The following is a 72,089-nucleotide window of genomic DNA, read 5'->3' as shown; positions in this document are numbered from 1 at the left end:
GAGCGCTCTTTTTCCCATTCTTGGGTCCTTCGAGGGAGGCGCTCAACACAGCGAACAAGGCAATCGGACTATAATGCTTGAACACTCTCACTTAGCCATAGAATTCTATAATTTTAAATTTCGGTGAAGCCCCAAGTGTTCGGAAGACCGAGTTCGGGGCGCTATCCACGCCTAGGCCGGACAAAGTCGACTCCTCGCTCTAAGCAGCATAAGTCTTTAGGGACTCGAAAACCTCTCGAACAGCGACCAGCTCTCGCCTCATCATGATGGTCAGTTTTAGCTTTCTCTACTAAGGTGCTTAGCCCAGCTCAATTGGGGCACAATCGCAGTAGTTCTCCTAGTGCTACCTTAGCCGATATAACGGAACGTAAGGTACCAAAACATAGGAGCCGGGAAAACCCAACATTTGACCCAAGACATGATTCGGAGCCGATGCATATAATGCTATAAGTTCGGGGTGCCGCACTTGTGAAAGTGTTCGGACTTCTCACGCCATATTGTGGGGTACTTGAGCCCCTGGCATATTGGCCGTACCAAAGTGTACGGGTGCAACATGTCATTAATGAACATATATTCGTAAATAAAGGGTAATGTAATAATAGACGGAAGCTATGCATTGTTTATTTAAAAAAGCTGCGATCAAAGCAGAACGATACAAATAGTGCGATAAGCAAAAGATGGGACTATCACATATGTCCTTTCCAGGGGCGAGCTGCGGAATGTTATGCGAAACAGGTATACTGCTCGTTATAGAGACCACCTTAGAGTTCCGTAGTGCGGCGTAGCTTTCTGCTTCCCTGGTTGTATCGTTTGTGCGCCAATTGTACTGCCAGACAAGCCTTCCGAAGAATGGAGTCCTCAAAATAAGAGGAAATTAAGAAATCGGCAGCCCCTAGTGCGGTTTAAGCCGCGTTTCGGGCGTGCTGTGATGGTGCCCCTCCCCCTGTGCCCATGGTATTTCCAGAGCGTAGTTATGTACGCGCAACACTGGTTTCGCAAGTTCGCGAAGGCTGCGGTTGGGGTCGCATTGCTACGCTTGCTCTGAACATGCTGGGTGGTCTTGGTGTAGGTTACTCCGGGCGCGCTTGACGGTGTCCGGACGTTTAATGGCCGGACTGGAGAATTGCCTTGAGAGGCTGCTTTGTACTTCCGCTGCGATAGCCGCCGTATGCTCCTCCGTTCGGAGAGAGAGTTCAGTGTTTCCATTGACCGTGATGGCGCCTCGAGGGCCTGGCATCTTGAGCTTGAGGTATGCGTAGTGCGACACCGCATTGAACTTGGCAAATGCGGTTCGCCTGAGCAGTGCGTGATAGCCACTGCGGAACGAGACGATGTCGAAGATTAACTCCTCGCTTCGGAAATTATCCAGAGATCCGAAGACCACTTCAAGTGTAACTGAGCCTGTACAATTGGCTTCTACACCTGGTATGACGCCTTTAAATGTCGTTCTGGCGGGTTTAATCCTCGAGGGATTGATGCCCATTTTTCGCACTGTATCCTGATAAAGCAGGTTCAGGCTGCTGCCGCCGTCCATAAGGACTCTAGTGAGGTGAAATCCGTCAATAATTGGGTCTAGAACCAATGCGGCGAATCCGCCATGATGGATGCTAGTGGGGTGGTCCCTTTGATCAAAAGTGATCGGACAGGAAGACCATGGGTTGAACTTTGGAGCGACTGGCTCCATCGCGTATACGTCCCTTAGCACACGCTTCCGCTGCCTCTTGGGGATGTGTGTTGCGTATATCATGTTCACCATCCGCACATGTGGGGGAAAACCTTTCTGCCACTATTGTTCGGCGGCCGGGGCTCCCCCTCGTCATTGCTATGCAGCCCCTTGTCTCTGCTTTCAGCGTTTAACTTGCCTGCCTGCTTGAACACCCAACAATCCCTGTTGGTGTGATTGGCTGGTTTTTCAGGGGTGCCATGTATCTGGCATGAGCGGTCGAGTATTCGGTCCAAACTGGACGGGCCCAGAGTGTTTCTTTTGAATGGCTTTTTCCGCTGACCGGGTTTAGAGCCTTTGAATCCGGCATTAACTGTCATATCCTCAGTATTGTCGCCGTTAATGCGGCACTTTTGCTTGTTGCGACGCGACCTGCCACTATTGTCCTTGGTTTCCGAATTACCAGGGCTCTTGGTCATGTTATTGCTGCGAGCTAGCCAGCTGTCTTCTCCCGCGCAAAAGCGGGTCATAAGCGTTGTGAGGGCTCCCATAGATTTCGGCTTTTCATGTCCTAGGTGTCGTGCAAGCCACTCATCACGGATGTTATGCTTGAAGGCTGCTAGGGCCTCTGCGTCTAGATAGTCGATGATTTGATTTTTCTTGGTTAGGAACCGTGTCCAGAATTGTCTGGCCGATTCCTCTGGCTGCTGAATTATGTGGCTTAGGTCATCGGCATCTGGTGGTCGAACATAAGTGCCCTGGAAATTGTTGAGGAATGCGGCTTCCAGGTCCTCCCAACAACCAATTGATTCTGCTGGCAAGCTGTTAAGCCAATGCCGAGCTGGTCCTTTAAGCATGAGTGGGAGGTATTTGATGGCGTGTAAGTCATCACCGCGGGCCATGTGGATATGAAGGAGATAGTCCTTGATCCATACCGCAGGATCTGTTGTGCCATCATATGATTCGATGTTCACGGGTTTGAAACCCTCGGGGATTTGATGTTCCATTACTTCATCTGTGAAGCATAGTGGGTGTGCGGCACCTTTGTACTGGGCTATATCACGACGCAGCTCAAACGAGCTTTGTCTACTGTGTTCGGCCCGGCCGGATTTACTATATCTGGCGTGACGAATACCGTCTCGTGCCATGGGGCGCCCACGTGATCCGTAGATCAATCTTGTTTGCCTTGCCTTGTCCTCCAATATGTCTCTTAGGTCTGGCGCATTTTCCCATGCCTTGGTATTTTTTGAGCGGCACCAGGGTGCGGCTTGAGTGGAGGGCCGAGAGGCCTCTCTGTCGCGGCCATGGGGTGGCCGGTCGGCCGTATCATGCGCTGATGATTTAGGTGCTTCCTCCTCTAATTGGGGTAGCAACCTGCGCTTTGGGTAGCTCTTGGAGGGGCGTTCGAGTTCATACTCTTCGGCTGCAAGGACTTGAGTCCATCTGTTGGCTAGCAAATCTTGATCAGCTCTAAGATGTTGCTGTTTTTTCTTGAGGCTGCTCGCCGTGGCCATAAGCCTGCGTTTGAAACGCTCTTGTTCGATGGGATCCTCCGGTACGACAAATTCATCATCGTCGAGGCTTGCCTCGTCTTCGGAGGGAGGCATATAATTATCGTCCTCGACCTCTCTGTCTGTCGCTCTCTCATGAGGGCTGGCTTCTCTATCCTCCTGTGCTGAATCTTGCTGGAGGTGGTTGTCTTCGGCACTATTCGGGGTGTTATTATCCCCCGTCCCGGAATCACCATTTTTGTTTTGGCGGGATTTAGAGCGGCGCCGCTGACGCCGGCGCTTAGGCTGCTTCTTGGAGGGGTCATCCTCCGCTGTTCCATCGCCATTGCCTTCTTTTCGGGTGTCCACCATGTATATATCATACGACGAGGTGGCTTTCCAGTGCCCTATAGGCGCTGGTTCTTGATCGTCTCCTGCATCGGCGTCCATACCGTCGATGTCTTCGGAGTCAAAGTCAAGCATGTCGGTTAAATCATCGACAGTGGCTACGAAGTGGGTGGTGGGTGGGATTTGAATTCCTTCATCATCCGCATCCCAACCTTGCCGACCATAGTCCGGCCAGGGCTCTCCTGACAAAGAGCGAGACTTTAGTGAATTCAGAATATCACCGAAGGGTGAGTGCTGAAAGATGTCTGCGGCGGTGAACTCCATGATCGGCGCCCAATCGGGTTTGATCGGTCGGGGCGCAGAGGGCTCGGAGTCCGGAGAGGAGTCCGACTCCTTGGAGTCACGGGCTTCGCAGAGAATAGGGCTGGTGTTCGGCTCGATCGCCATAGAGATTGTAGCCCCTGAGGCGGTGTCTAACCACCCATCCTCGGTTGGTGTGATCGGCTCCGATCTAGGGGTTGGAGCGGACACAGGTGCGGCCTCCTGGGCACTGTTCGGCGGCAGAGCTAAATCATGCCCATCGTGATAGTGCGGTGCGCTCGGCTGTGGCTCGAATCCATCGAAGATCAAGTCTCCACGGATGTCGGTCGTGTAGTTGAAACTTCCAAATCTGACCTGATGGCCAGGGGCGTAGCTTTCGATCTGCTCCAAATGACCAGGCGAATTGGCCGGCAGTGCAAAGCCGCCAAATACGAAGATCTGTCTGGGGAGAAAAGTCTCACCCTGGATCGCATCGCTGTTGATGATCGGAGAAGCCATCGGGCCTAAAAGCAACGACACAGAGGAACTCTCAATGAAAGCACCAATGTCGGTGTCAAAACCGGCGGATCTCGGTGTCACACCCTAGCCAGCTCAAGCATTAGAGTGTGCATCATGTTTAATTTTCCCTTAAATTTGAAATGGGGATGACAGAACCCCCCAGCACCCCCTGGAACAACTAGGGTTTACTAAAAACTTTTTCAATGAACCTGAAATGCCCTTCTAAAAAGCCCACACTTTTTGTTTTGGGTTAAAACCTTGGACAAAAATGGTGCACATTTTTCTAGGACATCTTAAGGTCATTGAATTAATTCTTATAGTATTTGCATTTGGGCATTTAAATGCTATAAAATATTTTAAATGCTCAAATAATCATAAACCAAAATGTTTGCTGTCGGATATTTTCTAAGCAGTGGCCATGATTAATTTTATGATTTATGGAAATGCCCTGGAATTTTTAATAAAGCCCTGAAGCTACAGAAATAATAGAATAAATAAAAAATAGAAAGAAAGAGAGAGAGAGGAACTTACCTGGTGCAGCCCACCTAACCCACCAGCCGGCCCACCTGGCGGCCTAGCACTGTGCTGGCCCGCGCCAGCCAGCTGCTTCTTCCCCGCCAGGAAGGCAGGGAGGCGACGCCGGCGTGCCTGAGCTCACCACGGCGCCACCTGCTTGCCGCCCACGCCCCTGGACGCCTGGACGCCTCCATGTCGCACACCGAAGCCCCTGGACACGCCATTCCCCCTGCTTCTCTCCCTTCGCCGTTCCCCACCATGGCCGATGCCCTTGTCGCCGCACCGTCATCGTAGCCGCGCCCTCCGTCGTCCTCGTGCCGCGCCATCATGTCCACGAGCTCCGCCGTCGTCGATTACATCAAGTAGGTCGAGCCCTGAGCGCTCGCTCGCCCCGGAGATGCTGCACCGAGCTCGTCCTCAACTCCGGCCACCTAATGGCCGCGCCACCCTGTCCACTAGCGCTACCGCACCCTCAGGAGCTCAAAGCACCAAACCACGCGCCTCCCTGTGCACCCTAGCGACTAGTTCAACCTTACCCGAGCTCTGGTCGCCGCCAAACTCGTCGCCGGTGACGTTTCCGGCCACCCCAGCTCCACCTACTGCCACCACTCAACGCGGCTCACTCCCTGCAACATGTAGATGGTCTCCGCCGTCCTTTTGGTCGCCGGAGCGTAAAACCCGAGCCCTCCGCCGCGTCTGGCCTCGCCGGCGGCTAAACGCCGGTGAGTTTGACTCTGTTTGACCCCATGTGGGCCCAGGTTGACCTCTCCCCTGAGTCTATGACAGGTAGGGCCGGCCTGCTAATTAGTTTAGGATTAGTTTTAACTAATTTTAATTAGTTTAGTCACTGACATGTGGGCCCAGGACCCACTGACATTTAATTAGCACTAATATAATTCTGATAATTAGCTGAGACACTGACAGACAGGGCCCACCAGTCAGGTTTGACCTGGCGGACCCAGTTGACCTGCTGACATCACACCTATGTCATGCTGACACATTAATTCAATTACTGGAATTATTCTTATATAGGAAATTCTAGAAAATAACCAAAACTTCCAAAAATCATAGAAAATCAACCATAGCTCCAAATCAAACAATTTATATATGAAAAATGATCAGAAAAATTCAATCTATCCATCTGTAGTGGTTTCATGCATGACAAAACAAGTTAACCTTGCTGTTTAAGCAAAATGAGATAATGCACTAATAAGGCTATGTTAAATGAACTAACATTTGAATCTTTGATTCAAATGAGTTCATTCCTTTCTGTTTTAGCTTGCATTAGGCCAAGACACATTCACCTTGCCATGTCATAGCATGCATCATATTGTTGCATATTGTCATGTGTTGATTATGTTTCAGTGTGTCTTTCGTGGTAGGTTCTGCCTCCGAGGATAACCTCGAGTATCCGTCTGAAGGGCAGTACCCCACTACTACTACATCAGGCAAGCAACCCATTGATCATTCTAATACTATCCCATGTTCTCGCTTCTGCTCTTGTTTACTGCATTAAGACAACGCGATTCAAACTGCTGTGTGCTACGGTAGTTGAACCCTTATCCTCTGCATGACCTGTCATTGCCACAGTAACTAGATGAAATCCACTAGCATGAGTAGGAGTTGACTGAGCCATGTATGTGTTTCCTACCTTGCTATGCCTGCTATGCTTAGAGTTGTGTCAGGTCTAGTTCATCTGGGTGATGGGCTAGAGGGAAATGATTATGTCGGTAATGTGAGGGATGTGATGAACTTGTTTTGGTAAAGGTATTGATGAGAGGCCATGTAGGAGTACATGGTGGGTTGTTTCACTGAGGCCGTCCCTAAGAACTGAGATCTGTATGTGTGATTTAAGATTCAGTTACTACCATACATTGGGCCCGAAACCAATGGACCCTCTCGGCTTCTTAATCACCCTAGTACTCTATTTAGGAGTTGCAATTAGTTTCTGGTGTTTGTAGGTTATGTGTTGGCGGCCGTGCGTAGCGCTGACCCTAGGGGTGGGCTATGTTGCGGTAGATACACTGTGGCCGGGTATGCCGGGCGCTCGTTTGGCGTCTTGGGACCCTGTTCACATCGTTCGGGGCCGTATGTGGAAACCTCGGCCGGACTCCCTGCGGATAGAACCTGGATAGGCGATAAACCTGGACTAGAGACTTAAGTGTTTAGGTAGACCGTGGCCGACACCCTCGTTGGGCTTCCGCTTGAAGGTTGCCGAGTACATGTCATGTAAACGGTGGTAAGTGGTGAAAGCGTGTATGAAGAAGTACACCCCTGTAGGGTATAAAACTATTCGAATAGCCCCGTCCGTGGTAAAGGACTACTTGGTTGCCTATACAGTTCATAGACAAGTTAATTGATACTACTAAAAGAATCAAGATAAGTGTGATTACCGAGGATGGCCCTCTCGTAGGATGACGAGGGAGGATCCCCGGTGGAGTATTGTGTTGGTGAGTAGTGGACTCGTGTGCGAAAACTATTTTACTAGTGGAGTCTCGTAGGATAGCTTAGCCAAGAGTCAAAGCTGGCTTGCTGCAATAACTCCACCACCTTCTTGAGAATGAGCATGTATAGTAAGTTCTGTTGTAAGACTTGCTGAGTACCTTTGTACTCATGTTTGCTGAATTACTATTTTCAGATGACAACACCGCCCCCTCCGATGGGTTCTATGTAGACCTTGATGTCGACGAGTGACTAGCCACCCAGGTGGCGATCCTGGCCATGGATGGCCCTATGTAGATAGACAGGCTTCAAGAAGCCTTCTTTCTTTCTAGTGTCTGTACTCAGACTAGTTGCTTCCGCTTGTGCTTGTATGATTGTATGACTTGAGTGTCGGGTTGTGTGACCCCTACCTATATGAACATATTATGTATGGCTCTCGGGAGCCTTTAAATAAAGTACTTGAGTTGTAGAGTTTTGTTGTGATGCCATGTTGTATGTACTCATATCGAGCATATTGTGTGTATGATTGAACTGCTTGGTATGAGTGGGATCCGACAATATAGTTGGTTATCCTTGGCAGCCTTCCTTATGGGGAAATGTAGTCTAGTGTTCCTCGAGCCATAGTAGTCCGCTACAGCCCGGTTCACCGGAGTCCTTCTAGCCCAGCACTACTTCTCAGGACACTTGACTGGCCGGCATGTGTTTCACTTCGTTCCTATGTCTGTCCCTTCGGGGAAATGTCACGCGATGACATCCGGAGTCCTGACTAGCCTGCTACTGCCCGAGTTCCCCGGAGTCCTGTTAGCCCAGTGCTACATCCCGGATTCACTCGCTGATGACCGACATGCTCGATGTGATTCATGTATGCCTGTCTCCATAGGTCTGCGCCACTTTGGGTTCACGACTAGCCATGTCGGCCCGGGTTCTCTGTCATATGGATGCTAGCGACACTATCATATACGTGAGCCAAAAGGCGCAAACGGTCCCGGGCCATGGTAAGGCGACACCCATGGGAATACCGTGCGTGAGGCTGCAATGTGATATGAGGTGTTACCGGCTAGATCGATGTGACTTGGAATCGGGGTCCTGACAGCGTTGGCATCAGAGCCGGACAGCCTGTAGGTTCGTTGAGCCAAACTGGTCGATGTCGAGTCTAGAAATGCTTTAGTTATATGTAGGGGAATTGATTGTGGGAGGGAACGTAAGGCTCTTTTACTCCTTTATCTTATGCCCTCTGATCTGAGTCATTCTCTTCTCATTCAATGTGGGTTAAGGACTAGGCTCTCTTCTTCTATCAGGTTCATGTGTTACTAATCCATAGTAACTTATAGGATTGTTGTTACAAGCCTCAGTACAGTTTCTACTACTTTTAGTGTGTTGCCAGTTGAATCATAACCTTGATATGATGTTGTTGAGTGGTATTGCAAACTGTTGTGGATGTCTCAAATCTTTTTCTGATCATTTACAGCTGTTATGCTGTCCAATTTTCCCAAGAAATTCTAATGTCTTTGCATTGTGGTTGTGCTTTCAGATGGCCACTCACGCTCAAAACCAAGTGGTTCGCCTGACCCGGTGCCTTGATGTGCCCGGTCATACTGCTATGTTAGTACGGGTAATGATTGAGACGGGTTACCGTTGGTATCCCGAATACACTGTCGAAGAGCAGTTCCGAGACTTTAATCAAAGCCAATATTTCTGCACCGTCAGGATATTTCCTTCTTATCCTGGATCTACCAAGCCCCTCCACTGTTGAGATGGCTGTGCAGGATGCTGCCTATTCCATGATGACCATCATGCGAGTCTGGACTGGCCCGCTTCGGAACACCGACTTCCGTTACATGCCAGCTTCACTTCCGGGAGCGCAAGGGTATCTCCAGGCTATCTATGCTGACTCCACTCAGGAGGACTCACTAACTCGTACCACTGCCGAGATGCTCGAGGATAAGGACCGAGAGAATCGGGCCTTGAGGCTCGAGCTTTTCAACACCCGTGCTGATCATTGGGCCACTTTGACTCGGTTTGCACCTGCGGTGCAAGCTGGATGTATGGATACAAGGGATCTGTATCCTGTGAGATCTGCTCTGCCAGACATGGTGGATTGGCGTGATGTGGGAGGCATCACCCCACCCCGTGGTCCCCCGCAGGCTACCGTTTGTTGGTCCAAGACCTCATCCTAGCCCCTTCGGTCCACAAGCTCCTCAGGATCGTCTGTTCCTGGATGACCACGTTGAACTTCTGGGCTATGGAGGTGACTTCTATGAGGACTACTACGGAGCTGTCTGAGTTAGTAGTAGTATCACTAGTATTGTAATAGTTGTATCTCCACTGTCCTGCGTGACTTATGGAATATGACTTTGTGTGTAATCAATACCGGAGGTGTAGACAAATAATGTATAGGAGCTTGGAATGCCTCCGATGAGATGTAACGTCTTTCATCATAGTTGTACTGTAGCCTGGGCTTGTACTAAACTATGTATGGTATGTATGAACGTTGGTATATATATGGCAGTTCTATATTACCATGACATACGGATGAACATCTCTGCATTCCGTGTTATCCATTACATTCTGCACTTCCTTGCTAAGTTTGTGCCATCCTTATCTAAACCGTTGTCTTGTTTTCCCCTTGGATGGTCAACACCCGCAGCAACCTTGCTGCCCCGGAGCAGGGGGAAGCCAGTGCAGTTAGGGGTGAAAATCTGCCTCACCCGCCTTCTCTGGCCGAAGTGATGCTGGAGGCGGAAAGAAACAAGCGTGAGACTAACCGCTTGTTGGAGCGGATTGAGCAGAACACTGCACACCATCAGCGAAATGACTTGGTGTCAATCAATGACTTTATCAAGCTATACCCCCCAAAGTTTAACCATACCGTCGAGCCCCTCGACACGGATGACTGGCTTCACAGCATCACCCACAAGCTACATTCCGCCAATGTAGCCGAAGCTGATAAGGTTACTTAGTTCATGAGTATGATGAAATTTTGAAAAAATATTTCAAACTTCCCGGTCATATTACATATCATATTTTGAAAAATAATTCAATTTTTTTTCGAAACCAATTTTTTTCTGTTACTAGTGGCGCACCTAGCATACGGTGCGCCACTAGTAAGTTTGAAATTTTTTGAATTTTTTTGCCTCCGGATCTTAAAAGCCCCTTAACTTTTTTTTCTGTTAGGTTTTGGGGGATTTTGAAAAGGTTTAACAGGGTTCCCTTGTGGCTTGTGGTGCCGACTGATGCAGTGTTTCCTTGTGGCTTGTGGTGCTACGATGGAGTGTTGTGTGGCCATGCAGGAGCACAAGGGGCTCGACAACATGGATCTGCCGTCGTGGTGTCACACGATGGCACACTGAGGGACTACAACTCGGGCACACTAGGCCATGGGGCGGTCTAGTGTAATTGGGATTTGAGTCCTAGCGCCTAGATCTGGCTGTTGTGGCAGCAGACGTCGCATACACGGTATCGGCTGGTGTCATGCGCTTGAGTAGGTTGTACTCTGATGTGCTCCGACGTGCTGTCCAAAAGATATGGTGGAAGCCACAGACTACAGATGTGGTGGCACGGCAGACCGTGATGTGGCCTAACATGTGGAGACCTCTGGCTATAGTTGTCGCAGTTCTGGTCTCCATAGACCACGGTCAACGCATCTGATGCATGGTTGCGGCTCGGAACCAAGTTGGTTCTTAGCGTTGGGTAGCAATCTATTGTTTCTTGCGCTCGATAGGTGACAACTCGCGCTGCGTTCGGTGGCTATGCGCTGGACGACCGTTCGGTGGCTATGCACTGGACGACCGTTCGGTGGATATGTGATGGAGGTTAGCCGTCGGTGGTCTTCGCAAGGTACTGATGGCTGTTGCAGATCTTGGGGCTTCTTTATCTGTGGCAGCTTCGATGGTTCTAGTAATTGCTGGGCTTGCCGTATCCTGTGAGAAATCATGTGTGGCTGAGATAGTGTGGGAGTTTGGGTGAATACCTTGCCTCGGCTTATGTGTTGTGACCAGTTATGGCAGTGGCTATGACCATCATTGACCTTCCTCGACGTATAACTGTTTTGTTGTCGCACCACTCCCACGTGGATTCGGCCATCACGACCTCTCTGGGCAAAACCCTTGATCTTGTGTGACTATGGCGATGCCTTGGTGTTGTATTCTGCTCAGGGGCTTCGTCTTGGGAGTTCGGCATCCGCAAGCGGGACCGGCGGATGACGAGGTTGTGGCATCCAGGTTTATGTGGCAACAATGATAGAGGTAGAGATGTTAATGACGCAACAATTGTTGCTGTAGTCGACTCTTCTTTGACGTGTCCACGGGATAGCCTTAGTTTGTTTTTCATCCTGAAGTCAAAGTTGCGGTGGTGGGTCCATTTGGTGTGCCTGGTTTGTCCTTCGTAGCTCTCTGTCAAGTTTGGAGTTGTGTCTCGAATCGTCAGAGGGTGTGCGAAGTTGTATCTTCGTTGGATCTCGCGGGACTCAGTCGGTGGAAGTTTTGGTGAATCTGTTTGGATCCTGTCTTCGGTCGTATTTGTCAGGGTGTTTACTAATTTGATCCTTCTGATCTACGACTTTCTTCATCGGCGATTGTTGCTTCTCGGGTGTGCTGGTCCTATGGACCTTGACACGACGACTTCCCAACTGTTGACTACAACAAAATTTGTCCGGCTCCAGCGAGGAGGCCCAGTGACGGCGGTGCTCCTTCGGATTGCTCCAGTGCTTGTAGTCGTAGCTAGGTGGTTCATAGACCTAGTTCTAATCTTTTACCTCTATTGTTCATTGTACTATCATGATTGAAGATGAATGGATTGATAGTTTCTCATGCAAAAAAGTTTGGATTTGTGTTTCTGGTTGCCACAATTACATTTTATGGGAAGCTAAAAATAATTACTCTCGTTATACTATTTTTTTAATGAATACGTGTGGTATGCATAGTATTTTTTTTATAAAAATCTTTTTTCAAGCAGGACCCGTCATTGTTTCCCTCTTTTTGTGCGGGGAAAAACAATTATTTCCCTCTTGCCCCTTAGACTACCCACAGTGAGAGTAACATAGGTGGTAACATCACAGTTATCTAGGAAAAATAGATGATGTGGCATGTAGTTAAGAAAGAGAGGCATGAGGTAACATAGCTAGTTAACATAACATCATGCATATAAAGAAAAGATGAGTCTACAACCTAATAAATGAAGTGATGCATGGCATAACACATATGTTACTACCCAGTATGGAGGTAGTAACATATAGACTAGTAACATATGCATGTTACTACTCTAAATTACTCCCCACTATGACTAGTCTTAGCAAATTTTAGAACCCATCTTGTATAGGCCACGTGCCCACGTGCCCACGTCCTTGCATCCCTCACCCATTTTCCCTATGTGGCCAAACTTCCCGGAAGGTCACCATCCTCACACTACTCCAGCCCAAGCACGCTTAACTTCATAGTTCCATCCAACCCCAGCACCACCTCACTTCACAGGCACTTGTAGATATATCTATCATATCAATCCTATTAAATCTTGCTGATGTCTAGGACTTAGTTCATGAGTATGATGACATTTTGAAAAAAATATTTCAAACTTCCCGGTCATATTATGTATCATATTTTGAAAAATAATTAAAAAAAAATTCGAAACCAATTTTTTTCTGTTACTAGTGGCGCACCTAGCATACGGTGCACCACTAGTAAGTTTGAATTTTTTTGAATTTTTTTGCCTCCGGATCTTAAAAGCCCCGTAACTTTTTTTTTCTGCTAGGTTTTTGGGGATTTTGAAAATGTTTAACGGGGTTCCCTTGTGGCTTGTGGTGTCGACTAATGTGGTGTTTCCTTGTGGCTTGTGGTGCTACGATGGAGTGTCGTGTGGCCGTGCAGGAGCACAAGGGGCTCGACAACATGGATCTTTCGTCGTGGTGTCACGCGATGGCACACTGAGGACTACAACTCGGTCGCACTGGGCCATGGGGCGGTCTAGTGTAATTGGGATTTGAGTCCTAGCGCCTAGATCTGTCTGTTGCGGCAGCAGCCGTCGCATACACGGTATCGGCCGGTGCCATGCGCTTGAGTAGGTTGTACTCTGATGTCCTCCGACGTGCTGTCCAAAGATATGGTGGCGGCCATAGACTACAAATGTGGTGGCACGGCAGACCGTGATGTGGCCTAGTATGTGGAGACCTCTGGCTACAGTTGTTGCAGTTCTGGTCTCCAGAGACCACGGTCAATGCATCTGATGCATGGTTGCGGCTCTAAACCAAGTTGGTTCTTAGTGTTGGGTAGCACTCTATTGTTTCTTGCGTTCGACAGGTGACAACTCGCGCTGCATTCGGTGGATATGCGCTGGGCGATCGTTGGTGGATCTGGCACCTCGTGATGGAGGTTAGCCGTCGGTGGTCTCCGCAAGGTACTGATGGCTGTTGCGGATCTCGGGGCTTCTTTATCTGTGGCAGCTTCGATGGTTCTAGTAATTGCTGGGCTTGCCGTATCATGTGAGAATGTGTGGCTGAGGTAGTGTGGGAGTTTGGGTGAAAACCTTGCCTCGGCTTATGTGTTGTGACCAGTTATGGCGGTGGTTGTGTCCATCATTGACCTTCCTCGAGGTATAACTATTTTGTTGTCGCACCACTCCCACGTGGATTCGGCCAGCACGACCTCTCCGGGCAAAACCCTTGGTCTTGTGTGACTATGGCGATGCCTTGGTGTTGTATTCTGTTCAGGGGCTTCGTCTTGGGAGTTCGGCATCCGCAAGCGGGACCGGCGGATGAAGAGGTTGTGGCATCCAGGTTTATGTGGCAACGATGATGGAGGTAGAGATGTTACTGACGCAACAATTGTTGCTGTAGTCGACTCTTCTCTGACGTGTCCACGGGATAGCCTTAGTTTGTTTTTCATCCTGATGTCAAAGTAGCAGTGGTGGGTCCATTTGGTGTGCCTGGTTTGTCCTTCGTAGTTCTCTGTCAAGTTTGGAGTTTTGTCTCGAATCGTCGGAGGGTGTGTGAAGTTGTATCTTCGTTGGATCTCGCGGGACTCAGTCGGTGGTAGTTTTGGTGAATCTGTTTGGATCCGGTCTTCGGTCGTATTTGTTGTGTGTTTACTGATTTGATCCTTCTGATCTATGACTTTCTTCATCGGCGATTGTTGCTGCTCGGGTGTGCTGGTCCTATGGACCTTGACACGACGACTTCCCAACTGTTGACTACAACAAAATTTGTCCAGCTCCAGCGAGGAGGCCCAGTGACGGCGGCGCTCCTTCATATCGCACCAGTGCTTGTTGTCGTCGCTAGGTGGTTCATAGACCTAGTTCTAATTTTTACCTCTGCTGTTCTTTGCACTATCATGATAGAAGATGAATGGATTGATAGTTTCTCATGCAAAAAAGTTTGGATTTGTGTTTCTGGTTGCCACAATTACATTTTATGGGAAGCTAAAAATAATTACTCTCGTTATACTATTTTTTTAATGAATACGTGTGGTATGCATAGTATTTTTTTATAAAAATCTTTTTCCATGCAGGACCCGTCATTGTTTCCCTCTTTTTCTGCGGGGAAAAACAATTATTGCCCTCTTGCCCCTTAGACTACCCACAGTGAGAGTAACATAGGTGGTAACATCACACTTATCTAGGCAAAATAGATGATGTGGCATGTAGTTAAGAAAGAGAGGCATGTGGTAACATAACTAGTTAACGTAACATCACACATGTCAAGAAAAGATGAGTCTACAACCTAATAAATGAAGTGATGAATGACATAACACATATGTTACTACCCAGTGTGTAGGTAGTAACATATAGACTAGTAACATATGCATGTTACTACTCTAAATTACTCCCCACTATGACTAGTCTTAGCAAATTTTACAACCCAACTTGTATAGGCCACGTGCCCACGTGCCCACGTCCTTGCATCTCTCACCCCTTGCTTAACTTCTCGAAAAGTCACCCATCCTCACACTACTTCAGCCCGAGCACGCTTAACTTCGTAGTTCTATCCAACCCTAGCACCACCTCACTTCACAGGCACTTGTTGATATATCTATTATATCAATCCTATTAAACCTTGCTGATGTCTAGGACTTAGTTCATGAGTATGATGAAATTTTGAAAAAATATTTCAAACTTCCCGGTCATATTACGTATCATATTTTGAAAAATAATTAAAAAAAAATTTCGAAACCAATTTTTTTCTGTTACTAGTGGCGCACCTAGCATACGGTGCGCCACTAGTAAGTTTGAATTTTTTTGAATTTTTTTGCCTCCGGATCTTAAAAGCCCCATAACTTTTTTTCTGTTAGCTTTTCGGGGATTTTGGAAATGTTTTACGGGGTTCCCTTGTGGCTTGTGGTGCCGACTGATGCGGTGTTTCCTTGTGGCTTGTGGTGCTACGATGGAGTGTCGTGTGGCCGTGCAGGAGCACAAGGGGCTCGACAACATGGATCTGCCGTTGTGGTGTCACGCGATGGCACACTGAGGGACTACAACTCGGGCGCACTGGGCCATGGGGCGGTCTAGTGTAATTGGGATTTGAGTCCTAGCGCCTAGATCTGGCTGTTGCGGCAGCAGACGTCGCATACACGGTATCGGCCGGTGCCATGCGCTTGAGTAGGTTGTACTCTGATGTGCTCCGACTTGCTGTACAAAAGATATGGTGGCAGCCACAGACTACAGATGTGGTGGCACGGCAGACCGTGATGTGGCCTAACGTCTGGAGACCTCTGGCTACAGTTGTCGCAGTTCTGGTCTCCAGAGACCACAGTCAGCGCATCTGATGCATGGTTGCGGCTCGGAACCAAGTTGGTTCTTAGCGTTGGGTAGCACTCTATTGTTTCTTGCGCTCGACAGGTGACAACTCGCGCTGCGTTCGGTGGCTATGCGCTGGACAACCGGTGGTGGATCTGGCACCTCGTGATGGAGGTTAGGCATCGGTGGTCTCCGCAAGGTACTGATGGCTGTTGCGGATCTTGGGGCTTCTTTATCTTTGGCAGCTTCGATGGTTCTAGTAATTGCTGGGCTTGCCGTATCCTGTGAGAAATCATGTGTGGCTGAAGTAGTGTGGGAGTTTTGGTGAAGACCTTGCCTCGGCTTATCTATTGTGACCAGTGATGGCGGTGGTTGTGACCATCATTGACCTTCCTCGAGGTATAACTATTTTGTTGTCGCACCACTCCCACGTGGATTCGGCCATCATGACCTCTCTAGGCAAAACCCTTGATCTTGTGTGACTATGGGGATGCCTTGGTGTTGTATTCTGCTCAGGGGCTTCGTCTTGGGAGTTCGGCATCCGCAAACGGGACCGGCGAATGACGAGGATGTGGCATCCAGGTTTATGTGGCAACGATGATGGAGGTAGAGATGTTAATGACACAACAACTGTTGCTGTAGTCGACTCTTCTCTGACGTGTCCACGAGATAGCCTTAGTTTTTTTTTCATCCTGAAGTCAAAGTTGCGGTGGTGGGTCCATTTGATGTGCCTGGTTTGTCCTTCGTAGTTCTCTGTCAAGTTTGGAGTTGTGTCTCGAATCGTCAGAGGGTGTGCGAAGTTGTATCTTCGTTGGATCTCGCGGGACTCAGTCGGTGGTAGTTTTGGTGAATCTGTTTGGATCCGGTCTTCGGTCGTATTTGTTTGGGTGTTTACTGATTTGATCCTTTTGATCTATGACTTTCTTCATCGGCGATTGTTGCTGCTCGGGTGTGCTGGTCCTATGGACCTTGACACGACGACTTCCCAACTATTGACTACAACAAAATTTGTCAGGCTCCAGCATGGAGGCCCAGTGACGGCGACGCTCCTTCGGATCGCTCCAGTGCTTGTAGTCGTCGCTAGGTGGTTCATAGACATAGTTCTAATTTTTACCTCTGTTGTTCTTTGTACTATCATGATTGAAGATGAATGGATTGATAGTTTCTCATGCAAAAAAGTTTGGATTTGTGTTTCTGGTTGCCACAATTACATTTTATGGGAAGCTAAAAATAATTACTCTTGTTATACTATTTTTTTAATGAATACGTGTGGTATGCATAGTATTTTTTTTATAAAAATCTTTTTTCAAGCAGGACCCGTCATTGTTTCCCTCTTTTTGTGCGGGGAAAAACAATTATTTCCCTCTTGCCCCTTAGACTACCCACAGTGAGAGTAACATAGGTGGTAACATCACACTTATCTAGGAAAAATAGATGATGTGGCATGTAGTTAAGAAAGAGAGGCATGTGGTAACATAGCTAGTTAACGTAACATCACACATATCAAGAAAAGATGAGTCTACAACCTAATAAATGAAGTGATGCATGGCATAACACATATGTTACTACCCAGTGTGGAGGTAGTAACATATAGACTAGTAACATATGCATGTTACTACTCTAAATTAATCCCCACTATGACTAGTCTTAGCAAATTTTACAACCCATCTTGTATAGGCCACATGCCCACGTGCCCACGTCCTTGCATCCCTCACCCCTTTTCCCTCTGTGGTCAAACTTCCCGGAAGGTCACCCATCCTCACACTACTCCAGCCCGAGCACGCTTAACTTCATAGTTCTATCCAACCCCAGCACCACCTCACTTCACAAGCACTTGTTGATATATCTATCATATCAATCCTATTTAACCTTGCTGATGTCTAGGACTTAGTTCATGAGTATGATGAAATTTTGAAAAAATATCTCAAACTTCCCGGCCATCTTGCGTATCATATTTTGAAAAATAATTCAATTTTTTTTTCCGAAACGAATTGTTTTCTGTTACTTGTGGCGCACCTAGCATACGGTGCGCCACTAGTAAGTTTGAAAATTTATGAATTTTTTTGCCTCAGGATCTTAAAAGCCTCGTAACTTTTTTTCTGTTAGGTTTTTGGGGATTTTGAAAATGTTTAACGGGGTTCCCTTGTGGCTTGTGGTGCCGACTGATGTGGTGTTTCCTTGTGGCTTGGGGTGCTATGATGGAGTGTCGTGTGGCCGTGAAGGAGCACAAGGGGCTCGACAACATGGATTTGCCGTCGTGGTGTCACGTGATGGCACACTGAGGGACTACAACTCGGGAGCACTGGGCCATGGGGCAGTCTAGTGTAATTGGGATTTGAGTCCTAGCGCCTAGATCTGGCTGTTGCGGCAGCAGACGTCGCATACGCGGTATCGGCCGGTGCCATGCGCTTGAGTAGGTTGTACTCTGATGTGCTCCGACGTGCTGTCCAAAAGATATGGTGGCAGCCACAGACTATAGATGTGGTGGCACGGCAGACCGTGATGTGGCCTAACGTGTGGAGACCTCTGGCTATAGTTGTCGCAGTTCTGGTCTCCAGAGACCACGGTCAGTGCATCTAATGCATGGTTGCGGCTCGGAACCAAGTTGGTTCTTAGCGTTGGGTAGCACCCTATTGTTTCTTGCGCTCGACAGGTGACAACTCGCGCTGCGTTTGGTGGCTATGCGCTGGACAACCGGTGGTGGATCTGGCACCTCGTGATGGAGGTTAGCCGTCGGTGGTCTCCGCAAGGTACTGATGGCTATTGCGGATCTTGGGGCTTCTTTATCTGTGGCAGCTTCGATGGTTCTAGTAATTGTTGGGCTTGCCGTATCCTGTGAGAAATCATGTGTGGCTGAGGTAGTGTGGTAGTTTGGGTGAAGACCTTGCCTCGGCTTATATGTTGTGACCAGTTATGGCGGTGGTTGTGACCATCATTGACCTTCTTCGAGGTATAACTGTTTTGTTGTCGAACCACTCCCACGTCGATTCGGCCATCACGACCTCTCCGGGCAAAACCCTTGATCTTGTGTGACTATGGCGATGGCTTGGTGTTGTATTCTGCTCAGGGGCTTCGTCTTGGGATTCGGCATCCGCAAGCGGGACCGGCAGATGATGAGGTTGTGGCATCCAGGTTTATGTGGCAATGATGATGGAGGTAGAGATGTTAATGATGCAACAATTGTTGCTGTAGTCGACTCTTCTCTGACGTGTCCACGGGATAGCCTTAGTTTGTTTTTCATCCTGAAGTCAAAGTTGCGGTGGTGGGTCCATTTGGTGTGCCTGGTTTGTCCTTCGTAGTTCTCTGTCAAGTTTGGAGTTGTGTCTCGAATCGTCGGAGGGTGTGCAAAGTTGTATCTTCATTGGATCTCGCGGGACTCAGTCGGTGGTAGTTTTGGTGAATCTGTTTGGATCCGGTCTTCGGTCGTATTTGTTTGGGTGTTTACTGATTTGATCCTTCTGATCTACGACTTTCTTTATCGGCGATTGTTGCTGCTCGGGTGTGCTGGTCCTATGGACCTTGACACGACGACTTCGCAACTATTGACTACAACAAAATTTGTCCGGCTCCAGCGTGGAGGCCCAGTGACGGCGGCGCTCCTTCGGATCGCTCCAGTGCTTGTTGTCATCGCTAGGTGGTTCATAGACCTAGTTCTAATTTTTTACCTCTGTTGTTCTTTGTACTATCATGATTGAAGATGAATGGATTGATAGTTTCTCATGCAAAAAAGTTTGGATTTGTGTTTCTGGTTGCCACAATTACATTTTATGGGAAGCTAAAAATAATTACTCTCGTTATACTATTTTTTAATGAATACGTGTGGTATGCATAGTATTTTTTATAAAATCTTTTTTCAAGCAGGACTCGTCATTGTTTCCCTCTTTTTTTGCGGGGAAAAACAATTATTTCCCTCTTGCCCCTTAGACTACCCACATTGAGAGTAACATAGGTGGTAACATCACATTTATCTAGGCAAAATAGATGAATTGCCATGTAGTTAAGAAAGAGAGGCATGTGGTAACATAGCTAGTTAACGTAACATCACACATATCAAGAAAAAAGATGAGTCTACAACCTAATAAATGAAGTGATGCATGGCATAACACATATGTTACTACCCAGTGTGGAGGTAGTAACATATAGACTAGTAACATATGCATGGTACTACTCTAAATTACTCCCCACTATGACTAGTCTTAGCAAATTTTACAACCCATCTTGTTTAGGCCACGTGCCCACGTGCCCACGTCCTTGCATCTCTCACCCCTTTTCCCTCTGTGGTCAAACTTCCCGGAAGGTCACCCATCCTCACACTACTCCAGCCCGAGCACGCTTAACTTCATAGTTCTATCCAACCCCAGCACCACCTCACTTCACAGACACTTGTTGATATATCTATCATATCAATCGTATTAAACCTTGCTGATGTCTAGGACTTAGTTCATGAGTATGATGACATTTTGAAAAAATATTTCAAACTTCCCGGTCATATTACGTATCATATTTTGAAAAATAATTCAATTTTTTTTCGAAACCAATTTTTTTTCTGTTACTAGTGGCGCACCTAGCATACGGTGCGCCACTAGTAAGTTTGAATTTTTTTGCCTCCGGATCTTAAAAGCCCCGTAACTTTTTTTCTGTTAGGTTTTTGGGGATTTCAAAAATGTTTAACGGGGTCCCCTTGTGGCTTGTGGTGTCGACTGATGCGGTGTTTCCTTGTGGCTTGTGGTGCTACGATGGAGTGTCGTGTGGCCGTGTAGGAGCACAAGGGGCTCGACAACATGGATCTGCCGTCGGGGTGTAACGCGATGGCACACTGAGGGACTATAACTCGAGCGCACTGGGCCATGGGGCGGTCTAGTGTATTGGGATTTGAGTCCTAGTGCCTAGATCTGGCTGTTGCGGCAGCAGACGTCGCATACACAGTATCGGCCGGTGCCATGCGCTTGAGTAGGTTGTACTCTGATGTGCTCCGATGTGCTGTCCAAAAGATATGGTGGCAGCCGCAGACTACAGATGTGGTGGCACGGCAGACCGTGATGTGGCCTAACATGTGGAGACCTCTGGCTATAGTTGTCGCAGTTCTGGTCTCGAGAGAGCAAGGTCAGCGCATCTGATGCATGGTTGCGGCTCGGAACCAATTTGGTTCTTAGCATTGGGTAGCACTCTATTGTTTCTTACGCTCGACAGGTGACAACTCGCGCTGCGTTCGGTGGCTATGCACTGGACGACCGTTGGTGGTTCTGGCACCTTGTGATGGAGGTTAGCCTTCGGTGATCTCCGTAAGGTACTGATGGCTGTTGCGGATCTTGGGGCTTCTTTATCTGTGGCAGCTTCGATGGTTCTAGTAATTGCTGGGCTTGCCGTATCCTGTCAGAAATCATGTGTGGCTGAGGTAGTGTGGGAGTTTGGGTGAAGACCTTGCCTCGGCTGATGTGTTGTGACCAGTTATGGCGGTGGCCGTGACCATCATTGACCTTCCTCGAGGTTTAACGGTTTTGTTGTCGCACCACTCCCACGTGGATTCAGCCATCACGACCTCTCCAGGCAAAACCCTTGATCTTGTGTGACTATGGTGATGCCTTGGTGTTGTATTCTACTCAGGGGCTTCGTCTTGGGATTCGGCATCCGCAAGCGGGACCGGCGGATGACGAGGTTGTGGCATCCAGGTTTATGTGGCAACGATGATGGAGGTAGAGATGTTAATGACGCAACAATTGTTGTTGTACTCGACTCTTCTCTGACGTGTCCACGGGATAGCCTTAGCTTATTTTTCATCCTAAAGTCAAAGTTGCGGTGGTGGGTCCATTTGGTGTACCTGGTTTGTCCTTCGTAGTTCTCTGTCAAGTTTGGAGTTGTGTCTCGAATCGTCGGAGGGTGTGCAAAGTTGTATCTTCGTTGGATCTCGCGGGACTCAGTCTGTGGTAGTTTTGGTGAATCTGTTTGGATCCAGTCTTCAGTCGTATTTGTTTGGGTGTTTACTGATTTGATCCTTCTGATGTACGACTTTCTTCATCGGCGATTGTTGCTGCGCGGGTGTGCTGGTCCTATGGACCTTGACACGACGACTTCCCAACTGTTGACCTTGACACGAGGACTTCCCAACTGTTGATTAAGCAGGGGGGCTCCTAAGTCGGGGAAGGCTCTGATTACCAACTTGTAACGCCCTCGATGTGGCTATATCTCCCACGTGTCGAAGCATGACTCAGAGGCATAACCGCATTGGAAGCAATGTCGCAAGTGAGGTAATCTTCACACAACCCATGTAATACATAAGGGAAAAGAGTTACATAGTTGGCTTACAATCACCACTTCACACAAATACGTGAATAAAACATTACATCAACCAGATACAATCAAGGTCCGACTACGGAACCCAAAATAAAAGAAGACTACCCCAAATGCTACACAGATCCCCGATCGTCTCGACTGGGCTCCACTACAGATGAACTAGAACGAAACAACACAAAGGACAAGATCTTCATCGAGCTCCTCCTTGAGCTTGGTTGCGTCATCTGCTCGGTTCAACGGCACCTGCAAGCTGGTTTTGGAAGTATCTGTGAGTCACGGGGACTTAGCAATCTCACACCATCGCGATCAAGACTATTTAAGCTTATAGGTAAGGTAAAAGGTATGAGGTGGAGCTGCAGCAAGCGACTAGCATATTTGGTGGCTAACATATACGCAAAAGAGAGCGAGAAGAGAAGGCAAAGCACGGTCGAGAAACTATGATCAAGAAGTGATCCTAGAACAACCTACGTCAAGCATAACTCCAACACCGTGTTCACTTCCCAGACTCTAACGAGAAGAGACCATCACGGTTACACACACGGTTGATGTATTTTAATTAAGATAAACTTCAGGTTTTCTACAAGCAGACATTAACAAATTCCCATCTGCCCATAACCGCGGGCACGACTTTCGAAAGTTCGAATCACTGCAGGGGTGTCCCAACTTAGCCCATCACAAGCTCTCACGGTCAACGAAGGATATTCCTTCTCCCAAGACAATCTGATCAGGCTCGGCATCCAGGTTACAAGACATCCTCGACAATGGTAAAACAAGTCCAGCAACACCGCCCGAATGTGCCGACAAATCCCGATAGGAGCTGCACATATCTCGTTCTCAGGGCACACTCAGATGAGCTCTCCATACAACTAAAACCAAACCTCGAGTTTCCCCGAGGGGGCGCTGCACATGGCTCTAGTTTGGACCAACACTCAGAGGAGCATTGGCCCGGGGCGGTTTAAATAAAGATGACCCTTGAGTCTGCAGAACCCAAGGGGAAGAAAAGGCTAGGTGGCTAATGGTAAAACCAATGTTGGGCATAGCTGGAGGAGTTTTATTCAAGGCGAACTGTCAAGGGGTTCCCATTATAACCCAACCGCGTAAGGAACGCAAAATCCGGGAACATAACACCGATATGACGGAAACTAGGGCGGCAAGAGTGGAACAAAACACCAGGCATAAGGCCGAGCCTTCCACCCTTTACCAAGTATATAGATGCATTAATTAAATAAGCGATATTGTGATATCCCAACAAGTAAACCTGTTCCAACAAGGAACAATATCTCCATGTTCCAACACGGAACAAACTTCAATCTTCACCTGCAACTAACAACGCTATAAGAGGGGCTGAGCAAAGCGGTAACATAGCCAAACAACGGTTTGCTAGGACAAGGTGGGTTAGAGGCTTGGTTCAACAATACGGGAGGCATGATAAGCAAGTGGTAGGTATCGCAGCATATGCATAGCAAAAGAGCGAGCAACTAGCAAGCAAAGATAGAAGTGATTTCGAGGGTATGGTCATCTTGCCTGAGGTCCCACAAGGAAGAAGAACGAGTCCATGAAGAAGACAAACGGACGTAGTCAAACGAACCCTCAGAACACGACGTTATCGGAACTAACCCGAAGAAGCAACACCGAAAAGAAGCAAACAATCATGGTAAACAACCAACACATAATCATGGCATGATGCACAATCAAGTATGATGCATGTCCGGTTAATGAAGCATGGCATGGCAAAGGGCGCAAACAAAACTACAAGTTAAGTGGAGCTCAATATGCAACGAGTTGCATATTGACGGAACACCACATCGATTATTTAGTTCTCTCTCGTTTAGGTACCCAACAATATTAAATGTTGTTAAACATGGCAAGAGGTGAGGCATAACAAAACTACACCATCTAAAAATTTTAAATGGGGCCGGATATAACAAATAACGAATCCGGTAAATCCCCATATGCCTTAGTAATTTAATGCAACAACAATTTAAACATTTTTAATTGTTGTTATCATGATGCGGATGACAAGAACAAGTTTTATGCAATTTTTATTAAAAGTTGACAAGAGCATTATGAAGCACTTGTCACCGTGGTGGAAAGAAAAAGGGGTGCCACGACAACGAATCCGAAAATGATTCCACGACAACATATCGGTTGCGGTAACTCGATTGAGATCCCTAGGCAAAAGAAAGTGCGACGGGAGCGTGACATGCGATAGAAGGTGGGGTGCTCCCGGTTACCGGGTTCCCACATGACGGTGACAAGGTAAAAGAGAGCAACGTGTGTCGACAAATCGAGCACGGTGCAAGCACGAGCATCTCATACATAGCAAGCATTCGTTCAAGGACGTCGTCTCGGGGTTATACCTTCAAAGCGTGCAAACGAGACGGTTCGGGTTCGATGGGACGTAGTAGAAGTAGGCGTTCTTGCGGCGGTAGAGGAAGTAGTGGTACACGTCTCGGAGAAGGACTTGACGCATTCGATGTTTCTGAGGGGACGGTAGGGGAACTTGGCGTTAGTGCTACACGGGTCTTCGGTGACGGGCGATGTACATGGCAAACATAGAGGTACTATGCTTCGGTCTCGTGCTACTTGGCGATAGTAGTGGTACAAGGGTTGTAGCCGGCCTTGGCGGTTCATCGTGTAATCGTAAACGTTCCGCAGATGTTCATGTCGTCACAGCCATTCGGATCTTGCAGCGATGGTAGTCATTCACTTGACGGTCTTGAAGGATTCGAAGGGGTACTTGGCGGTCTTCGGACTTGTCGGTCTCATCCTTGTGACGGTAGTCAAACTTGAAGTTTTAGGTTCATAGCTCTTCGGCGACGGTAGTTGTTCACGGCGCTTGTGACCCGCGGTTCTACGACAATGATAGTCATAAACGTCCATAGATGTTCGGGATCGTCACCGTTCGTAGTCAAAGTAGTTGAACGTGACGGTCGTCGACGTCGTGGTACTTGGCGAATCCACATGGTCGTATACGTTCCAACATCAAACTTGGAGGGGCTCCGACGGTGTTGTACTTGGCGAATCCTCGACGGTCCTGGCGGTCTCCGGTGAAGGTAATCCGTTCGTTTGACAGAGTGAAAACAACGACAGCAGCAGGCACGGGGCTCGTCTGGTTCCCGGCCAGATCTGTGCCGATGGAACTCCATGGGGAGGCAGCAAGGAAGAGCTAGGCGTTGGGGAGGTTCCATAGCGACGGCAGCGGCCTCCCAAGGGGCGGCGACATCCATGGCCTCTGATGCATGCGGTTCAGTCGCCGGCGGCGAGGTCGCTGGGGCAGCAGGGTTGTGAGGAGGCGAAACAGAGGACATGGAGGCCAGAGGTGGTCCTCATCGATGATGGAGGGACGCAGGCGCGAGCGGGAGGTTGGGCGTGCGGCGCATGGTGGTGGAGCGCTCTAGCGAGAACGATGCAGGGGAGGCCCAGCAGGCTGTGGTGCCCAGCATCCGCGGCGACGTGGCAGGGCGGATAGCTCGGCCCTCGCGTCCATGGAGGCAAGGAAGGAAAGCCATGGCAGGAGGCGCGGCGCGGGGTAGAGCAGAGGGAGGCGACGGCAGTGGGCTGTTGCGATCGAGAAGAGAGATCGAGGGAAAGACGGGATCGGCCAGAGGAGAGTCGAAGGGAGGATGAGGATGGGATCGGGGCTCCTCGACCCTGTGTGGCGGCGCAAGGGAACGAGGGAAGGGAGAGGGATCGAACGGGATGTAGCCTCGCTCGGGCCTAGGGTTAGGTTAAGTGGGGCGGCTAGGCCTTAGAGGCCCAGGAGAAGCAGCGAGCTGGTTGGGCCTCGAGGAAGCAGGCCGGCCTGGCTGCTAGCTCTCTCTCCCACCAAATTCCTTCCTTTTTTTAATTTATTGTTTATATAAATAAACAACCAACAAAGGGGGAAATCCAGGGGTTTTTGGTTAGAAAAATGAGATATATAAAAATATATCTGGAACCCTGGATTTATGTAGGGTTTCAATAAATTGCTCTGGCATTTTTAGAAGGTAGAAAAATAATTAGAGTTTGAATTTTCCTCAAACTCCAATCATTTTTGAACCTGACCAAAACAACTTCGAATGGGATGAAATCTGACAGAGAGGGTGTAGGGAAAAGGCAAGATTTATAGGGAAAAGATGAACATTAATGGAGGAGGAATAAGGTTGCTTGCAAAGACATGAAAGAAGAAGGAAGTGAGAGGGGTGATGCATGGGTATGGCTTGAGAGAGAGATGACAAGGAAAAATATATGAAGTTAAGTCGGATACAAGAAGAGTTGAGGAGTAATGCAATTCTGTGATGGGTGATTCAAAGTTATTGGAATATAATTTGTATAGCACCCTAAAATATTGGGAGAATATGTTTTAAAGAGAAATCACCATAGTGAATATCCCTCGATTTAAATGAACCGAAGATCCATGCAATTTATTTAGTTGAGTTAAGAAAAGAAATGACATGATGGCATGATGACAAGATGCAATGCACATGATGCAAAGATGAAAGCGATGTACCAAACAAATCAGACGATGAGACCAAAAAACCCTGGAAGGCAACTGAAGCTCCGATCTTGGGGCGTCACAACACTCCACCACTACGAGAGGATCTCGTCCCGAGATCTAGGATGGCACGGGAGGGGAAAATGGAAGATAAAGAGAAGAGGTAAAACTAAGTTGCTTCTTTGACAAACCTGTGAAACCAAAGAACCTTGAGAGGTTGAACAAATTGAAAAGAAGAAAACAACGGAGGTGAACCAAGTTGAAAACAGTCCGGTTAAATGGATAAACCAAGAAAAGAACACAAACCTGACAACACAAGAAGATGGGTTGAAGAGAGCAACAACACAATGCCTCCGGAAGAAAGAAATAGAAGAATTGAATGGGATGGACGGAGGGGAACAAGATCTTGAGGGAGCATGCTTACAAAAAAAGCTGGAATGGAGTTGTTGGATATCAACAACGAAAAGCATAAACTTGATATGGTCTTATGGAATACATCTCAAATTGTTAGGTGACAACCTGCCACTTGCGGAAAAGATTGGAGAGATAAGAACAAGGAGACGAGAAACTTATTTCACCGGGAGGATAAAAGAAGAACTTGGGTCATTTATAAACACCATAAATAGCAACAATCCTTATGAAAGGTTTTAGGTGAAATATAACCCAAGATAACTCCAATGAAGAGATTGATGGATTTAAGATATCTCATTCTTCACCACATGTGAATCGTGAAACATGAACTCAAATTATCAAGAATGACATAATACCACCTCCAATGATATGGCAGAAAGAATTGTACTCTGGATTGCAAGATGAAGAATGCTTGAGCTCCTCTGAAAAGAATGTTGATGAACCCTTCGAGAAGGAATTAAATCTTTGATGAACCATCATGTTGAGCCTCCATGAAGAACTCCAGAAAACAAAAGGAAGATCAAACAGAAGGAAAGAGAAGTTGAAAACACAAGGTGAAACCTTGCAATGATTAGATGGACCTTCGTGACGATATATTTGAGAGAGCTTGGAACTCCGGAAAAGAAAAGATGAAACAATAGAAACCGAGAATTTGGTGAACCTCTGGAATAAGGAATTAAACAGTTGGATGAAGCAAGAATAAGAATTACGTTATGCGTATCCTTCACCAATTTAAATTGATGACAAGCAACGGATTGCAAACAACTTATTCCCGTTGGAAGGATTAAGAGAGATATAGCGCAAACTTGAGAAGGTATTGAACGAACCACTGGAAGGGTTGAAACAACGAGTAAATTGATATGGTGACCAAGGAAAAGAACTCTTGAACGGACCACCGTAAGAATTGAAAATGACCGAAGTAGGGGTGAATCACCGGTAAGAATTAGCAAATGAACGAAGGTGCTTGAGACAAACTAGATACATGAGAACGAAGAGATCATGAACTGAATAGAGAATATTTGAATGATGCATCGGTAAGATTTGGAGAAAGATAAGTGAAAACTGGAATTGATAAATCTTAATTGATGAACTCCGGGTAATCAAACTGAGAAGACTCTTGAATTGCTCTGGATAGATGAAAAAAATTCTCACAACCGAAGACAATTATGAGATGATGGCAACAAGCTAGAATCACGAATCTTTGAAGAGAATGGAGCAAGATTAAAGAGAAACTCTTCTTCGGTCTTCAAATCCGAGAATGACGAGAACAACATCACCAAAAATCGTTGAGATCTCCGGGACTAAAATTGGAAAGGTTGAACCAATGATGAAAAGAATTGTAAGATCTTGGAGAAAGGCATTTGACTGATGACAATTCATTCTTACGTCAAACTTCGAAAAGAATTTTACGGATATCTCCGAGAGAATTAGAAGAGTCGGGTAAGCTCCTGGAAAAGTCCTGTGGGTTAGGGCCCACTCAAAAGAAACACCATAGAATGATTTGAAAGAGAGATTGCACCAGTTGAATTAAAAGACTTGAATAAGATAACAACCTCGAAATAGGTTGAACGGATCTTGAATGAAAAGACGAGCCTTCCGAGATATCGTCAGCACTCCAGAACAAATGAATGGCGAGAAGTGGATGATTATGAGGTGCACCAGCATGGAAAACATTTGAAACGAGTTAAAGGATATGATCAACACCAAAAGCTTGAATTGAATCCACCATAGAAGAAAACAAGTGAAGAGTGACGAACTTGAAGCTCCGTTAGAATCTTCATGAGAATCACCGGGTAAGAACATGAAGGAAAAGAATGGAGAGACTTCACATGAATCAAAGGATACTTGATTAAGAAATCTGAGTCCTTGAAGAAAAAGGGTGGGTGGGTGGGAAAAACAAAGACAACTAGGGATGGATGAGACGAACAACATTGAGAAAGCTGATATTGAATCTTGCGGATGTTGAAAATGAACGGATCCGCTTGAAGAGAAAACACATCGGTTGGACAGGATTTACATGACAATCTCGATTATCAAGAAGGATTAATATTCACATAGGCATATGAGAACACCACTTAGGAATGGTATGGAATCAACATTTGACTTCTAAGCAACTCGAATACCACAATCCAAAACAAAACAAAATATTGGCTTGCAAAATAAGCCGGAACAAACATATGATAGAGATTTCGTCCGAAGTTTTCATGGTGGGCCTACACGGGCTCGATCGTACAGCACCATCATGTACAAGGCAGTGCACATGACATACGAAGCGTCCCCTAGTCGGCATAGCAAAGGACTCTTTAAGACACAACGAGACCACTGTAAAAACCAACCGTGGATAGGCGGACCACTAGACGTCGAACCCCAATTTCATAACATACATCTGTCGGAAAGATATCATAAGAGCTACTTGAATTGCCACTTATAAACTCCCGAAGCTTTCCAGTTATGCAATCAGGTGTTGGGGATACAGGGGAAGCATAATATCTCACCCAAAACTAGCAAATCCTACATCCAGCTGTATCCATCCTTCAACACATAACCAAGAAAACTTTGGAAATCGTTTACCTCAACCTTTGAAAAGCATCCGTTATACGAGTTATGGCAATACTCCCGAACTCCCGCCCCAGTACTGGGTGGCATCGAGGTTATCTTACCAACAACTGCATAAAAGAGATTTTCGATGTCAGCGAAACTAAACTCGGGTATTCCAGAACTGCAACGATAAAATTGTGACGACAACACCTCGGAGCTCAACTCCCCAGGACACTACCACAACCCCTAAATGACAGGAGGCACCAAGAACAATGTTCTCGTCACAAAACCATCGGAACGATTCCAAGAAACCCGCGTGATCCTAATTATTTTTAGTGAAATTTGAGAAGAGAAGAGTCAAAACTCTACGTCAGGATGCCTCACCAGAGCGACGAAGGGACTGAGGAGTAAAAAGAAGTCCTAACTCTCCGATGTATATAATTCCTAAATGACTCAAAACATTTCTAGACTCAATAACGCCAGTGATTTGATCAAGCAGGGGGGCTCCTAAGTCGGGGAAGGCTCTGATTACCAACTTGTAACGTCCTCGATGCGGCTATATCTCCCACATGTCGAAGCACGACTTGGAGGCATAACCGCATTGAAAGCAAAGTCGCAAGTGAGGTAATCTTCACACAACCCATGTAATACATAAGGGAAAAGAGTTACATAGTTGACTTACAATCGCCACTTCACACAAATACATGAATAAAACATTACATCAACCAGATACAATCAAGGTCCGACTACGGAACCCAAAATAAAAGAAGACTACCCCAAATGCTACACAGATCCTCGATCGTCCCGACTGGGCTCCACTACTGATCAACTAGAACGAAACAACACAAAGGACAAGATCTTTATCGAGCTCCTCCTTGAGCTTCGTTGTGTCATCTGCTCGGTTCAACGGCACCTGCAAGCTGGTTTTGGAAGTATCTATGAGTCACGGGGACTCAGCAATCTCACACCCTCACCATCAAGACTATTTAAGCTTATTGGTAAGGTAAAAGGTATGAGGTGGAGCTACAGCAAGCGACTAGCATATTTGGTGGCTAACATATACGCAAAAGAGAGCGAGAAGAGAAGGCAAAGCACGGCCGAGAAACTATGATCAAGAAGTGATCCTAGAACAACCTACGTCAAGCATAACTCCAACACCGTGTTCACTTCCCGGACTCTACCGAGAAGAGACCATCACGGTTACACACGCGGTTGATGTATTTTAATTAAGATAAACTTCAGGTTTTCTACGACCGGACATTAACAAATTCCCATCTGCCCATAACCGCGGGCATGACTTTTGAAAGTTCAAATCCCTGTAGGGGTGTCCCAACTTAGCCCATCACAAGCTCTCATGGTCAACGAAGGATATTCCTTCTCCCAAGACAATCCGATCAGGCTCGGCATCCAGGTTACAAGACATCCTCGACAATGGTAAAACAAGTCCAGCAACACCACCCGAATGTGCCGACAAATCTCGATAGGAGCTGCACATATCTCGTTCTCAGGGCACACTCAGGTGAGCTCTCCATACAACTAAAACCAAACCTCGAGTTTCCCCGAGGGGGCGCTGCACAGGGCTCTAGTTTGGACCAACACTCAGAGGAGCACTGGCCCGGGGGGGGGGGGGTTAAATAAAGATGACCCTTGAGTCTGCAGAACCCAAGGGGAAGAAAAGGCTAGGTGGCGAATGGTAAAACCAATGTTGGGCATAGCTGGAGGAGTTTTATTCAAGGCGAACTGTCAAGGGGTTCCCATTATAACCCAACCGCGTAAGGAACGCAAAATCCGGGAACATAACACCAATATGACAGAAACTAGGGCGGCAAGAGTGGAACAAAACACCAGGCATAAGGCCGAGCCTTCCACCCTTTACCAAGTATATAGATGCATTAATTAAATAAGCTATATTGTGATATCCCAACAAGTAAACCTACTCCAACAAGGAACAATTTCTCCATGTTCCAACAGGGAACAAACTTCAACCTTCACCTGCAACTAACAACGCTATAAGAGGGGCTGAGCAAAGTGGTAACATAGCCAAACAATAGTTTGCTAGGACAAGGTGGGTTAGAGGCTTGGTTCAACAATATGGGAGGCACGATAAGCAAGTGGTAGGTATCACAACATAGGCATAGCAAAAGAGCGAGCAACTAGCAAGCAAAGATAGAAGTGATTTCGAGGGTATGGTCATCTTGCCTGAGGTCCCGCAAGGAAGAAGAACGAGTCCATGAAGAAGACAAACGGACGTAGTCGAACGAACCCTCACAACACGACGTTATCGGAACTAAGCCGAAGAAGCAAGACTAGAAAGAACCAAACAATCATGGTAAACAACCAACACATAATCATGGCATGATGCACAATCAAGTATGATACATGTCCGGTTAATGAAGCATGGCATGGCCAAGGGCACAAGCAAAACTACAAGTTAAGTGGAGCTCAATATGCAACGAGTTGCATATTGACGGAACACCACATCGATTATTTAGTTCTCTCTCGTTTAGGTACCCAACAATATTTAATGTTGTTAGACATGGCAAGAGGCGAGGCATAACAAAACTACACCATCTAAACAATTTAAATGGGGCCGGATATAATAAATAACGAATCCCGTAAATCCCCATATGCCTTAGTAATTTAATGCAACAACAATTTAAACATTTTTAATTGTTGTTATCATGATGCGGATGACAAGAACCAGTTTTATGCAATTTTTATTAAAAGTTGACAAGAGCATTATGAAGCACTTGTCACCGTGGTGGAAAGAAAAAGGGGTGCCACGGCAACGAATCCGAAAATGATGCCACGACAATATATCGGTTCCGGTAACTCGATTGAGATCCCGGTGCAAAAGAAAGTGCGACGGGAGCGTGACATGCGATAGAAGGTGGGGTGCTCCCGGTTACCGGGTTCCCACATGACGGTTACAAGGTAAAAGAGGGCAACGTGCATCGACAAATCGAGCACGGTGCAAGCACGAGCATCTCATACATAGCAAGCATTCGTTCAAGGACGTCGTCTCGGGGTTATACCTTCGAAGCGTGCAAATGAGACGGTTTGGGTTTGATGGGACGTAGTGGAAGTAGGCATTCTCACGACAGTAGAGGAAGTAGTGGTACACGTCTTAGAGAAGGTCATGACACATTCGATGTTTCCGAGGGGACGGTAGGGGAACTTGGCGTTAGTGCTACACGGGTCTTCGGTGACGGTCGATGTACATGGCAAACGTAGAGGTACTATGCTTCGGTCGTCGTGCTACTTGGCGATAGTAGTGGTACAAGGGTTGTAGCCGGCCTTGGCTGTTCATCATGTAATCGTAAACATTCCGCAGATGTACACGTCGTCGTAGCCGTTCAGATCTTGGAGCGATGGTAGTCGTTCACTTGACGGTCTAGAAGGATTCGAAGGGGTACTTGGCGGTCTTCGGACTTGTCGGTCTCATCCTTGTGATGGTAGTCGAACTTGAAGTTTTAGGTTCATAGGTCTTCAGCGACGGTAGTTGTTCACGGCGCTTGTGACCTGCGGTTCTACGGCAACGATAGTCGTACACGTCCGTAGATGTTCGGGATCGTCACCGTTCGTAGTCAAAGTAGTTGAACTTGACGGTCGTCGACGTCGTGGTACTTGGCGAATCCGCATGGTCGTACACGTTCCAACATCAAACTTGGAGGGGCTCCGGCGGTGTTGTACTTGGCGAATCCTCGACAGTCCTGGCGGTCTCCGGTGAAGGTGTTGCGTTCGTTTGACAGAGTGAAAACAGCGACAGCAACAGGCACTGGGCTCGTCTGGTTCCCGGCCTGATCTGGGCCGATGGAACTCCATGGGGCGGTAGCAAGGAAGAGCTAGGCGTTGGGGAGGTTCCATAGCGACGGCAGTGGCCTCCCAAGGGGTGGCAACGTCCATGGCCTTTGATGCATGCGGTTCAGTCGCTGGCGGTGAGGTAGCTGGGGCGGCAGGGTTGTGAGGAGGCGAAACATAGGACGTGGAGGCCAGAGGTGGTCCTCGTCGATGATGGAGGGACACAGGCGCGAGCGGGAGGTTGGGCGTGTGGCACATGGTGGTGGAGCGCTCCGGCGAGAACGATGCAGGGGAGGCCCAACAGGCTGTGGTGCCCGGCATCCCCGGCGACGCGGCAGGGCGGCGAGCTCAGCCCTCGCGTCCATGGAGTCAAGGAAAGAAGGCCATGGCAGGAGGCGCGGCACGGGGTAGAGCAGAGGGAGGCGACGGTAGTGGGTTGCTGCGATCGAGAAGAGATATCGAGGGAAAGATGGGATCGGCTTGAGGAGAGTCGAAGGGAGGATGAGTATGGGATCGGGGCTCCTCGACCCTGTGTGGTGGCGCGAGGGAACGAGGGAAGGGAGAGGGATCGAACGGGATGTAGCCTCGCTCGGTCCTAGGGTTAGGTTAAGTGGGGCGACTGGGCCTTAGAGGCCCATGAGAAGGAGCAAGCTGGTTGGGCCTCAAGGAAGCAGGCCGGCCTGGCTGCTAGCTCTCTCTCCCACGAAATTCCTTCCTTTTTTTAATTTGTTGTTTATATAAATAAACAACCAACAAAGGGGGAAATCCAGGGGTTTTTGGTTAGAAAAATGAGATATATAAAAATATATCTGGAACCCTGGATTTATGTAGGGTCTCAATAAATTGCTCTAGCATTTTTAGAAGGTAGAAAAATAATTAGAGTTTGAATTATCCTCAAACTCCAATCATTTTTGAACCTGACCAAAACAACTTCGAATGGGATGAAATCTGATAGAGAGGGTGTAGGGAAAAGGCAAGATTTGTAGGGAAACGATGAACATTAATGGAGGAGGAATAAGGTTGCTTGCAAAGACATGAAAGAAGAAGGAAGTGAGAGGGATGATGCATGGGTATGGCTTGAGAGAGAGATGACAAGGAAAAATATATGAAGTTAAGTCGGATACAAGAAGTGTTGAGGAGTAATGCAATTCTGTGATGGGTGATTCCAAGTTATTGGAATATAATTTGTATAGCTCCCTAAAATATTGGGAGAATATGTTTTAAAGAGAAATCACCATAGTGAATATCCCTCGATTTAAATGGACCGAAGATCCATGCAATTTATTTAGTTGAGTTAAGAAAAGAAATTACATGATGGCATGATGAGAAGATGCAATGCACATGATGCAAAGATGAAAGTGATGAACCAAACAAATCACACGATGAAACCCGAAAACCCTGGAAGGCAACTGAAGCTCTGGTCTTGGGGCGTCACATAGCCTTAGTTTGGTTTTCATCCTGAAGTCAAAGTTGCGGTGGTGGGTGCATTTGGTGTGCCTGGTTTGTCCTTCGTAGTTCTCTGTCAAGTTTGGAGTTGTGTCTCGAATCGTCGGAGGGTGTGTGAAGTTGTATCTTCGTTGGATCTCACGGGACTCAGTCGGTGGTAGTTTTGGTGAATCTGTTTGGATCCGGTCTTCGGTCGTATTTTTTTGGGTGTTTACTGATTTGATCCTTCTGATCTACGACTTTCTTCATCGGCGATTGTTGCTGCTCGGGTGTGCTGGTCCTATGGACCTTGACACGACGACTTCCGAACTGTTGACTACAACAAAATTTGTCCGGCTCTAGCGAGGAAGCCCAGTGACGGCAGTGCTCCTTCAGATCGCTCCAGTGCTTGTAGTCGTCGCGAGGTGGTTCATAGACCTAGTTCTAATTTTTTTTACCTCTGTTGTTCTTTGTACTATCATGATTGAAGATGAATGGATTGATAGTTTCTCATGCAAAAAAGTTTGGATTTGTGTTTCTGGTTGCCACTATTACATTTTATGGGAAGCTAAAAATAATTACTCTCGTTATACTATTTTTTAATGAATATGTTTGGTATGCATAGTATTTTTTTATAAAAATCTTTTTTCAAGCAGGACCCGTCATTGTTTCCCTCTTTTTGTGTGGGGAAAAACAATTATTTCCCTCTTGCCCCTTAGACTACCCACAGTGAGAGTAACATAGGTGGTAACATCACACTTATCTAGGCAAAATAGATGATGTAGCATGTAGTTAAGAAAGAGAGGCATGTGGTAACATAGCTAGTTAACGTAACAGCACATATATCAAGAAAAGATGAGTCTACAACCTAATAAATGAAGTGATGCATGGCATAACACATATGTTACTATCCAGTGTGGAGGTAGTAACATATAGACTAGTAACATATGCATGTTACTACTCTAAACTACTCCCCACTATGACTAGTCTTAGCAAATTTTACAACCCATCTTGTATAGGCCACGTGCCCACGTCCTTGCATCCCTCACCCCTTTTCCCTCTGTGATCAAACTTCCTGGAAGGTCACCCATCCTCACACTACTCCAGCCCGAGCATGCTTAACTTCGTAGTTCTATCCAACCCCAGCACCACCTCACTTCACAGGCACTTGTTGATATATCTATCATATCAATCCTATTAAACCTTTGTGATGTCTAGGACTTAGTTCATGAGTATGATGAAATTTTGAAAAAATATTTCAAACTTCCCAGTCATATTACGTATCATATTTTGAAAAATAATTCAATTTTTTTTCGAAACCAATTTTTTTTCTGTTACTAGTGGCGCACCTAGCATACGGTGCGCCACTAGTAAGTTTGAAATTTTTTGAATTTTTTTGCCTCCGGATCTTAAAAGCCCCGTAACCTTTTTCTGTTAGGTTTTTGGGGATTTTGAAAATGTTTAACCGGGTTGCCCCCGTTAAATTTGGATTAACTTTTCGAGTAGATGATTTTTCATATAGAAAACTTTTTAATCCGAGTTCGTATGCAAAAGTTATGCCCATTTTACAAATTCCAGAGAGATTTTGTAAATAAAGTCGAAATTCATATTTGTAAATTTTCCCCACATCTAGACCACATATCACATGGGAAACTTATTTTCTTTTATTTTTTGACATTTGCATCAATTTCTTTTATTTTTTTAAACTGAAAAGGCGGTCCACCGGGGGGGGGGGGTGTGCATTCGGTGGAAGTTTTGGGCCATGTTAGTAATGGCGCACCGTGGGAGTGGTGCGCCATTACTAGTTTAACTAGTAATGGCGCACCACACCCACGGTGCGCCATTACTAGTTTTGAAAAATAAAATAAAACAAATTCTGTTTTTTTTAAAAAAAACTTAGTAATGGCGCACCAGTTGACAGTGCGCCATTACTAGTTTTAACTAGTAATGGCGCACTGTCCACTGGTGCGCCATTACTAGTTTTGAAAAAATAAATAAAAAAATTGAAAAAAATGATTTTTTTACTAGTGGCGCACCGTGGATGTGGTGCGCCATTACTAGTTTAACTAGTAATGGCGCACTATCCACTGGTGCGCCATTACTAGTTTTGGAAAAAATGAATTTTTTTTGTTACTAATGGCGCACCATGGATGTGGTGCGCCATTAGTATTTGGACACTAAAGGTGCACCTACACATGGTGCGCCATTAGTATATACTAATGGCGCACCACATGTTTGGTACGCCATTAGTGGCCATATCATCTATAGCCCTTTTCCTAGTAGTGTTTTGTACACAGAGCAACGTGTAGTACTGTCTATCATTTGGAGTGTGTTCATTCTGATTGACATTACCTTCAAAATTGCATGTGAAGGATCAAAAGATGAATTCTTAGTTATACTGTTATAGATAGAAGCTAACCAGTCAATTAGAACATCTAAGTTTTTTAACTATATTGACAATTAAATTTCAATTCTATTGCATCATATTTAATCTCCCTTACAACTTATCTGATCATTTCTTCGGAATTGGAAACAGTACTGGAGGAATTGTTATCTATGGCAAGGGTGATGCTGTCTATGGAAATGATTGTCGAGCATTATGATACATATGGTGATGAAGGGTGACGAGTCTAATGTCCTTTGTCAAGACATGCAACAAAGTGAAGTTATGAGTTCTGGTCAATTTAGCTTATGCATAATGGTTGGACCCTTAGATCTTAGTTACTATTTTGTTTTGCATTTCAAACTTCCTACATAGATCATGGTGATCAATGTAATTTTGATGTAACTCTTCTGATATTCTAAAATGTGTGCTAAATATAATAGTATATGTTATTTGGTCATCTGTGGGTTGTGCAATTATGAGATATATTTGAAATGGAAAGAAAATCCTTGAAGGGTGACTAATGTCCCACCATGGAACAAGCATCACAGCTACCCAATATGACAATGGAAACTTCACACCATCGATGAATATATGTATTGAGGGTGTCGTTTGGCCCATCAACTAAAGGAATCCCCGTAGGGGTGTACACATAGTCATCGGTCATACTAGTTGATAGTTTGGTCCTCCTCTAGGCTATAATGACCCCCGAGGGTCAAATATATACCATCAACTATTACAAAAGTCGAAGGCAAGTCATAACTCTCGGAAAATAAATAACCGACGGGGAACCGTCAGCTATAAGCGTCGTCAAGTTTCTGTGAGCCGGCTGGTGACCAAAACATGTCCGATGGCTCACCGTCGGCTAATTACCGTTGGAGAAGGTATTACCCTACAGTACCATCGGCTATTACGGTAATGGCCGACCAAGCATAGCCGAAGGGATATTGCCGATGGTGTACCAACAGTTATACAGAAATCTGACGGTGAGAAAAAATATCCGACGGTAATTTGACCCTTGGTTATAGTGGGAAATCTAGTAGTGATATATACTTGGTAATGGGTGGAAGGCTCGGCCTTATGCCTGGTGTTTTGTTCCACTCTTGCCGCCCTAGTTTCCGTCATACCGGTGTTATGTTCCTTGATTTTGCGTCCCTAACACGGTGCGGGTTTATGAGCCCCTCTTGATAGCTCGCTTTGAATAAAACTCCTCCAGCAAGGCCCAACTTTGCTTTTACCATTTGCCTAATAACAACTAAAACTTGCATAGGGACCGGCTAGCACCCGAGGACTCTTAATCAACCCCTAGTCCAGAGGTCCTCATGAGTGTTGGTCCAAACTTGTCAACTGCCGGTGACCTCCAGGGGCAACTCTGGATTTGGCCTACTGGAAGTTTGGACAATCCGATCGTGGCCTAAGACGAGATAGGCGCAGCTACTATTAGGGTGTCGGCACGTCGGGAGGTCTTGCTGGATTTGTTTTACCATTGTCGAAATATCTTGTGCACGGGGATTCCGAGTCTGATCGGAGGGTCCCGCGATGGAGGATTGTCTCCGCGGATCATGAGCTTGTCATGGGCTAAGTTGGGACACCCCTACAGGGTTTAAACTTTCAAGAGCCGTGCCCGCCGTTATGTGGTAGATGGAAATTTGTTAATATTCGGTTGTAGTGGACTTGAAGTAAACTCAACTAAAATACACCAACCGCGTGCGTATCCGTGACTGTCTCTTTTCGGGTTCTTTCGAGAAGAGCACACGGTTGTGTTATGTTTGAACGTAAGTAGTTCAGGATCACTTCTTGATCATCATTAGTTTGCGACCATTTGTGTAGTTTCTCATCTTACTCTTGTACTCATAAGTTAGCCACCATACATTGCTTAGCCGCTGCTGCAACCTCACCACTTATCCTTTCCATACCCATTAAGCTTTGCCAGTCTTGATACCCATGGTAATGGGATTGCTGAGTCCTCGTGGCTCACAAATTATTACAACAACAGTTGCAGGTGCAGTTTATGCGGAGCTTTGACGTGAGAGCGTTGCTTGCTTGCTTTCGGAGTTCTTCTTCTTTTTCTTCAATCAAGGTATAAGTTCCGGGTCGGGGAACCTGGGATTAGCAGGGTGGATGTCGTTCTTATTTTTCGTTTGATTTCATCCGTAGTCGGATCCTACTCTTCTGTATGATGGTTGCTATGTATTGATGTATTGTTGTATGAATGTTGTAACTTGTGGCGAGTGTAAGCCTTTATCTTGTATTCTCATCAATTCAGTACATGGTATGTTGTAATGATATTCACCTTGCTATGCGCTCGAAATGTAGTTATGCCCCAATCATGAGTTCATCACGTGATTGGGATAGAATCGCATCTTGGGTGCTACATGTGTTTAAGCCCACTTTTCAGGAGCTGGCTCTGCAGCCCAAGCGCAACAAGGCCAAGGCCAAGCCCATCTCTGCTGAAATGCCAGATGACCCAGCATATGCAGATATTCCCCAGCAACTCCAGTCAGTCGCCTACAGGCAATTGGGAAGGAACTTGAAATTGATGCAAAGCTCCTCACTCTGGATGCACTTATGGTGGATCCACTAAATGCTGGAAACACTACTCCTAATGAATAGTGTAATCATGTCTTTATGGGTCTGGCAAGCCTCTAAATGTGCTGTTGATATTCTGTGGTTATGGTCTTTATATTTTGGAAAACTTTTATGTAATAATGGTGGAATAGAGCTGTTTAAGTTCTGTGGACATGTGGCATTGTGTGTCATGTGGTTTGTGGTCTTTATGTTTTGCTTTCTTAATGAGTAATCATTGTAGAAATTGGAATGTTCTTTGCTGGAATGTAAGGGGCCTAAATGCTGAGACTAGGCAGAGGGTTGTGAGGCAAAAAATTGATGAGAGCCAATGTGCTGTTGCTTGCTTATAGGAAACTAAGTGCTCCTCTTTTGATTCTAGGACAATTAAAATCTTCTGTCCAAAGAGGTTTGACTGTTTTGCATACTCCCCTTCCAAGGGTGCCTCAGGAGGAACCCTTGTGGTTTGGAATTCCTCTGTTTTTGTTGGGACTTTATTAGAAGTTCAACAGTATGCTGTGGTTATCAAATTTGTTTCCACACAGAATAATGAAAAGTGGACTTTGGTTTCTGTATATGGGACTTGTCAGGGTGAAGCCAGCAATAATTTTGGTACTTGGATTTATAACTTGCACGTTCCTTTGGAAGAAAATTTGCTCCTGTTAGGGGATTTTAACTTCATGAGGTCTCTGGAGAATAGAATTTTGCCTGGAGGGGATTTGAATGATATCTTCATTTTTAGTGAGATAATTGGGCATTTGGGTCTATTAGAGTTGCCTATAAAGCGTAGATCTTTCACATGGTAAAAAATGCAAGACACACCACTTCTTGAACAATTGGATTGGTTTTTCACCTCTGTGGAATGGATCACTGACTACCCTATGACTGAGGTGCTCCCTCTAGCTAGAACAACTACTGACCATGTCCCATGTGTTGTTACCATTAAAACTTCCATCCCAAAATCAAATCTCTTTAGGTTTGAGAATTATTGGTTAGAATTGGAGGGTTTTATGGAGTGTGTGGAGAAATCTTGGCAGAAACCTTCCTGGAAGGGAAACATTACTGCTAGGATTGCAGATAAGTTTAAAACCTTGAGAATGTGCCTCAAGAGGTGGCAACTGAGTGTTTCTAAACTAAAAACTTGATCACTAAATGCAATCATGTAATCTTGCTATTGGATGAGCTTGAAGAGTTTAGGTCTTTTTAGGTAGGAGTCTAATTTTAGGAGAATTGTTAAAGCCCATGTGGAAAACTTATTCCATTTCGAATTTCTCTACTGGAAGAAAATATGTACCATAAGGTACATTAAAGTGGTTGGAGAAAATACTAATTTCTTTCATGCAATGGCCACTGAGAGGCATAGGAGGAATTCAATTGCTAGTCTGAAATTGATAGATGGAACAGTGGTCACTGAGCATTCTCAAATGGAGGGAGTGATTTGGAATTTTTTTAAAAACAAAATGGGTACTTAAAGAGGAATTAGGATGGGATTTGACCTATCTGCTCTCATCACTCCTGTGGAGGGACTTGATGTGCTCAACCCAGCATTTTGAGAAGGAAGAAATGGACAATGTTGTGAAACATATGCCAGTGCATAAAGCCCTAGGGCCAGATAGTTTCAATGGTTTATTCTTTAAGAAATGTTGGCACATAATCTCTAATGATTTTTATGAGTTAGCCTAGGCTTTTTATGATGGTTCTGCTGTCCTGGAAAATATTAATGGCTCCTACATTACACTGGTGCCTAAAAAGCTCTCACCTGAGGAAGTGGGGGATTTCAGACCCATTTCATTAACTGGGATGGGCCTGAAGTTTCTTTCTAAGATGGCAGCTAACAGATTTTAGAATTTGATTATGCAGTGTATACACAAGAACAAGTATGATTTTATCAAAAGTAGGACAATTCAGGATTGCATTGGCTGGACGTTTGAGTATTTGCATCAGTGCCATCAATCCAAGAGGCCCATTGTTATTCTTAAACTAGACTTTGAGAAGTCTGGAGCATGAGGCTATTGTTCAAATTTTGAGGCACAAAGGTTTCAATGATAATTGGATATTATGGATGAAGCAGCCGCTATCTACTAGAACATCTTCTGTACTCCTTAATGGTGTTCCTGGAAGAAAGTTTATCTGCAAGAAGGGAGCGAGGCAGGGGGGTCATGTATCTCCTGTTCTTTTTGTTATAGCTGTTGATCTTCTGCAAACAGTAATCAATGATATGTTCATAAAGGGGATTCTTTAGCTACCTATTCCTTGCCATGACCAGGATTATCCACTTATCTAATATACAAATGACACTTTGATCATCCTACCCACTGACAAGGCTTTTCTTTGAAGGATATGCTTAAGGTTTTCACATAGTCCACTGGTCTTGATGTGAATTATCATAAGTCCTTCATCATCCCAATTAATGTTGACCCTTCTCACATGTCTTACCTAGCTACTGCTTTTGGTTGCCAAATTGGAAAAAATGCCTTTCACCTATCTTGGGTTGCCAGTGGGTACCACAAGGCCAAAGATGGTTCATTTTATGCCCTTGGTCGACTGTATGGAGAGAAGAATGACTGCCAGTTCCTCTTTTCTAAATCAAGGAGAAAGATTGCAGTGTCTAAACTCTGCATTATCTTCTATGCCCATTTTCTTTCTCTATAGTTTGGCTGTTCCTGCTGGGATTTTGAACCAGCTGGAGAGAATACAGAGACAATGCCTCTGGAGAAAACAAAGGGATGAGCCTGCTCCCTCCCTTGCTGCTTGGGAGCTGATTTATAGGCCCAAAAATAGAGGAGGACTTGGTATCCTAAATTTTGGGGTGCAAAATGTTGCTCTTATTTTAAAGCATGCACACAATTTCCTGAATAAGAAAGATCTTCCTTGGGTGTCTTTAATTTGGGACATATACTACCATGGCAGGGTGCCCCAAGGAACTCCAGACTGTGGCTCTTTCTAGTGGAGGGATGTGTCCAAAACAATGCAGGGCGACAGAGATTGTTCATGGGTTCGGATTAATGAGGGATACACTGCTTTGTTTTGGTCTGACCATTGGAAGCTAGGTCAAGAAGTTAATACTTTACAGTCCAGATATCCTAGGCTCTTTTCTTATGGCAAGGATCCTTGGGTTACTGTCAAAGAGCTTTTTGAGACGCATGACATCTTTCAAAACTTCCACCTTCCTCTCTCAGCACAGGCCTATGAGGAGATGATCAATATGTAATCTCTGATGGAGAGCCATAATAGAGTACCTGGGTCCAAAGATGTCTGGTTTTTGCAAGGCTCTACCAAAGAGTACAAACCAAAGATCTTTTACTCTCACACTTTTGTATCTGAATATTTGAATCCATTGACCACTTCGATAAGGAAATCCTCTTGCACCATGAAAATCAAAGTGTTTGCCTGGATGCTCATAATGGATAGATTAAACACTAAAGATATGGTGGAGAAGAGAAATTGGCATTTGGATGATGGGGTGACCTGTGTGCTATGCCCATTGCAAGCAAGAGAAACTAGAGACCATCTCTTTTTTAACTGCAATTTCAGTGTGAGAGTGTGGAATTATCTTCAGATTGATTGGTCTGCAGGGGATTCAATGACTGATTTGGTTATTCAGGCCAGGAGAAGTTTTGATAAACCTTTATTCACTAAAGTGGTATTCATTTCCTGTTAGAATATTTGGATCATTCGAAATGCCAAAGTCTTTAGGAGTGAAAGGGCTAGTTTCAACAAATGGAGAGGTGCTTTCATCCATGACATCAGCCTCATGCAATGCAGAATCAAATATGCCTACAAGGATGATCTGTCGAGATGGGTGTCTTTTTTTCCTCCTTGAGGCCTTGTTTTGCCGCTCTTGTTTATTTGTCTTCTATAGACTAGATTGCTCGATTACCACTTGTAATCCATGTTATGTTCTTGTATCTCCTTTTCTTTATTAATAAAGCTCTTGATAGGTTGTGGGGGTTTTGCCCACAGTTCCCAGTCAAAAAAACCCGGAGCATCTCACATGAAGGATCATGCTTTCCAAAAGGAGACGTGTCAATTCAAACTCTAGTGGCTGGTGACTTCATCGTTTGGCCTCATAAAAAGGTATCGTTAGCTATATTTAAGACATTTTTTGAGTTTAACGTGCATTTTGTGCATAAAAATAAAATTACAACCAGAACTGCATCTGATGTCAAAAGGGATGATGATCGCCATTTGATCTGGGAGCATCCAATGGTGCAGACGTACGGTCCGTGGGGTTTGGGTTCTGGCCAATCACAAAGCATGACTCAGATCTTGGGCAGGGTTTGGTTGGCACACGACTTTCATCAACGAACCGTGTGCTATTCGCAAACTAGATTGCATATTTTTGTACACATATTCCTCTATGATATAATAATAATAATAACAAAACATAGTTCATATTCATTTCATGAGCTGACAGCATATTGATAACCCACAAGTATAGGGGATAGCAACAGTTTTTGAGGGTAGAGTATTCAACCCAAATTTATTGATTCAACACAAGGGGAGCCAAAGAATATTCTCAAGTATTAGCAGCTGAGTTGTCAGTTCAACCACACCTGGAAACATAATATCCGCAACAAAGTATTTAGTAGCAAAGTAATATGATAGTAGTCGTAACGGTGGCAAAAGTAATATTTTTGGTTTCATAGTGATTGTAACAGTAGGAACGGAAAAGTAAATAAGCGAAGAACAATATGTGAAAAGCTCGTAGGCATTGGATGGGTGATGGAGAATTATGTCGGATGCGATCAATCATGCAACAGTTATCACAAGGGTGACATAGAACTAGCTCCATTTCATCAATGTAATGTTGGCATGTATTCCGAATATAGTCATACGTGCTTATGGAAAAGAACTTGCCCTCCCGTGGCAGCGGGGTCCTATTGGAAACTAAGGGATATTAAGGCCTCCTTTTAGTAGAGTACCGGACCAAAGCATTAACTCATAGTGAATACATGAACTCCTCAAACTACGGTCATCATGGTAAGTATCCCGATTATTGTCACTTCGGGGTTAATGGATCATAACACATAATAGGTGACTATAGACTTGCAAGATAGGATCAAGAACTCACATATATTCATGAAAACATAATAGGTTCAAATCTGAAATCATGGCACTCGGGCCCTAGTGACAAGCATTAAGCATAGCAAAGTCATAGAAACATCAATCTCAGAACATAGTGGATACTAGGGATCAAACCCTAACAAAACTAACTTGATTACATGATAAATCTCATCCAACCCATCACCGTCCAACAAGCCTACGATGGAATTACTCACGCACGGCAGTGATCATCATGATTGGTGATGGAGGAAGGTTGATTATGACGATGGCGACGGATTCCTCTCCGATCAGCCCCCCCAAGAGATTTTAGGGCTTGGCACTGGCTCCGTATCGTAAAACGCGATGAATCCTTCTCTTTGATTTTTTTCTCCCCAAACATGAATATATGGAGTTGGAGTTGAGGTCTATGGAGCGTCAGGGGCCCACGAGGTAGGGGCACGCCCAGGGGGGTAGGCGCCCCCCACCCTCGTGGACAGGGTGTGGGCCTCCTTGACGTGGATCTTTTCGCCAGTATTTTTTATATATTCCAAAAATAATCTCCGTTGATTTTCAGGTCATTCCGAGAACTTTTATTTCTGCACAAAAATAACACCATGGTGATTCTGCTGAAAACAGCGTCAGTCCGGGTTAGTTCCATTCAAATCATGCAAGTTAGAGTCCAAAATAAGGTCAAAAGTGTTTGGAAAAATAGATATGATGGAGACATATCAACTTCCCCAAGCTTAAACCTTTGCTTTTCCTCAAGAAATTCAGTTGATAAACTGAAAGTGATAAAGAAAAACTTTTACAAACTCTGTTTGCTCTTGTTGTTGGAAATATGTAAAGCCAGCATTCAAGTTTTCAGCAAAGATTATGAACTAACCATATTCACAATAACATTTAGGTCTCGTGTTTTCTTATATCAATGGCATAATCAACTAGCGAGCAATAATAATACTTCTCGGATGACAACACTTCCTCAAAATAATCATAATATGATATAACAAGATGGTATCTCGCTAGCCCTTTTTGATACCGCAAAACATAAATGCAGAGCACCTTTAAAGATCAAGGGCTGACTGGAAATTGTAATTCATGGTAAAAGAGATCCAGTCAAGTCATACTCAATGTAAACTAACAATAATACATGCAAATGACAGCGGTGCTCCCCAACTGGTGCTTTTTAATAAGAGGATGATGACTCATAAAAGTAAATGGATAGGCCCTTCGCAGAGGGAAGCAGGGATTTGTAGAGGTGCCAGAGCATGGTTTTGAAATAGAGATGAATAATATTTTGAGCGGTATACTTTCATTGTCAACATAACAACTGAGAGATCTCGATATCTTTCATGCTACACACATTATAGGCGGTTCCCAAGCAGAATGGTAAAGTTTATACTCCCCCACCACCAACAAGCATCAATCCATGGCTTGCCCGAAACAAAGGGTGCCTCCAAATAACAACAATCCTGGGGGAGTTTTGTTTGCAATTATTTTGATTTGATTTGAGCATGGGATTGGGCATCCTGGTGACAAGCCATTTTCTCGTGAGTGAGGAGTGGAGTCCACTCCTCTTGAGAATAACCCGCCTAGCATGGAAGATACAGACAGCCCTAGTTGATACATGATCTATTCGAGCATACAAAACAAAATGTTTATTTGAAGGTTTAGAGTTTGGCACATACAAATTTACTTGGAACGGCAGGTAGATACCGTATATAGGAAGGTATGGTGTACTCATATGGATTAACTTTGGGGTTTATGGAATTGGATGCACAAGTAGTATTCCCGCTTAGTACAAGTGTAGGCTAGAAAGAGACTGGGAAGCGACCAACTAGAGAGCGACAACAGTCATGAAGATGCATTAAAATTAATCAACACCGAATGCAAGCATGAGTAGGATATAATTCACCATGAACATAAATATCATAGAGGCTATGTTGATTTTTTTCAACTAGATGCGTGAACATGTGCTAAGTGAAGCCACTCGAATCGTTCAAAGGAGGACACCACCCTATCATACCACATCACAACCATTTTAATAGCATGTTGACACGCAAGGTAAACCATTATAAACTCCTAGCTAATTAAGCATGCCATAAGCAACTATAAGCTCTAATTGTCATTTCAAACATGTTTCATTCATAATAGGCTGAACCAGGAACAATGAACTAATTGATGAAGCTATGTACCTAGGGTAGGGGCACAGACCTGTCCAAAGAGCCCTACCCAAGGACATCCCTAGAAGAAGTCACCTTTCAATCGACTTGAAGGTATCCCACTCGACGGGTTCAAGACACTCGACCAAGAAGCTATCACTCGACCATGAAGCCAACCACTCGACTTCCAGGAGACCTAAAGTCACTCCGCAGGCAAACGGTCGGCTATTAAGTAGTCTTTATGGTCATTATAGCACTTTATTAGGGGCGTTACCAGTAACGCCCAACCTTAAATGTACCTTAAACCCTGCATCACTGAGGGCAGGAGAGGGCCGGCGAACTCTATATAAGCCACCCCCTCCTCAGTATGAAGGGTTCGCACCCCTATTATTCATACACACATAATCCAATCGACCGCCTCCGGGCACCGAGACGTAGGGATGTTACTTCCTCCGAGAAGGGCCTGAACTCGTAATCCTCGTGTGTTTACAACTTCCCAATAGCTGAGATCTAGCCTCTCCATACACACCCCCCTACATCACTGTCAGAGTTAGAACCACGACAGTTGGCGCCCACCATGGGGCTGGAATCTTAGCGCCTGATTGGAGAAGTTGCGATTTTTCCGATCCCTTTGATCATGGTTTCGTGCGGAGTTTTGGTGGAGGGCCGCGAGATCCGCCTCGGCGCGCTCACGTTCATCGCCGACGACTCCGCCTGGCTTCAGGAGGCACCACTCGACATCGACGCGCTCCCCGTCCGCGGTGCGACGCATTTCCGCGCATGCGTTCGTGGCGTCCTCCTGCGGCAGCCGTCGACCCAGTATCGGTCAGCCCCCGTATCGTCTCCCCGCTCTGTCTCCCACCGGCGCAAGCGCTCCGGTCGGTCGAGACTTCAGAGGTGGGTGAGGCATGCCGTGGCTCGCCAGTCGGCCGCCCCACAAGTCGCGGCAATCGAGCCCGACGAATCCCTCTGCGGCCTGTTCGACCTGTCGACTGGCTCCGTGGAGACCGCATCCGAGTGCGACAGCAGCGACCCAGCGGCTGAGGTTCTGGCGGTCGATGGAACGCACAGTCCTCCCGGTTTCCCTCGCGCTGATGGAGGCGCGGGTGGGGGCGACCCGTCGCATCCCCACGATGAGTATCTCCCCGAACCTCTCACGTCATTACAGCGAGAGGAGCTTCGCCGCCGGAACATGGACGCACTCCACACTCCTATCGTCGGAGAGACCCCCGAGGCCCGGGCCTTGGAGGACGCGCGCTTGGCTAACTTGGCCGAGCGCACTCGACTGGAGAATCTCCAGCGAGCACTCGACGAGCAAGCGCGTCAGCGGGCTCCCGAGTCTAGTCGACGTCAGCTCTTCCCGCCGACGCAGGTATACCGAACCCCAGTTCAGAATTTGGCCGCCGCGGCCCGTATAGCAGAATCGATTCAGCCCTCCCAGTCGGAGGCTGGCAGGGGCTTGTTGCAGATCAGAGCGTTGCTCCGGGCGGCGGGAAACCAGAATTCCGCTGTTTCTCAGTCGCGGAATAGGATCCACAGTCGATCCGTTGCAACAGATACAGTCCAGTCAGCTCACAGCCCGAGATCGCCCCCGAGGCGTGAGGGACGTGGTGACCGGCATGATCAGTACAGAAGGAATGAGCAGTATGATCACCGATCCGATCGTGATGATCGACGTCGAGTGCCAACCCCTCCCCCGAGGAGTGGGTCATATGCGCCTCGACATCGAGATGACAGGCGCCCTCATAGTGTTGGGCAGAGGATTCCAGTCGACCCCAGGGACCCAGGCTTTGACGCGAGATCTATCCTCGTTCAAGGTTTGGTTGACAGGAACAGAGCTCATCGGGAAGGCCACAACAGAGATGCGCCTGCCAGCAGCAGAGTACGTGTTTCGGGGCCAGAGTGTTTCAGTCGAGCCATCAGGGCCGCAGTGATTCCTCCCAACTTTCGGTTGGCGACTGGAGTCAGCAAGTTCACCGGCGAGTCTAAGCCTGACACTTGGCTCGAAGACTACCGAGTGGCTGTCCAGATTGGTGGCGGCAATGATGAGGTGGCTATGAAGCATTTGCCTCTCCTGTTAGAGGGCTCGGCCAGAGCGTGGCTGAATCAGTTAGCACCCAGCAGCATCTACACTTGGGAGGATCTCTCTCGAGTGTTTGTCACGACCTTTGAAGGAACATGCAAGCGACCAGCAGGCCTTACAGAATTGCGGTCTTGCGTGCAGAAACCGAGTGAAACTCTGAGGGATTACATCCAGAGGTGGATCACTTTGCATCACACAGTTGAGAACGTACCGGATCACCAAGCAGTTTGTGCCTTTAAAGAAGGCGTCAAGAACAGAGAGTTGAACCTGAAGTTCGGTCGGACCGGAGAAATGTCCCTGAATCGGATGATGGAAATTGCCACCAAATACGCTAACGGAGAAGATGAAGATCGACTCCGGAGCGGCAAGCAGAAAGCAGTCGCCCAGGAAACCGGAGGCAATTCCAGTCGGAAGCAGAAGCGGAAGGCCGAGCCAGCCGCCCCTGGGGAGGCCCTGGCCGTAGCTCAGGGAAATTTCAAGGGAAAACCCAAAGGCCCCTGGAAGCCCAAGAAAGTCAAGGATCAAGATGGAAATGATGTTTTGGATCTGCCATGTCACATCCACACCAAGAAAGATGAAGAGGGTAATTTTATTTACCCAAAGCATACCACTCGACAGTGCCGGCTCCTGATCCAGCAGTTTCAGGGCAAACAGTCCAAAGATAAGGAAAAAGAGTCGGACAGAGTTGAGGACAAGGAAGATAGTGACGATGGATACCCCCAAATCAATTCCACCCTGATGATTTTTGCTGATGTCGAAAGCAAAAGTCGACTGAAAGTCATTAACCGTGAGGTGAATATGGTTGCTCCGGCAACACCCAGTTATCTGAAGTGGTCTCAGACTGCCATCACATTCGACCAGTCTGATCACCCTACGCACATTGCCACCCCTGGGAGGCAAGCTTTGGTGGTCGACCCAGTTGTCGAAGGCACTCGACTGACCAAAGTCCTGATGGATGGTGGCAGTGGCCTGAACATATTGTATGCTGAAACATTGAAAGGAATGGGCATTCCGATGTCCAGGCTCAGTACCAGTAACACGAGCTTCCACGGAGTCATTCCTGGGAAGAAAGCCGAATCACTCGGCCAGATCGCTCTTGATGTGGTTTTCGGTGATTCAAAGAATTACCGCAAGGAAAAGTTGACATTCGAGGTTGTGGACTTCCAAAGTGCTTATCATGCCATTTTGGGCAGGCCAGCTTACGCACGCTTCATGGCTCGACCATGTTATGTGTATCTCAAGTTGAAGATGCCTGGTCCCAAAGGTGTGATCACTGTTACAGGCAATCGGAAGAAGGCAGAAGAGTGTTTTCAGAAAGGCTCAAAGATTGCTGACGCTCAGATGGCAGTTGTTGAGCTGCAAGAGTACCAGAAGACTGCTGATCCGAGTGAATTGCTACGAGCCAAGAAGCCTGCTTCAGAATCTGCTTTCCAGTCGTCCGGTGAAACAAAGCCAGCCCACATTCACCCGACCGACCCCGATGCTGCCCCGACTCACATCTCAACGACGCTCGACTCCAAATAGGAAGAAGCGCTCATCCAGTTCCTCCGTGAGAACTGGGACATCTTCGCATGGAAGCCTTCTGACATGCCTGGAGTTCCCAGGGGGCTGGCTGAGCACCGTCTACGAGTCGACCCGCCGTCCAGAAGAGGAAAGCTATTGGCGAGGAGGTGGCTCGGCTCTTAGCAGCGGAGTTCATCCGAGAGATTTACCACTCCGAGTGGCTCGCCAATGTTGTCATGGTCCCCAAGAAGGACAAGTCACTTCGCATGTGCATTGACTTTAAACATATCAATCGGGCCTGCCCGAAAGATCATTTCCCCTCCCCCGCATCGACCAGGTAGTCGACTCGACCGCGGGGTGTGAGCGTTTGTCTTTTCTAGATGCTTATTCAGGGTACCATCAGATCCGTCTGTATGGACCCGACGAGATCAAAACGGCTTTCATCACCCCATTCGGGTGCTTCTGTTACATCACCATGCCCTTCGGCCTCAAGAATGCTGGAGCCACGTTCATGAGGATGATTCAGAAGTGTTTGCTCACTCAGATCAGTCGGAACGTAGAAGCATACATGGATGATATTGTGGTTAAGTCACGGAAAGGTTCCGACCTACTGACTGACCTCGCCGAAACCTTTGCTAACCTCAGGAGATATGATATCAAACTCAATCCATCAAAGTGCACATTCGGAGTTCCAGGTGGAAAGTTACTCGGTTTCCTCGTTTCCGAACGAGGAATCGACGCCAATCCCGAGAAAGTTGGCACCATACTCCGGATGAAGCGCCCTGTGCGTGTACACGATGTCCAGAAGCTTACAGGTTGCTTGGCCGCTCTAAGTCGATTCATTTCTCGTCTCGGTGAAAAGGCGTTGCCTCTTTACCGACTGATGAAGAAGTCTGACAAGTTCGAGTGGACTCCGGAAGCTGATGCAGCGTTCGCAGATCTCAAAGCTCTGCTCTCCACCCAGCCGGTGCTTGCTGCCCCAATCAGTAAAGAGCCTCTGCTGCTTTACATTGCGGCCACGGGACAAGTTGTCAGTACAGTACTTACGGTCGAGCGGGAAGAAGAAGGAAAGGCCTTCAGAGTTCAGCGCCCAGTATATTATGTGTCTGAAGTTTTGACTCCTTCGAAGCAAAGATATCCCCATTACCAGAAGCTTGTATATGGGATTTACATGACCACGAAGAAGGTTGCACACTACTTCTCTGACCATTCCATTACAGTCGTCAGCGACGCTCCACTGTCAGAGATTTTGCACAACAGAGATGCAACTGGTCGAGTGGCGAAGTGGGCGATTGAACTCCTTCCCCTAGATATCAAGTTTGAAGCAAAGAAGGCTATCAAGTCCCAAGCAATTGCAGATTTCGTCGCCGAGTGGATTGAACAGCAGCTTCCGACCCAAGTTCACTCGGAGCACTGGACCATGTTCTTCGATGGATCTAAGATGCTGAATGGTTCCGGTGCTGGGGTAGTATTGGTCTCCCCCCGAGGAGATAAGCTCAGATATGTTCTCCAGATTCACTTCGATTCCTCCAATAATGAAGCAGAATATGAAGCACTCTTGTATGGGTTGCGCATGGCCATTTCACTCGGCGTCCGGCGCCTCATGGTCTACGGCGACTCAGATTTGGTGGTTAATCAGGTGATGAAGGAGTGGGACGTCAGAAGCCCAGCTATGACTGGCTACTGCAACGCAGTAAGAAAGCTAGAAAAGAAATTCGAGGGGTTAGAGCTTCATCACATCCCCCGACTGAAAAATCAAGCAGCTGATGATCTGGCAAAGATAGGCTCCAAGAGAGAAGCCATTCCCAGCAATGTGTTTTTGGAGCACATCCGCTCGCCGTCAGTCCAGGAGGATCCTTTCACAGAAGAAGCCCCGCAACCGAAAAGTGCCACAGATCCGACTGAAGTCGAAATTCCTGCTGTGGTCGACCTAGTCATGGAGGTCTTGGCTATCACTCCCGACTGGACGATACCATACATCGCGTATATCTTGAGGAAAGAACTTCCAGAGGACGAAGAAGAGGCTCGACAGATCGTCCGTCGATCTAAAGCTTTCACAGTCATAAAAGGACAGTTGTATAGAGAAAGCGCAACTGGAATCGGTCAGAAGTGCATAACGCCAGAAGAAGGTCAGATGATCCTTGATGATATCCACTCGGGGACCTGTGGTCACCATGCGTCCTCTCGGACCATTGTGGCCAAAGCATACCGAGCGGGTTTTTTCTGGCCCAGGGCAAACGAAATGGCGAAAGAGATAGTCGACAAGTGTGAAGGCTGCCAGTTCTACTCCAACATGTCGCACAAGCCGGCATCAGCTCTGAGGACCATTCCACTCGTCTGGCCCTTCGCTGTTTGGGGACTGGACATGGTTGGTCCACTGAGAACAGGCAGGAGCGGATTCACACATGTGCTTGTGGCAGTCGACAAGTTTACCAAATGGATTGAAGCCAAGCCTATCAAAAATCTTGATGCTAGCACTGCTATCAGTTTCGTCAGAGAGTTGATATTCAGATATGGGGTCCCGCATAGCATCATCACTGACAATGGGTCAAACTTCGATTCAGACAAGTTCAGAGCTTTTTGCGCCTCTCAAGGCACACGAGTCGACTACGCGTCGGTCGCGCATCCCCAGTCGAACGGACAAGCTGAAAGAGCAAATGGTCTAATTCTCAAAGGACTGAAGCCTCGACTGATGCGTGATCTCAAGCACGCAGCAGGCGCTTGGGTCGACGAGCTTCCGTCAGTTTTGTGGGGACTGAGGACCACCCCGAACCGGTCGACTGGAAGAACGCCATTCTTTCTGGTTTACGGAGCCGAAGCCGTCCTGCCGAGTGATCTACTTCACAACGCCCCCAGAGTCGAGCTTTACAACGAAGATGAAGCAGAGCGAGCCCGGCAAGATGCAGTCGACCTCCTAGAGGAGGAGAGGAAATGGCTATGATCAGATCGACCATCTATCAGCAAGACTTGTGTCGATTCCATGCCAGAAATGTGAAGAGCCGAGCCTTCCAAGAAGGAGATTTGGTCCTCCAAGTGGATCAGCAGAAACCACACAAACTTGCTCCTACTTGGGAAGGCCCCTTCATCATCACCAGAGTCCTCCACAATGGATCATATCATCTCTACAACGTTGGTCGCCGGATCGACGAGCCACGAGCTTGGAATGCGGAACTACTCCGCACATTTTACACTTGAATTCTCACTCGGACGAGATGTAATAAGGAAAAATTTCCTGCAGTACATTTTTATCAAAGACAAGAGTGTTCCAATAATTGCTGTCACTTTTGTTTGCATACAAAATCCCCCAGTGGGTAACTTAGCTGTGAATCCGTTTCACCTAAGTTGAAAAAATCCTACCGAGTGGAGAGCAATCCTCCCACTCGGGGGCTTAGCTGCAGTCCAACACTCGCCTAAGTTTGAAAAATCCTACCGAGTGGAGAGCAATCCTCCCACTCGGGGGCTTAGCTACAGTCCAGTACTCGCCTAAGTTCTCCCACTCGGGGGCTTAGCTGCAGTCCAGCACTCGCCTAAGTTTGAAAAAATCCTACCGAGTGGAGAGCAATCCTCCCACTCGGGGGCTTAGCTGCAGTCCAGTACTCGCCTAAGTTCTCCCACCTAGAGACTTAGCTGCAGTCAGACACTCGCCTAAGTTTGAAAAAATCCTACCGAGTGGAGAGCAATCCTCCCACTCGGGGGCTTAGCTGCAGTCCAATACTCGCCTAAGTTCTCCCACCTAGAGACTTAGCTGCAGTCAGGCACTCGCCTAAGTTTGAAAAAATCCTACCGAGTGAGAGCAAACCTCCCACTCGGGGGCTTAGCTACAGTCCAGTACTCGCCTAAGTTCTCCCACCTAGAGACTTAGCTGCAGTCAGGCACTCGCCTAAGTTTGAAAAAATCCTACCGAGTGAGAGCAAACCTCCCACTCGGGGGCTTAGCTGCAGTCCAGTACTCGCCTAAGTTCTCCCACCTAGAGACTTAGCTGCAGTCAGGCACTCGCCTAAGTTTGAAAAAATCCTACCGAGTGGAGAGCAATCCTCCCACTCGAGGGCTTAGCTGCAGTCCAGTAGTCGCCTAAGTTCTCCCACCTAGAGACTTAGCTGCAGTCAGGCACTCGCCTAAGTTTGAAAAAATCCTACCGAGTGAGAGCAAACCTCCCACTCGGGGGCTTAGCTGCAGCCCAGTGCTCGCCTAAGTGTTTAAAAATCCTACCGATTGAGAGCAAACCTCCCACTCGGGGGCTTAGCTGTAGCCCAGTGCTCGCCTAAGTGTTTAAAAATCCTCCCGAGTGGAGAGCAAACCTCCCACTCGGGGGCTTAGCTGCAGCCCAGCGCTCGCCTAAGTGTTTAAAAACCCTACCGAGTGGAGAGCAAACCTCCCACTCGGGGACTTAGCTGCGGCCAAGTGCTCGCCTAAGTACATGACACAACCCAATCCGCAAGGACGATGAGGCGCAAGTCGACTGCTACCTTCTCCTTCAGAGTTGCGATGCAAATACAAGGTTATTCCGAGTGAAGATCGAATTCCACTCGACGGATCAAACCATGAAGATATTCAAAGAGAAATCAAGTTCAGATAAAGCCTAAAAGGTCCCAGACCTCAGATCAAAGTACTCGAGCCCTCGGCTCGGCGGAGTTTAACGGTTACAAATCCACTCGGCATTCCGAGGCAAATTTAAAGTGAAGCATAAAAGTTTTTCTTTCCTCAGGAGGAGGACTTGATGGGCGACGAACTCGTTCAAGTCGATCCCGTCTGCAATACGAGTGGCGGCAGCAATGAAAGTCTCCATGAAGTCTTGAAAGTTGTGCTTCCTTGTATTGGCAACTTGGATGGTGGCCAGCTTTTCTTCTCGCGCTTCCTTGCAATGGACGCGGACCAGAGACAGAGCGACATCAGCACCACATCTAGTAGAAGATTTCTTCCATTCCTCCACTCGACCTGGGACTTCATTAAGTCGAGCCATCAGGGACTCGAGGTCGTTCTGAAGCGTCGTCCCAGGCCAGAGTGATGTGTCGATCCGCGACATCGCAACCTTCAGTCGAGCAAGATAGTCAACCACGCTGGCAATACGAGACTCCAGACGGAGCACGTTCATTGCAGCCTCGTCCTTCACAAGGGAGTTAGCAGGGTCCAAGCCTGGCTCCACTCGACTGGTCTCCTCTTCAAAGTTCTGACAGAATTCTGCAAACACGATTCAAGAATAAGACAGTGACCCTACACAGACTTGGTAACTGCAAGACAGTCGGGGCAGAGTAATTACCTTCGAGCACGACGAACAGCTTCTTGGCGAGTCCACCAAGATAAGCCTCCAGATCATTCCTCTTCCCCGCTAGCTCACCTGCCTTGTCGTGCAGAGCCACGTTGTCGTTCTTCAGTCGGCTGACCTCTTGATTGGCTACCTCGAGAGCAGCTTTCAGTCTGGAGTTCTCCTGCTCAAGAGCTCCGACCGAGGCCATTTTCTCTTCAGCAAGCCTCGTTTTATCCAAGACCTCCTTCTATGCCTCCGCAAGATCTTGATTCTTCTTCTTCAGAGCTTCCTCCAGTCTATCTGCGGCGCGTCGAGTGAAATCAACATCAAGAATGGACAAGAAAGCCACTCGTCAAGAATGGAGAACCTCACCAGCCATACCTTTTGCTTCTTCTTGCGCCTTCTTCAAATTCTCCTGAGCAAGCTTCAAGTTAAGGTTGAGCTGGATCTGCTGATTCTCCAACTCAGTATAGCGAGCTACAAGTTCGCAGGATTTCTGTAAAAAGAAAAATCAGTCGACAGACGTCCAAAATAAGTTGCTTCCGAGTAACTAAGAGACAATGATGACGTTTCTAAGACTACAGCCGAATCAAGAACATTCGACAGTAGTCTCGGGGACTACACCCAGTGGGTGCACTCAGCGTGCCCCCACTGTAAAAAAAAAGTCGACTGCCCGTAGTCGACCGGATACAGTCCCATTTGACATGGCCTGACCAGACCGAATGAAGAAATACAGCTACAGCAACACAATATAAAGACTACAGTCGACTGCCAGCAGTCCACCGTAGTCTCGGGGACTACACCCAGTGGGTGCACTTAGCGTGCCCCCACTCGTCCAAGAATTGGCAGACACACCCAGTGGGTGTACAGATACAAAGATCTTTGGAAAAGAGACTCTTCAAACAGCATATCATAACAGACCAAGTGTTGAGTCGACTGACCTAGACGTTGCTCTAAAGAGCCGAGCTCGCGTCATAAGCTGCTTGGTTGGCCTCCCGAGCCACCCTCACTTGCTCCATCATGATCCCCGCCTGGCGTATAGCCTCTTTTGCGGCAGCCGCTTGGTCCTCAGGGACAGGGTACGTGGCAAAAAGCGAAGGCGGATCCGCAGTCGACATCGAAGGCCGCACACTTGTCAGAGGAATGGCGAAAGTCACAGAAGCCCGAGTGGTGTCACCACCATCCCGAGCTACGGCCTCAGACGCCGGAGCAGATTGGGGGGTCTTGTCAGCCGACGCCCTCTTGTTCCTCCTCACTCTCAGCGGTTCATTGTCGTCGTCATCCGGGAGGTTGATAACATGAGGAGGGGCTACAAGGGAAACATTCAATCGACCAGAGTTGCAATAAATGTTCAGTCGACTCAAAGAGGAACGTCAGTAATCGTACCAGGGTTGGAGGTAACGTCATCCTCCATCTCTTGGTCGTCGTCCTTGGTGGAGATCTCAGAAGTAGCAGCACTGTAAGTCTCGAAAGTCAATCAGTTGGCTCAATGAATCGACTAAGGATCTGTCCACGGTCGACAAAGGAAAACAAGTTTTGCTATTACCCAGAAATGGTGGGGACGGCCATCTTCGTCTTGGGCAGAGCCTTGGGCGGCTTGGACGGCGTCGCGCGTGGGTGCTTGGGAGCCTTTCTAGTCGGCGTAGGAGAAGAGGTCCGAGGGCGTTTCGACGACTGCCCAACAGGAGCAGTCGCCCTACCACGCTCCTGCGCTGGGTCGTGTGTGAGCTTGGATCGCCCCTCCGGGCGGGAGGGTTCAACCTCTTCCTCCTCCTCTTCGCTGGAGTCGACGTCGTCGCCTCCCTCTCCTTCACCGTCGGACTCCCACTCGCCTTGATCGTCTCCGCTCTCACTTCCGCTCGCCTCCCCTTCCTCAGTTGGCCCCCGTGCCCCGTTGGGCGTCGAGTACATCTTGGTAGTCACCTGGAGAACAACAGACAAGATGAAAGTCAATCGACCTACTCAAAGAAGACCAATGAAGAAAACAAGATCTCAGTCAGGAGCATAAATACATACCTGGTCCACGTCATACGAGTTGTCGAGTGGAATTACCCTCCTGGCTCCTCGGGGGTTGTCTTTGTTCCCCGTGATGCTCGACAGCCACCCCTCCAGCATCTCGTCAGTAACCTCCTCCGGATGGACCCGAGTGGTGTCGTCGAGACCCGAGTACAGCCACATCGGGTGGTTACGAGCCTGGAGCGGTTGGATGCGCCTCCGGAGGAAGACCTCCAGCAAGTCCATACCAGTCACGCCCTCACGGACAAGCTCAACCACTCGACCAGCCAGTACTTTGAATTGGGCCTTTTCCTCCGGCGTCACTTTCAGAGAAGCAAGTTTTTCAGCTCGGTCGAGAGAGAAAGGGGGAAGTCCAGTCGACTGCCCTCGGGTCGCCTGGTCTTGACAATAAAACCAGGTCGCCTGCCAACCATGGACTGACTCCGGGAAAATGATAGATGGAAACAACTCTTTCCCCTCGTCTAGATCGCCAGGCCCCCGCACAGCTGAATCACCTGCGTTACCACTAACGCCCAACCTTAAATGTACCTTAAACCCTGCATCACTGAGGGTAGGAGAGGGCCGGCGAACTCTATATAAGCCACCCCCCTCCTCAGTATGAAGGGTTCGCACCCCTGTTATTCATACACACATAATCCAATCGACCGCCTCCGGGCACCGAGACGTAGGGCTGTTACTTCCTCCGAGAAGGGCCTGAACTCGTAATCCTCGTGTGTTTACAACTTCCCAATAGCTGAGATCTAGCCTCTCCATACACACCCCTCTACATCACTGTCAGAGTTAGAACCACAACACTAATCATATTTACAAAAACAAGAGAGGTCGAGTTCATACCAGCTTTTCTCATCTCAACCAGTTCATCATATATCGTCATTATTGCCTTTCACTTGCACGACCGAATAGTGTGGACAATAATAATAATGCACATACATTGGACTAAGCTGGAATCTGCAAGCATTCAATTCAAGAGAGAAGACAAGGTAATATGGGCTCTTTGTTAGATCAACAATAATGCATATGAGAGCTACTTAACATTTTCATTATGGTCTTCTCCTTTCGACCCCCAAAGAAAAGAAATAAAACTATTTACATGGGAAAGCTCCCAACAAGCAAAAGAAGAACGAGAAATCTTTTTAGTTTTCTTTTTAATTACTACTACTACAAGCATGGAAAGTAAACTAGCTAAAAGCTACAACTATTTTTTTGGTTTTTCTTAAGGTTTTTCAAACACACAAGAAGAAAGCTTAAAAATAAATTAAACTAGCATGGATGATACAATGAAAAAGTATGAGCACCAACAACTGGCATGAGTGTGTGAACATGAATGTAATGTCGGTGAGAGATACGTACTCCCCCAAGCTTAGGTTTTTGGCCTAAGTTGGTCTATGCCCATGGATGGCCTGGTGGATATCCGAAGTTGAAGCTGGGGTCGTACTGAGATGCATCAGCTACTACCTGAAGGGCTGCAGCTTGGAGGCAGGCTGCCTACATCCTCCTCTCGTACTCGTTCGCCTCTTCTCTGGTTATAACATATCTCCCTTTTGCCTGAAAGTCAAAGAAAGTAGGAGCAGGGAGAGCGACATGATAGGTACGTCATCTGTCAAAGATTAGTTGGTACCGGAGGGACTGATCGTTCCCCTCAACAAACTGATGACGAACCATAGCATTATAATCTAAATAAGCAGGAGGCAACTCAATATCATCTCCACGTATGGGTATCTCAAGAAAATCAGCTAAACATGTTGCATAAATTCCATCAAAGAAATCTCCATTAATACTATTATTATGCAACCTACATGCAACAATGGCCCCCAAGTTATATTGTCTATCTCCTAATACAACACTCTTGAGAACACTAAGATCGGGAACACACATGTGACATGCCTCGTCCTTACCGTTAATGCATCTACCTATAAAGAGAGCAAAATAATGTATGGTAGGAAAATGAATGCTCCCTATGGTAGCTTGCGTGATCTGCCTAGATTCCCCCACACTTATACTAGCAAGAAAGTCTTTATTTTCAGATTTGCGAGGCTCACTAGCACTACCCCACTATGGGAGTTTACAAGTAGTATTAAAATCTTCTAAGTCCATGGTATAAGATTTATCATAAAGATCAAACAGGACAGTTTGAGAATTGCGTGATGATGTAAATTTAAACCTTCTCATAAATGATTCAGTTAAATAGAGGTACTGATGACACTTATCTGTCTCGAAGCTCTCAAGATCAGCGTTATGCACATATGCGACAAATTCTTTCTTGATTCCTTCTTGAACCATAAAATCTTCGGACGTCCATTCACAAGGCCACACTTGAGCATCCCTTGGTAGTTCATTGTTTGGCTCGCGTATTGTAGTCCTGGCTCCTTGCTTCCTTGAGGAACCACCTTGGTACATTTTCCTAAACATATTTCTTCCTCTGAAAAATTTCTGAAATTTTTAGTGACTCAAAATAAAAGTGAACCGAACTCAACAAAATTGATAGCAACTACTCCTACAAGTGCCTAGAGGCTATATCATGCATTAAAACTACTTTTGACCACATAAATTTGACATGCAAGCTCAAGAACAGGGTCACCTAAGCAGCAAAAATTTGCAACAAATAAAGCACTAGAACAAAAACTAATTGGACCATTGGAGGAGTCACATACCAAAGAACAATCCCCCAAAGCAGTTTTGTGAATGGAGCATTGAGTAGGGCATTTGGAGAACTTTTATTTTCGAGGTATTTTTTATTGCACGGATAATTCAAAAAACAGACAGAAAATACTATTGCTTTATTTAATATAAATAATAGAAAGTAAAAATAGGGTATAGAGAGTTGTGTTTTCTAAATTCATCCATCTCATGCTCATCGAAAGGAATCCACTAACAAGGTTGATCAAGTCTTATTAACAAACTCTTTTCGAATAACATGAAATCGGAGAATTTTCGAATAACACTAGGTTACCTCAACGGGGATATGCATGTCGCCAAAAATAAGAATATCATATTTCTTCTTGACAGTAGGAAGAGGAAATTCAAAACCTCCAATAGTAATCGTTGAATTTTTTCCAATAGAATTGATACTATGGACTTGAGGTTGTTTCCTTGGAAAGTGTACCGTATGCTCATTACCATTAACATGAAAAGTGACATTGCCTTTGTTGCAATCAATAATAGCCCCTGCAGTATTCAAAAAGGGTCTACCAAGGATAATCGACATACTATCGTCTTCGGGAATATCAAGAATAACAAAGCCCGTTAACATAGTAACGTTTGCAACCACAACAGGCACATCGTCACAAATATTGACATGTATAACAGTTGATTTATCAGCCATTTGCTAAGATATTTCAGTGGGTGTCAACTTATTGAACTCAAGTCTATGATATAAAGAGAGAGGCCTAACACTAATGCCGGCTCCAAGATCACATAAAGAAGTTTTAACATAGTTTCTTTTAATGGAGCATGGTATAGTTGGTAGTCCGGGATCTCCTAATTTCTTTGGTATTCCACCCTTAAAAGTGTAATTAGCAAGCATGGTGGAAATTTCAGCTTTCGGTATCTTCCTTTTATTACTCACAATATCTTTCATGTACTTAGCATAAGGATTCATTTTAAGCATATCAGTCAAACGCATACGCAAAAAGATAGGTCTAATCATTTCAGCAAAGCACTCAAAATCCTCATCATCCTTTTTCTTGGATGGTTTAGGAGGAAAAGGCATGGGTTTCTGAACCCATGGTTCTCTTTCCTTACCGTGCTTCCTAGAAACAAAGTCCATCTTATCATACCGTTGATTCTTTGGTTGTGGGTTATCAAGATCAACAACAAGTTCAATTTCTACATCATTATCACTGCTAGGTTGAGCATCAACATGAACATTATCATTAACATTATCACTAGGTTCATGTTCATTACCAAATTGTGTTTCAGCATCATAAATAGAAATATCATTGGGATTCTCAGGTGTGTCAACAACAGGTTCACTAGAAGCATGCAACGTCCTATCATTTTTCTTTTTCTTCCTCTTAAAAGGACTAGGTGCATATACATTAGTTCTCTGGGAATCCTGCTCAATTCTCTTAGGGTGGCCCTCAGGGTACAAGGGTTCCCGAGTCATCTTACCCCCTCTAGTCATAACTCTAACTTCATTATCATTTCTCTTATTATTTAATTCATTGAGCAAATCATTCTGAGCCTTAAGTACTTGTTCTACTTGAGTGGTAACCATAGAAGCATGTTTACTAATAAGTTTAAGTTCACCTTTAACACTAGCCATATAATCACTCAAGTGTTCAAGCATATCAACATTGCGTTTAAATTGTCTACCAACATAAGCATTGAAGTCTTCTTGTTTAACCATAAAGTCGTCAAACTCATCCAAGCATTGGCTAGCGAACTTAGTAAATGGGATTTCACATTTATCAAATCTATAGAGAGAATTTTCCTTTATTACCTGTGTCGGGTTATCAAGACCATGCATTTCTTCAATAGGTGGTAAATTCTTAACATCTTTAGCTTTAATACCTTTTTCTTTCATAGATTGTTTTTCCTCTTGCATATCTTCAGGACTGAGAAATAGAATACCCCTTTTCCTCGAAGTTGGCTTAGGAGTTGGTTCAGGAAGTGTCCAACTATTTTCATTAGTCCACATATTATTCAATAGCAATTCAGCTTGATCAACAGTTCTTTCCCTGAAAACGCAACCAGCACAACTATCCAGGTAGTCTCTGGAAGCATCGCTTAGTCCATTATAAAATATATCAAGTATTTCATTTTTCTTGAGAGGATGATCAGGCAAAGCATTAAGTAATCGGAGAAGCCTCCCCCTAGCTTGTGGGAGACTCTCTTCTTCAATTTGCAGAAAATTATATATTTCTCTTAAGGCAGCTTGTTTCTTATGAGCGGGGAAATATTTAGCAGAGAAGTAATAAATCATATCCTGGGGACTATGCACACAACCAGGATCAAGAGAATTAAACCATGTTTTAGCATCACCCTTTAACGAGAACGTAAACAACTTAAGGATAAAGTAATAGTGAGTTTTCTAATCATTAGTGAACACAGTGGCTATATCATTTAATTTAGTAAGATGTGCCACAACAGTTTCCGATTCGTAGCCATAGAAAGGATCAGATTCAACCAAAGTAATTAACTCAGGATCGACAGAGAAATCATAATCCTTATCCATAATAAAGATAGGTGAAGTAGCAAAAGCAGGGTCATATTTCATTCTAGCATTCAAAGACTTTTGTTTAAGCTTAGCTAATAATTTCTTAAGATCAGATCTATCATTGCAAGCTAAGAAGTCTCTAGTTGTTTCTTCATCCATAACATAACCCTCACGCACAACAGGCAATTCATATCTAGGGGGAGAATCTTCGTCATCACTTTCATCAATATTATCAGTTTCCATACTTTCATTCTCTCTAACCCTAGCCAGTTGTTCATCATGAAATTCACCTAGTGGCACAGTATTATCAAGCATAGAAGTAGTTTCATCATAAGTATCATGCAAAGCAGAAGTGGAATCATAAATAACATGCGACATATCAGAATGAATAGCAGGTGTAGGTGTCACAAGTTTAGTCAAAATAGAAGGTGAATCAAGTTCAGAGCTAGATGGCAGTTCCTTACCTCCCCTCGTAGTTGAGGGAAAAATCTTAGTTCTTTGATCTTTCAATTTCTTCATCGTGATCAGCAGATATAAATCCCAAGTGACTCAAAGAATAGAGCTATGCTCCTGGCATGTAGCGACCAGACCTCAAACAGTCTGATCTCTGTGCTCGAGTGTCATCCCTAGATTAGTAATGCTAACACCACACAGTACTCGGAGGATTTATAGTAGAGTAGCAATCACACACTTATTACACCGAGTGTCTCAAAAGAGAACTTATTACAATAAATATGTCTTAAAGCCATCTAATAACGCTAACAGCGGAAGGCTTGGAAGATAAGTGAGTCCATCAACTCCAACGGCATCACTGAGTCTAGAACCACGACCGAAAACTCCTTAATTGTCGTTTGAAAAGTCTGCAACATTAACGTTGCAGCCCGAAACGGGTCAGCACATGGAATATGCTGGCAAGGTAACACACAGAGAGTAATGGAATGAAACAGCTATACTATATGCATATTTGGCTAGTGGAAAGCTCTATGGTTATAGTTTTGCGTAAAGCCAATTTTCCCTACTTCAAAGGAATAAAATTTATTTAACTATCATGGTAGTTGTTAAACATTGAGAATGGTTGACAGCATTCTCAATCCCAATTACTCATCATCATTAAACATAACCCAACAAAGTTAATTTAGAGTAACATGTTGAGATTCACATGATAATCCAAGTACTAGATACTCAAGATGTCCATAACCGGGGACACGGCTAACCATGATTAGTTTATTACACTCTGCAGAGGTTTGCACACTTTTCCCCACAAGACTCGATCACCTCTGTTCGGTTTCTCGCACTACATGGTGTTTGAGAAGACGGATGACCGAGACATAGTCTTTCAGAAGCGCTAGCACCTTACGATCGGGTAGACTGTACCACCTACATCCCCTACATCTGCTAGTCTACCACTCTAAGAGTTCGCACAACTTAGTCAACTATTCTAGAGCCCATAATAGCTTGTGGCTGCACATGGAAGTTTCTAGTATGAATAGTCTCATGATCCCTTTGAGCCTGGGTGGCGGTCCAAAAGAAAACAGGCAAGTCCTGGAATACCCAGGTGCCTCAATCCACCCAGATGTGTGTTTAAGTTGCCACCTTAGATAAACCATTAATTAACAAAACTCACACCTGTCATGGATATCACTCACCCAATCCACGTCTACTAGCATAGCATGGCATAATAAGCAAACGTAGAAGCAACTCCCAAAGGTTTGATAATAAACAGGTAATAGGTTCTACCTCAACTACTTCCCATCCCACAATTTAATTAGATCCTAACCATGCAATGTGTGAGGATTGATCTAATGCAATAAAACTGGGTAGTAGGAAAGGTATGATCAAAGTGTTACTTGCCTTGCTGATGATCCGTGAAACCTAGAGATTCGAAGTAACAGGAGGCGCACTCCGGGTATTCTATGGAAGACAAACAACAAGCATACAATAAGTACTCATCTAATGCACACGTAAAACTCAAATAAGAGATCTAACCAGAAGGTTCAACTTAAGAACTCCGGTTGGCAAAAAGAATCAAATCGAACAAAGCAACGAAAGTCAAACGGCGAAAGAAAACAACTTCGTTCTACAAATCTAGATCTAGGGCAAATTTTACAGTAGCAAAATCTTGTTTAAGTTGGTTAAACGGATAAAGGACTTTGAGACGAAACTCTAGGCGCTTGAATCGCCTCATTTCGATAAACAAGCGAAAAGTTATACTAAAAAGAAAATCGGATCACGAATCGCGATCAGAAAAATCGCGGATTTAATCCAAGAAAAATAAAAAACGACGAACGCTCGCTAGAACGAACGAACGGACGAACGCTCGCTATTTAAATAAACCGGAAAAACCAATCTATTTAAAAAAACCGAATCTAAAAAAACGATTTGAATTTAAAAAAAAACGATGGCACGGAAGTCGAGGCGGCGGCGAACCTCGGCGGCGGCGGCGGCGTCCGGCGGCGCGGGACGGCGGCGCGGGCGGCGGCGCGGGTGGCGCGGCTGGCTAGGGTTTTCTCCCGGGGGGCTGGGCCGGCTTATATTGCCTAGTCGGGCCAGAGTCCTAGTCGGACACGGCCCGTTAGGTCGGTTCGTTTTTTTAAATAATTACGCTCGGAAGAAAAATAAAAAGAAATACTAAACCGACTCCAAAAATTCCGAAATAAATTTTTGCGGGCTTCTAAAATCAAGCCGCACAAGGTGAACATTTATTGGGACCTAAATGCAATTTTGAAAAATGCACTTTTTTCCTAAATTCAAATAAAACACCGAAAAACTCCGAAATAAAATCTTATTTGATTTTATTATTAAATCCTCAATATTTCTTTATTTTGGGAAAGTCATCTTATTCCCAAAATAAATAAATAAAAATAAATATTTTTGTAATAGAAATAACTGATGATAAAATAAATAAAATCAAATGATCCTATTCTCAAAATTTGAGAGAACTCAAATATGAATATAACGAAATCCCCAACTCTCTCCGTGGGTCCTTGAGTTGCGTAGAATTTCTAGGATCAACCAAAATGCAAAATAAAATATGATATGCAATGATGATCTAATGTATAACATTCCAAATTGAAAATTTGGGATGTTACAAACCTACCCCCCTTAAGATGAATCTCGCCCTCGAGATTCGGGTTGGCTAGAAAATAGGTGAGTGTGGTCCTTGAGAAAATCTTCCTCTCCTTCCCAGGTGGCTTCATCCTCCGTGTGGTGGCTCCACTGAACTTTGCAAAACTTGATAACCTTGCTACGGGTAACTCGACTGGCAAACTCGAGAATCTTAATTGGTTTCTCCTCGTACGTCAAATTGTTATCCAACTGAATAGTTTCCAAAGGCACTGTATCTCTCAACGGTATGTCAGCCATCTCTGCGTGACATTTCTTTAACTGAGAAACATGGAACACATCATGAACTCCTGACAATCCTTCAGGCAATTCCAACTTGTAGGCCACTTCTCCCATACGCTCCAAAACTCGAGACAGTCCTACAAATCGTGGTGCTAACTTCCCTTTTACTCCAAAATGCTTTGTTCCCCGAAGTGGAGATACTCGAAGATAAGCTCTATCTCCAACTTTGTAAACTGTCTCCTTGCGTTTAGAATCTGCATAACTTTTCTGTCTGGACTGGGCTACCTTGAGCCTATCGCGAATCAACTTCACCTTCTGTTCAGACTCTTTAATCAAGTCAGGTCCAAACAATTGGCGGTCTCCAACTTCGTCCCATGACAACAGTGTCCTGCACCTCCTTCTGTACAGGGCTTAGAAAGGGGTCATCTTTAAACTGGTTTGGTAACTGTTGTTGTAAGAGAACTCTGCATATGGCAAATTGTCGTCCCAACTAGATCCGTAATCTAGCGCACAAGCTCTGAGCATATCCTCCAAAATCTGATTGACTCTCTCGGTCTGTCCATCTGTCTGTGGATGAAAAGCTGTACTGAATTCTAGCCTAGTTCCCAAAGTTTCGTGCAACTGCTTCCAGAACTTTGAGGTGAACTGGGTTCCTCTATCTGATACGATACTCCTCGGAACTCCATGCAAACATACGATCCTTGTCATGTATATCTTGGCCAACTTAGCACTGGTGTAAGTGGTCTTTACTGGGATGAAATGAGTTACTTTTGTCAATCGATCAACTACAACCCAAATTGAGTCATAGCCTGAACGAGTCCTGGGTAATCCCGTGATAAAATCCATGCCTAGCTTATCCCACTTCCATTCGGGTATGGGCAATGGTTGTAACAATCCTGCTGGCTTCTGATGCTCTGCCTTTACTCTCTGACATACATCACAAACTGCTACATACTCTGCAATATCCTTCTTCATTCCAGTCCACCAGAAAATATCCTTCAAATCCAAATACATTTTGGTATTTCCTAGGTGAATTGAATATGGTGAATCATGTGCCTCTTGCAGAATCAACTCCTGATCTCCAGGTCATTGGGCACATAAACACGGTCTTCAAACCATAGGGTGTCGTGCTCATCCTCACGAAATACTTTAGCTTTTCCTTTGCTCAGTTTCTCCTTTATAGCGGCAATCTCTTTGTCAGTTTTCTGAGCTTCCCTGATTCTATACATCAAAGTTGACTGAATCTCCAATGCTGCTACATAGCCTCTCGGAACTATTTCTAAACATAGTTCACAAAGATTTTCTGCTAACTCCTTGGGTATTTCTCCCGTCATTAACGTATTGACACGGCTCTTACGGCTTAATGCATCAGCTACTACATTAGCCTTTCCGGGGTGATAATGCAATTTCATATCATAATCCTTGATAAGCTTCAACCATCTCCTTTGTCTGAGATTCAACTCCTTCTGTGTGAAAATGTACTTCAAGCTCTTATGATCCGTGTACACCTCACAATGGTTTCCGATGAGGAAATGCCTCCATGTTTTCAAAACATGCACTACGGCTGCTAACTCCAAATCATGCGTAGCATAATTTAACTCATGAGGCTTCAGTTGTCTTGAGGCATATGAAACAACTCTCCCTTCCTGCATAAGCACTGCTCCAAGTCCTCGACTCATGGTAGTTGTTAAACATTGAGAATGGTTGACAGCATTCTCAATCCCAATTACTCATCATCATTAAACATAACCCAACAAAGTTAATTTAGAGTAACATGTTGAGATTCACATGATAATCCAAGTACTACAAGATGTCCATAATCGGGGACACGACTAACCATGATTAGTTTATTACACTCTGCAGAGGTTTGCACACTTTTCCCCACAAGACTCGATCGCCTCTGTTTGGTTTCTCGCACTACATGGTGTTTGAGAAGACGAATGACCGAGATATAGTCTTTCAGAAGCGCTAGCACCTTACGATCGGGTGGACCGTACCACCTACATCCCCTACATCTGCTAGTCTACCACTGTAAGAGTTCGCACAACTTAGTCAACTATGCTAGAGCCCATAATAGCTTGTGGCTGCAACGGAAGTTTCTAGTATGAATAGTCTCATGATCCCTTTGAGCCTGGGTGGCGGTCCAAAATAAAACAGGCAAGTCCTGGAATACCCAGGTGCCTCAATCCACCCAGATGTGTGTTTAAGTTGCCACCTTAGACAAACCATTAATTAACAAAACTCACATCTGTCATGGATATCACTCACCCAATCCACGTCTGCTAGCATAGCATGGCATAATAAGCAAACGTAGAAGTAACTCCCAAAGGTTTGATAATAAACAGGTAATAGGTTCTACCTCAACTACTTCCATTCCCACAATTTAATTAGATCCTAACCATGCAATGTGTGAGGATTGATCTAATGAAATAAAACTGGGTAGTAGGGAAGGTATGATCAGAGTGTTACTTGCCTTGCTGATGATCCGCGAAACCTAGAGATTCGAAGTAACAGGCGGCGCACTCCAGGTATTCTATCACAGATAAACAACAAGCATACAATAAGTACTCATCTAATGCACAGGTAAAACTCAAATAAGAGATCTAACCAGAAGGTTCAACTTAAGAACTCCGGTTGGCAAAAAGAATCAAATCGAACAAAGCAACGAAAGTCAAACGGCGAAAGAAAACAACTTCGTTCTACAAATCTAGATCTAGGGCAAATTTTACAGTAGCAAAATCTTGTTTAAGTTGGTTAAACGGATAAAGGGTTTCGAGGAAAACTCTAGGCGCTTGAATCGCCTGATTCCGATAAACGAGCGAAAAGTTATACTAAAAAGAAAATCGGATCAGGAATCGCGATCAGAAAAATCATGGATTTTATCCGAGAAAAATAAAAAACGACGAACACTCGCTAGAACGAACGAACGGACGAACGCTCGCTATTTAAATAAACCGAAAAAATTGATCTATTTAAAAAAACCGAATCTAAAAAAACGATCTAATTTTTAAAAAAAAACCGATGGCACGGAAGTCGAGGCGGCGGCGAACCTCGGCGGCGGCGGCGTCGTCCGGCGGCGGCGGCGGCATGGGATGGCGGCGCGGGTGGCGGGGCTGGCTAGGGTTTTCTCCCGGGGGGCTGGGCCGTCTTATATTGCCTAGTCAGGCCAGAGTCCTAGTCGGACACGGCCCGTTAGGTCGGTTCGTTTTTTTAAATAATTACGCTCGGAAGAAAAATAAAAAGAAATACTAAATGGACTCCAAAAATTCTGAAATAAATTTTCGCGGGCTTCTAAAATCAAGCCGCACAAGGTGAACATTTATTTGGGACCTAAATGCAATTTTGAAAAATGCACTTTTTTCCTAAATTCAAATAAAGCACCGAAAAACTCCGAAATAAAATCTTATTTGATTTTATTATTAAATCCTCAATATTTCTTTATTTTGGGAATGTCATTTTATTCCCTCTCTCATATTTTTGTAATAGAAATAATGATGATAAAATAAATAAAATCAAATGATCCTATTCTCAAAATTTGATAGAACTCAAATATGAATATAATGAAATCCCCAACATTCTCTGTGGGTCCTTGAGTTGCGTAGAATTTCTAGGATCAATCAAAATGAAAAATAAAATATGATATGCAATGATGATCTAATGTATAACATTCCAAATTGAAAATTTGGGATGTTACAAACCTATCCCCCTTAAGATGAATCTCGCCCTCGAGATTCGGGTTGGCTAGAAAATAGGTGAGTGTGGTCCTTGAGCAAATCTTCCTCTCGTTCCCAGGTGGCTTCATCCTCCGTGTGGTGGCTCCACTGAACTTTGCAAAACTTGATAACCTTGCTGCGGGTAACTCGACTGGCAAACTCGAGAATCTTAATTGGTTTCTCCTTGTACGTCAAATCGTTATCCAACTGAATAGTTTCCAAAGGCACTGTATCTCTCAACGGTATGTCAGCCATCTCTGCGTGACATTTCTTTAACTGAGAAACGTGGAACACATCATGAACTCCTGACAATCCTTCAGGCAATTCCAACTTGTAGGCCACTTCTCCCATACGCTCCAAAACTTGATACGGTCCTACAAATCGTGGTGCTAACTTCCCTTTTACTCCAAAACGCTTTGTTCCCCGAAGTGGAGATACTCGAAGATAAGCTCTATCTCCAACTTCGTAAACTGTCGTTTAGAATCTGCATAACTTTTCTGTCTGGACTGGGCTACCTTGAGCCTATCGCGAATCAACTTCACCTTCTGTTCAAACTCTTTAATCAAGTCAGGTCCAAACAATTGGTAGTCTCCAACTTCGTCCCATGACAATGGTGTCCTGCACCTCCTTCTGTACAGGGCTTCGAAAGGGGCCATCTTTAAACTGGTTTGGTAACTGTTGTTGTAAGAGAACTCTACATATGGCAAATTGTCGTCCCAACTAGATTCGTAATCTAGCGCACAAGCTCTGAGCATGTCCTCCAAAATCTGATTGACTCTCTCGGTCTGTCCATCTGTCTGTGGATGAAAAGCTGTACTGAATTCTAGCCTAGTTCCCAAAGTTTCGTGCAACTGCTTCCAGAACTTTGAGGTGAACTGGGTTCCTCTATCTGATACGATACTCCTCGGAACTCCATGCAAACATACGATCCTTGTCATGTATATTTTGGCCAACTTAGCACTGGTGTAAGTGGTCTTTACTGGGATGAAATGAGTTACTTTTGTTAATCGATCAACTACAACCCAAATTGAGTCATAGCCTGAACGAGTCTTGGGTAATCCCGTGATAAAATCCATGCCTAGCTTATCCCACTTCCATTCGGGTATCGGCAATGGTTGTAACAATCCTGCTGGCTTCTGATGCTCTGCCTTTACTCTTTGACATACATCACAAACTGCTACATACTCCGCAATATCCTTCTTCATTCCAGTCCACCAGAAAATATCCTTCAAGTCCTCGACGTGAAGCGTCGCAATACACCTCATAATCTTTGGTCTGATCTGGCAAAATCAACACTTGTGAAGTAACCAAATGTTTCTTCAACTCCTGGAAACTAGCCTCACATTCTTCCGTCCATATGAACTTGGTATCCTTCTTCAACAACTCAGTCATAGGCTTCGCAATCTTTGAGAAATTCTCAATAAATCTCCGGTAGTATCCTGTGAGTCCAAGAAAACTCCGGATCTCTCCAACTGTGGTTGGGGCTTCCCACTTGGTCACGGTATCAACTTTAGCAGGATCAACTGCTATACCTTCTCCAGATATAACGTGTCCGAGGAATCCTACTTCTTTCAACCAAAACTCACATTTGCTGAACTTGGCATATAATTGATATTCTCTGAGCTTTCCAAGTACCAAACGCAAATGCTCCTTATGCTCCTCCTCATTCTTCGAATAAACCAGGATATCATCAATGAACACTACGACGAACTTATCCAGAAACTCCATAAACACTTTGGTCATCATGTTCATAAAATAGGCAGGTGCGTTAGTCAGACCAAATGACATAACGGTATGCTCGTACAGCCCATACCTGGTGGTAAAAGCTGTCTTCGGAATATCCTGTTCTCGAATCTTCAACTGGTGGTATCCTGATCGCAGATCGATCTTGGAAAATACCTTAGCTCCTTGCAATCGATCAAACAGATCAT

This window comes from Triticum aestivum, chromosome 2A (genome assembly GCF_018294505.1).
Source record: "Triticum aestivum cultivar Chinese Spring chromosome 2A, IWGSC CS RefSeq v2.1, whole genome shotgun sequence".
NCBI lineage: Eukaryota > Viridiplantae > Streptophyta > Magnoliopsida > Poales > Poaceae > Triticum > Triticum aestivum.
Note: the sequence above shows the minus strand (reverse complement) of the source record.